The 72,089-nt window shown below is 44.5% G+C and overlaps 1 long non-coding RNA gene across 1 annotated transcript; it reads left to right on the forward strand.

The window, feature by feature from the left end:
* Positions 1–19,152: 19,152 nt before the first annotated feature.
* Positions 19,153–40,100, forward strand: LOC138417918 (uncharacterized). The gene is made up of 2 exons (XR_011248337.1): positions 19,153–19,508; positions 39,828–40,100. It is a non-coding gene; the product is annotated as an uncharacterized lncRNA (long non-coding RNA).
* The last annotated feature ends 31,989 nt before the right edge of the window (positions 40,101–72,089 follow it).

Below are 72,089 nucleotides of genomic sequence, written 5' to 3' on the forward strand. Positions count from 1 at the left end.
GAACCTCAGCTGTAGCTTTTATTAACAGTGAGACCTTAGATGAATCATGTCATTCTATGAGCCACAGTCGCTACATCTGTAAAATGGGATGATAGGACAAACTTGCTAGAAATACCGTGAGAACTGAGATAGATGTATTCAGAATGATGCTTTAGTTGACACTCCGAATGATGTTACTAATAATATCAGTATTGTGGACAACTTTTATTTCATGCATACTGTGAGCTCTGGTGTGCCATATATGGCTTGCACTGACTCCCATAAGCCAACTGTGCACATCTCTTTCTGGTTTCATGTTCCATGACATATTGGTAGCTTGAAATCGGCCATGAAGAAGCTATTTACACCACAGAAGTTGGCAGATTCCACAAATCGGAGCTGTTGGTTTGTTTTTATTTCCAGAAAGTGAGTTTACTATTAACCCACTGGCTCTGAATTTTGAAGGTGTTTTAGTTCAGGTCCTCTAGAAACAGTTCCTGAGATAGACATTCACACACAAATAAGTTCTTAAGGGCATGCTCCCAAGTGAAATCTGTAAAGGGCTGAGAGAAGCTAGGCATAGGGAAGACACCAGACTGAGCGGTAGTTTCAGCTGAAGGCTTGTCTCAGACTGATCCCATAGACAGCTCTGTAGGCTCAAAGGCACCTCAGAGTTCCCATCCTAAGACTAAGGGGCCAGAATTTTCCACTCTCATATTAACTGGCCATTGGCTACTGACAACCTTCTGGGTGGGGTGTAGCTTTGCAGACTTTTCTGGGTGAGACAGCTCCTGATCTTGGGAGTAATTCTCTGGAGAAGTGTCTAGCTGTGAGTCACTGACATCCTGTATTGTGGAGAGACAGATGGCCCAGCTCAGTAAAAAAAAGGACCTGAACAGGACACTAACCATATCCACCGCAATAAGGAAAACAGTGCATTGTTCTAGACATTTGAATTGGGATAGGTTTGGAAAGCCTCTCCTATGTGTGTAATGCAATGCAGAAAGGTTGTTTATTCAATCAATAAACATTTACTTCTTATGGACTACGTTCCTGGCATCAGGATAGATGCTGAAGATTGAGGGATGATACACTCAGATGTGGGATCCCTGCACTGGAGAAGTTTACATTCCAGCCCTGGAGACAGACACGAACCTAATACTGGGCATAAATAAACACATATTTACAACTGTGATGATGGTTGCTGTGAAAGGGGATAAGAAAGTAGTACAGTCCACCCTCCTTATCTGTGGGTTCCACATCCCCAGATTTAGCCAAGTGGGGATCAACTGTTGAAAAAAAAATTCAAGATGTTTCCAAAAAGCAAAACTTGGATATGCTCTATTGCCAGCCACTATTTACATAGCATTTAGACTGTATGTAAAGTCTAAGCTAGAGATGATTTAAAGTGTACAGAAGTTTGTATACGGGTGAAATGCAGATTTTATGCCATTTTGTATCAAGGACTTAAATATCCCTGAATTTTGGAATCCCCACAGAGTCCTGGAACCAGTCCCTTGTGGACACTTAGGATTGACTGTCCACTTGGATGTAGAGAGAGGGGTTTGATAGACAGGAAGATCCCTGAGGATCTCCCCAGAAAAGTGACAGCTGAGCAGAGATCTGAAGAACTTGGAGCTCTCTGCGTGAGTGTGTGCTTAGTTGTGTCCAACTCTCTGTGACCCCATGGACTGTAGCCCGCCAGGGTCCTCTGTCCACGGGGATTCTCCAGGCAAGAATACTGGAGTGGGTAGCCATTTCCTTCTCCAAGGGATCTTCCTGACCCAGGGATTGAACCCATGTCTCCTGTGTCTCCTGCATTGGCAGGTGGATTCTGTACCACTGAACCACCTTAAAAGGCCCATTGGAGCTCTCTAGGTGTGGGGATGGGGTGGATCTAGAAGGGGAAATCAGTCCTGAATGTTCATTGGAAGGACTGATGCTGAAGCTGAAACTCCAATACTTTGGCCACTTGATGCAAAGAGCTGACTCAGTGGGAAAGACCCTGATGCTGGGAAAGACTGAAGGCAGGAAGAGAAGAGGATGGCAGATGATGAAATGGCTGGATGGCATCACCCACTCAATGGACTTGAGTTTTGAGCAAGCTCCAGGAGTTGGTGATGGACAGGGAGGCCTCGTGTGCTGCAGTCCATGGGGTCACAAGGAGTGGGACACGACTGAACCAAAGTGAGGAGGGGAAAGCACTGATTCCAGGCAGGAAAGTGAATCTTCCCAGCAGTCTGGCTCCTGGGTGAGCTTGCATATGGAGATTAGTCCCTGAGACCCAGGGAGTGGGATGGCTCCCTGAGGCCAAAAGAAGGGGTAAATGGGGAAGCAAAGGAGAGTTACCTCTGCTCAGAGAGCAGCACCCAGAAGGCAGACCATCTCTTCTCTCTTTCCACTGAGATTCCAGCAACCTCTATTTTGAAAACAAGACTATTTTTATGCTCTCGATATTTTCTATGATTGGTTACTTTCTGTTTCTCTTTGATGTTTAAAAAAATGCCTTTTGAAAATTCCTGCCCGATTTAACTGTGCCAAGGAAGTCAGGGTCGGCGGGTGGGGTGGGGGGTAGTGAATTGTCTCCTTGCTAAAACCTGAAACTGGAAAAAAAAAGGGACGGGGGTAGTGATATGGACATGCAAAATGTCTATAAATGTGTGTGATTCTGTGAGTACATGTGCGTGTCTGTGTGTGTGACCAGGGCTGAGGTGGAGAGTGGAGGTGGGGGAAGGGAGGGGACGATGGGGCAAGACCTGGAGGGAGGAGGGGAAGTGGTTCATTGCTGCTGCTTGGCCAGTTATTAAAGAGAAACAACATTCCCAGCAGGAGGCAGAAGGGCCATAAAACCAGTGGCTCCACAATTTATGATGCTAACTGAGATTCCATAGTTGGAAGCGAGACTATCCCCTGAGCATCAAGGTCAACAAGCCAGCAATGCCCAGGCTCCCAAAGAGCTCCCCAGTGCCCCCCTATTAATCAACCCATTGCCGAAAATGCACCAATGAGCTCTGCTCTGGAAACATCATTAATAAGCAGGGACAGGCCAAATTGCTAAGAATTCCAGGATAAGGGCAAGAAGGCAAGGAAAAAAAAATATTTATGTACACATATGTGCGTGTTTGCATACAGGGCGTAGCCTATTATGCATACTGGGTCATCTATTACTGAGGTCATATACAAGTGTGTCTATTCATTTTCCATATATTTTATATTCTAGGAGAAATTTTCAAGCTTTAGAACCTTGCCAGATGGAATTAGAGCAATTGTTCTTCTGCGGAGACTTTGGGAAATTAATGAGGTCCTTACGCAGAGTCATGAGAAAACAGGAATTTTTTTCTCTAAGTGCCCAGTTTCCAAAAATACAGCAGCTAGGATCCCAGAGAGAGCGATCAGTTTAGTGGCTAATCTTGAGGCTCATCAGTGGCCCCGGCGTATCTTCTGGGTTTATTGCAAGTCTGAATAGAGCTTTAATCAGCTTAGCCTAGCCTGGTTGCTGGGGCGGCAGGGGGGACTTCAGGCAAAGGGCATTTTCCTACAAATCCTCTGGACACCATCTTCTCTGCTTGGAAAGAAATGGATCATTCTTTCTCCAGCTCCATCCTGGAGTCCAGAGCTTAACTCTCTTTTGTGTTTCCCGAAGAAAGCAGGCAGGAGATCTTTGCAATTCGAATCCCAAAGAGCATGCATTCTCTCTGTGTTTCAGGCTTACATACTGGGTGGGGGTTTGGACCCCAAGTTGAAATCCCAGCCCTGAAAATGTGTTTCTGTTTTAATGTTCTATCGTCAACACTTTCCCTGGATGCTCTGTTCCCGTCAGAGACCACCCTGAAAATGAGAACTCTGTGCCACCTTTGTCACCCTCCAAGCCCCGCGGGACAAGTCTTTGGCCAGTAGGGTGACCTCCCATTCTGAAGGCTTCCCGCACAGATCGCTAGTGGTGGGGAAAGGAGCGCTCAGCTCTGGGCCCCCACCTCTATCCGACTAGCCATCTGGGCCCAAGCTAAACCAAAAAGCTGGCTTGCTTCCTCCCTCTGCTCCAGTCTGCCTCCAGTTTGGAACAGGAGGGGCTTTTTGTCAGCAATCAGCCCCAAAGGGTGTTTTCCTATTGCCTAACAGACCTCAGGAGCAGAAATGCTGTCTGTCTGCCCAGTTCCTCTGTCCCCTGCAGCTCTGTCTTCTGTTTGGAGCTCTCTTAGAGGGAACCCAGGGAATTTATAATATGTTGTGTTTGGTCTGAACAACAGCAAATGACCCCGGGAAGATTTTAAAGTGCTCTTATTAACAATGTAGGGCAGGGCATATATGTATTTTTTTTACACTGATGTGTATCAAGATGGTTTATAGAGGATTTTTTTAACTGCCCTTTATTGAGCATGTACTATATACCAGCACTATACATTAAATATTTATATCCATGATGCAATATGCTTTGATGAAATGAAAACTTTAAGGGACATTTTCAGAACTAGTGAGTATAAGAGTTGGGGGGTTTTAACTTAAGTCCATCGGATTCACAGGAGGTTCTGTCACCACGAGTCTTAGTCTACATGTCATCAAATATCGGAACTTCCAATAAACAAGGTTAAGCTCACTAAACTGACATTTTTGCAAGTGGACCACTGAACTTGTCAGTTGGTAAGTTAGTAGAAAAAAGAACTTTTAAGTCAGGGGTCTTTGTTCTGTGTCTCTGAATGATGAAAAAGATGGGAGAGGAAAGCTTTTCTCCTTCTGCTCCAGTCTCAGCAGAAAGTACTTAGCTTCCTCATTAGTAGTAGTGTGTGCCTGCTCAGTCGTGCCTGACTCTTTGCGACCCCATGGACTGTAGCCTACCATGGGATTTCCCAGGCAAAAATACTGGAGTGGGTTGCCATTTCCTACTTCAACCTTCCTCATTGAGCAAATGCAAAAGGCACTTACTAAAAGACCAGGAATGGGATTCAGGCATCCCATCATCCCAAATGTGCCCTGGGCAGGAGGGACCTGAGCTAGGAGGATGGCATTTGGAGGACCAAAGGCAGACTGTAACCAAGAACCAAGTTCAGCACTCACGCCAAGATCAAGTGCCTCGCTCGTTGTGGGAACTTAAGAGGTCCCAGTTCTCTGCACACACAGACAAGGTGAGGGCCGCTCTCTGGGCTGACATCCCTAGGTATGGCTCTTGATTCGCAGAGGTCTCAGAGAGAAAGAGATTCAGGCTGTGGAACCAAGGAGAATGGGGCAGACGGTGGGTACTGGGGATGTTTCCTTTGTGATCTTATTACACTGGGGCGAAGACCCACAGTGCTCCTAATGGCCCCTGAGAGAGGAGGTCTGTTAGCTGAATGGATGCACTTTGTTTTTAATTAAAATCACAGACACCCTGACCTTAACAAGATGAACTAAAAGTGAGGAACTCACAACCAACCTCCAAGGCAGCTTTAGGAAACCCAAATTTGAGTCTGCCCTTAACAGTTTCGTGGCCTCGAGCAAGCTCTGTTACCATGCTGTGCTTTTGTTTCACCATTCACGTGGCCAGCAGTTAATAATTCTTGCTGATCTAAATTGTTACATGTATGGGCTTTTCCAACCCAGCTCTGAATATAGACTTCAGCTACCATAGGACCATCATTATTCATACTGAGCCTCAGAAAGAAGGCAAGGAAAATTAATCCTCACTGAGAATTTACTCGGTACCAGGTACCATGTCAGATACTTTGCAAGCACTAATCCGGTTTCATCCTCATCCTGCATATCTTCAGCTCTACGGATAAATAAGTTTCAGAGAAGTTTCGAATGCTCTCTGATCGCAGACAGCTCTGAGGTGAAGCCGATCCGATGCGATGCTCAAGCTCTCTCAGACTCTTGGCATCACATTTAGACATTTCGACACTCGCATCAGAAAGAAGAGGTGACTTCTTTTATTCTTCATGGTGTGTGTGTGTGTGAGTGCTCAGCTGTGTCTGACTCTTTGCGACCCCATGGACTGTAGCCACCAGGCTCCTGTCTATGGGATTTCCCAGGCAAGAAAACTGGAGTGGGCTGTCATTTCCTTCTCCAGGGCCTCTTCCCAACCCAGGGATCAAACCCATGGGCCTGTGTCTCCTGCACTGCAGGCAAGTTCTTTACCACTGAGCCCTTCCCTCTACATTACTTTTATTTGCAAATGGATCCTGCTTGCTCAGCTGGCCCAGTTATTTTCAAAGTAATGTCTTCATGCCCAGTTGTTCATCCATCTCCACCCATCCAGGTCTAAAGGACTATAGAGGACACTTCTTCAATCTCACTTGAATCTAAATGCCCCGAATCCAACTTGTCCTTGAGCTAAGTCCATGGAGTAGAGGAGGTGTGAGAGACGTTGACTGGGTCCAAAAGATGAACAGGTCTCACCTCACATTCCCAATCCACTTCCACCACGACTTCAAAATGTTTGGTCCACAGGTTGATTTTCCACCACTAGTGCTCATGGAAGTCCTCTCTTAGCCAGGGCCTGGAGCTCCGGAGTTGCACAGAAAGTCCTAGGGTCATCAGTGGGGATAGCTTGGGAGGCTTGACAATTCAGGGGTGTAGCAGTTTCAGTATTCTTGCCTGGAGAATCCCAGGGATGGGGGAGCCTGGTGGGCTGCAGTCTATGGGGTCACACAGAGTCGGACACTGACTGAAGCGACTTAGCAGCAGCAGCAGCAGTTTCAGGAAGGGGAAAGTAACTCAGTGCTTGTGTATCAAAAGTCAAGTGAGCCAAGTGGTTGTTGATCAATGAAAAAATGAATTACTCAGACTTTGAAGACAAAGCATGCTGCTACAGGAGAGGAGACTCAAAAATCAAAACCTCTAAGCAGAGCTTTACAACCTTTTTGGCACTGGGGACTGGTTTCATGGAAGACAATTTTTCTGTGGACTAAAGTGTGGGAGGTGGGGAGGGGAAAATTGTTCAAGTGTGTTACTTTACTGTGTACTTTATTTCTATTATCATCGCATCATCTCCACCTTAGAGTACCAGGCATTAGATCCTGGCGGCTGGGGACTCCTGTGCTAGGGACAAGTGGAGCCCTTCAGCTTCCCACTTTTACCTTTTTTTTTTTTTTTTTTTTACTCCTGTTACTCTCTCTACTCAAACCTATTTCCATGTGATGGAGCATCAGAGTTTCATGTCCTGTGTCTCTTGTTGGCCAACTCTTTGTGACCCCATGGACTATAGCCCACCAAGCTCCTCTGTCCATGGGGTTTTCCAGGCCAGAATACTGGCATGAGTTGCCATTTCCTTCTCCAGGGGATCTTCCAGACCAGGAATCTAATCTATATCTCCCGCCTTGGCTGGTGGATTCTTTATCATTCAGCCACTAGGGAAGGCCCCCCCCCCCCCCCCGCCGGCCCCCGTGTCTATTACTTCACTGTTAGTACAGAGAGACAACGTCTATCTCAAAGAACTCTTGAGTTTTTAGCGTCTGATTTCTTTTTTCTTGTAGGACCAAAGGCCCCTGCTCTGCTTGGCTCTGTCCAGTTCTGTCTAGCTGTGCTCTGTCCTCTGAAATAACTTCTCTGCTTCAGTTTTCCTTCTCCTTTCCGAAGCCAGTCCCTTCCTGCTTCTCCTCTGGTTTTTCTAGTGAAGCCCATGATGCCAATTCCAGCTGTTTATAATCACCTCCCTCAGGCTTCTTGGGGTGAATGACTCAGCACTCTGCCTTATTTTCTTTGTGTGTGTGTGAGTGTTCAAGAAACCAGATATTTGTTTAACATAGTCCCTGCAATGTCATAATCACTAGATCTTCCTGCATGCTTCCCTTAAGCAAGTTGCTCCTACAGTTCTCAAGTCACTGAGTAAAGAAGGTAGATTTTGAAATTAGAAGTAACTGGACTTGAATTCCACCTCTAACTGAACATCCTGGTTATTTAGCCTCTCCAAGCCTCAGTTTTTTCATCTGTAAATAGGGTTCATGGCACATATTTCTCAGGGTTATTACAAAGATAAAATGAAAACATGAATGAAAAAGGCCTGTTGAAGTGCTTACCTACTGGATTTTTTTTTTAACTCAAAGCATATTACTTCTTTTTTGTCTCAGCTATCCAGTCAGCAATTAAATCGAATGAATTCTTCCTTCCAAATGTCTTGCAAATGATCTCATTTCTACTACTCCTTTTTTAATCAAGGTCATAGTGCTTAGTTCTGAACTATTAAAATGCTCTTCTGAGTGATTTTTTTTCAGCTTCTCATCTTCAACTTTTTGTATTAGATTAATTTCTCTAAATTATGCATTCTATTCCTGCTCTAGGATCAGCACCCAACCCTTCAAGGTCACTCTTAGCTGCAGGTTTGAGTTTTATCCTTGCGGATTCAGCTTTCCCCGCCCAGTTCTCTGAGCTAGCATCTATCAAAGCATGGTGCCCAGGTTGCCTCTGGGCATGCTAAGGCATGCTGTCAGAGACACCCCCGCCCCCACCTCAAGAAATTTACCCTGGTATCTAGACTTCCCATAATCTTGGCCCATCTTGCTCTCCTTACTTTCCATTTTATCTAGTCTTGTCTTTGCATTCCAGAGAGTCTTCCATCTTAAAACACTGAAATGGGACTTCCCTGGTGGTTCAGTGGTTAAGAAGCCTCCTTGCAATGAGGGAGACGTGGATTCAATCCCTGTCGGGGAACTAAGATTCCATGTGCCGTGGAGCAACTAAGCCCATGCGGCGCAACTTCTGGGCCCTCGTGCCACAGCTAGAGAGTCCACGCACTACAGCGCAAGATCCTGCATGCCTCCAACAAAGACCCGATGCAGCCAAATTAAAAAAATGATAATAAAGGGTATTATCGTTAAAGGAAAAGACTAGGCACTGAAATATCACCAGATAAAGAGTCTGATCATTTGATCCATGGAGACTAGGGTTTGAATCTGGACTGCAGCCTACCAGGCTCCTCCATCCATGGGATTTTCCAGGCAAGAGTACTGGAGTGGGGTGCCATTGCCTTCTCCCAATTTTAAGGAGTAACATCTATAAAGTCACTTATCTCCCGGTCATCAGTATAAAATGAGGAGGATGACACCCATATTAGATAATATTGGGGGGACTACATAACAGCACAAGGTCAAACTACCCACTGACCAATGGAAAACACTCAACAAATACTCATCCCTCTTTCTTTCTACTCTCGTGTTGCCTTCTGTCCATCAGAGAAGGGATCGTATAACGCTCTCCACATTGCCTGTCACCTCTTTGCTTCACCAACTCTCTTCTTCTCGTGTTCTTCTTTTTGTTCCTACTAACTATTTATGTTAAACCAATCCACTCTGTGGGCTTCCCTCATAGCTCAGCTGGTAAAGAAGCTACCTGCAATGCAGGAGGCCCTGGTTGGATTCCTGGGTCTGGAAGATCCGCTGGAGAAGGGATAGGCTACCCACCCCAGTATTCCTGGGCTTCCCTGGTGACTCAGCTAGTAAAGAATCCACCTGCAATGCAGGAGACCTGGGTTCAATCCCTGGATTGGGAAAATCCTCTGGAGAAGGGAAAGGCTACCCACTCCAGTATTCTGGCCTGGAGAATTCCATGGACTGTCTCCATGGACTGTAGAGTCCATGGAAGGTCTCAAAGAGTTGAACACAACTAAGCAACTTTCACTTTCAATCTACTCTGTAATGACAATGGGAAAAAGAAAACTCAGAGTAAACATTTTTATATTTTTGGACACCAAGCAGCATATAACAAAAATGCACAATGAAACAACTACAGAAATAAGAAGGAGACATCGATGGAAACACTTTCAGAGGATCAGGAAATGTAGCCTCATCTTCCTCAGCCCAATATGCCTTTGCAGGAAATATACATAGGCTCCAATTAGAAAATACTGGTTTTGTAAAATATCCATGGGCCATCAAATAGCATCTGTTAGCCAACACAAACATTCTCCATAAGGAACAAACTCAAAAATCAAGCAACAGCAAAAAACTGTGTGCACTATTCAGACCCCAGCTCACGTTCTTCCTCTTCTCAAGGACTTTAAGCCTTCTCCTAGGGCTGCAGGCAGCATGGACATGATGGCTTTTCTGAAACCCAGTTGGCCTTACCTCTCATTGGGAGGGCTGCCATGCTCCCTAAATGCACTTCCTCCCTCATGTCCCATCTTAAAAAATTGCAGGAAGTTTGTTTCCTTCATTCATGAATCCAGTTGCCCATGTGGTCAATCATTCCCTGATGCATTCATTTACGATATTCACCTATTGAAGATAAATAACCACCCAAAGGCATCCCTGGCAATTAATGTTTACTCCAGAAACCATCCTGGATCCAACCCATGGTTGGTGTGCAACTCAGCAACTCAGTGGTGTAAACATCCCATATTGGGCAAGGTGTTCTACAGATTTAAGGTTGTTAAGAAAAGCAAATTAGGACACATGTTTCATGAAGGAGTGGAGAATGGGGTTAGCATCACATCTCTGATTTTGAGATGTGAAGGACAACTTCACTCCTGGCCTCTTCTCTGTGAGCCCTATGGCTCCAAGTCTTCCATGTTGTCTGTCATCAATCCCTGAATGAACATGAGACGGCCTGGTGGCCATGGATTCTTGGCCGGTCTTTCCACGATCCCATATTACTCCTCCTCACCTGCCTGCCTTCCCTCCGTTGGCTGCCCTTGCCTCCCCAGCCAGGACCAGCCTCACCTGGAAGGACCTCAACATCTAGGACAAGGTCTCTCAGAGTCCTCTGTGTCTGGTCCTCCTAGCTTTACCCAGGTGGTATATCTGACGCTCATCACCTGTAAATACAGTCTTGTATCCCCTGGGTCAGTTCCAAACAAGGCAGACTCAGCCTCACTGGGGAGTGGGCTCTCCAATGAATTTTGCATTCTGACACCCGATTTTTGCTACTGGGTTCCATGTTATCCATTTGGTAAATAACTAACCACCACCTACTAAGTTGGTGTCAAGGATCTTAAATTCAGAGATGAATAAGACACAACATATGCCATTTAAAGAACTATTAGAAGATGTCCTTAGTGGTCCAGTGGATAAGAATCTGCCTGTCGATGCAGAGGACATGGATTCAATCCCTGGTCCAGGAAGATTCCACATGCCACAGAGTAACTAAGCCTTCAACCCACAATTACTGAGTCCATGGCTGCAAGGAAGAATAGCCCCTACTCACTGCAACTAGAGAAAACCCTTGGCACAGCAACCAAGATTCAGCACAGCTAAAAATAATTAATTAAATTTTACAAAAAGTAACTATTAAATTAGCGTAAAAGATCAAATATTTTGCAAATAATAAGCACAATACAGCTTCATTAGCTGTATTACTTATACAACTCAGACAGTGAGACATACAAGTTCTTGGGCTTCTTTTGCCAGTTAGTAACTACATCTTCTCCTCATCTTCACTCATTCTTTCACTTGACAAGTGTTTATTAAGGACTGAATATATCCTAGGCCTTAGGGAAGAAAAGCTATGACCAATCTAGACAGTATATTAAAAAGCAGAGACACTACTTTGCTGACAAAAGTCCATCTAGTCAAAGCTATGGTTTTTCCAGTATTCATGTATGGATGTGAGAGTTGGACCAAAAGGAAAGCTGAGCACCAAAGAATCGACGCTTTTGAACTGTGGTGTTGGAGACTCTTGAGAGTCCCTTGGACTGCAAGGAGATCAAACCAGTCATTCCTAAAGGAAATCAGTCCTGAATATTCATTGGAAGGACTGATGTTGAAGCTGAAACTCCAATACTTCCACCTGATGCGAAGAACTGACTCAGTGGAAAAGACCCTGGAAAAGATTGAAGGCAGGAGGAGAAGGGGATGACAGAGGATAAGATGGCTGGATGGCATCACTGACGCAATGGACATGAGCTTGAGCAAGCTCCGGGAGTTGGCGATGGACAGGGAGGCCTGGAGTGCTGCAGTCCACGGGCAGCAGCTGAGCACAACTGAGTGACTGAACGGACCTGAGGGTTGCAGTAATGAAATCACAGACACACTTTTCACTCTTACAGAGTTTATAGTCTAGTGAGAGATGGAGATAAAAAAAAAAAAGGTGTTAGTTGCTAAGTCATGTCTGACTCTTTGCAGTTTCATGGACTGTAGCCCACCAGGCTCCTCCATCCATAGGGTTTCCCAGGCAAGAACACTGGAATGGGTTACCATTCTTTTCTCCAGAGGATCTTCCCAACCTAGGAACTGAACCTGGGTCTCCTGCTTTGCAGGTGGATTCTTTGCCATCTGAGCTAACAGGGAAGCCCCATATAATTACAACTTGTGATGAATTGCAACATATACTTATTGAGGGCCTGCAGTGTCTCTGGCACTGTTCCAAACACTGTGGACATGGGGACAAAATGACATCCATTTCCAAACTTCCTAAACCGTCTAGAGAGCAGTTAAGAAAAAAGATAAAAAGGGAACACATGTCCTCAGCTCAGTTCTCTATGAAGACACAGAGGAGTGGGATGGGGTGAGTGGGAGGGAGGCTCAAGAGGGAGAGGATATATGTATTCATATAGTTGATTCACTTTGTTGTACAGCAGAAACTAACATGTTTTTAAAGCAATTATAAGACCAATTAAAACTAAACAAATAAAAGGGAACATGTGTCATAAGTTAGTGGTCAGTGCCAAGGAAAAGGGCTTCCCAGGGAGCTCAGTGTTAAAGAATCTACCTGCCAATGCAGGAGACACAGGTTCAATCTCGGGGTCAGGGAGATTCCCTGAAGAAGGAAATGGCAACCCACTCCAGTATTCTTGCCCGGAAAATCCCATGGACAGAGGAACCTGCCAGGCTACAGTGCATGGGGTCTTAAAGAGTCAAACATGACTTAGTAACTAAGCATACATGCACAGTAAGGAGTAAAAGTGTAAAACAGAAAAAGGGGCCAATGGAATATTGGGAACATTGAAGATGGAGTTATATTGTTAAATGGGAAGGAAATGCCTCCCTGAAAGTGATTTTTGAAAAAAAAAAAAAAAAAACAACTTTGAAGCAGTGAGGTCACAAGGCCTATGGACGTTTGAGAGAAGAGCTTTCCTAGAAGAGGAAATGGCAAGTGGGAAAGGCTTGATGTGAGTGTATGTGAGTAAAGAAAACACAGCACCGCAATAAAGACGTGCAGAGGACATCTCCAGTGGTCTAGTGGCTGAGACACTGTGTTCCCAACACAGGGGGCCCGGGTTGGATCCCTGGTCAGGGAACTAGGGCCCACATGAGGCAACCAAGACCAGGTTCATCCAAATAAATTTTGAAAAATAAAATAAATAGAATTTGTTTAAAAAATTTTTAAAGCCCGGGGACACTCATTTGACGTGGTCAACAAAGGCCTCTGTGGGGAGATAATCTTTAAGCTGAGATGGGAGACCGAGGCAGTGCTTCTCTCTGTTACATGACTGTGTTCCTTTTAGGATTTCTGTTTCTGACTCTAACCGCTTCCTGTGCTTAGGACTCCTTCCTGAGAAGCAGACCCCACCAATGGTGCCCGATGTCTCCCAGGTCTCTCCCTCCCGGAGCTCTTAACCAGGACACTGCTCCAAACAAGGATGTCACTCCAGCATAGTCGTGCCCACAGATTTCTGATCTCTTTGCTCACATGTCCGCTTTTTGCTCACAACCCCACAGTGCTCCACTGTAGAAATGAGACCACCCCGGGAACCTGAAAGAATTTTCCATGTCCATGTGGACAACTAGGACCCCTCTCTCCATTAACAGTCAGCTTTCCAGCTGAGCAGGTTCCCTCCATTCCAGTCCAGCACCAATTCCTCTTCCAGACGCCTCAGGCTTCTGAGGTCCTGGCAGGCCTGGCAGCCAGTCCTGGCCAAGTTATGACACATTCACGCTGCCCTGGAAAAGGCAGCAATATAGCTTCTGGAGACTTGATGATTTATGGGGCTTCAGCCTACTTGGAAAGCCTACAGAGAGAAATGACAAAGGAACATGAGCTATGATGAGTTCTATTCAGTTCTCTTTTGCCATTTACTAGCTATACATCTCTAGAAAAGTTGACTTCACTGAGCCTCGGTTTCCTCATTTGTAAACTGGGCATTCTTTCCCTACTTCACAGCTCTTGAAGGATTCAATAAAAATAAATTAACTGAAGTATCTGACACCTAATAAGTGTCCCAATGAATGTTTGTTGACTATGAAACTTCAATCCCCTCTTTGGTTTATGCCAGGAGTCAGCAATCTATGGTCTACAGGTCAAGTCTGGCCCATGGCTGGTTTTCATAAATAAAGCTTTACTAGAATAGAGCCACGATGTTAATTTGCATTGTCTATGGAAGGCTTTCATGCTACAAAGCAGGTCTTGTGCCACAAAGACCACATGTCCACAAAGCCTAAAACATTTATTACCTGGTCCTTTATACAACAGATGTATAAATCTCTGGTTTATACCATCCTGGGACATCTAGCACTATGGTTAAGCACAGGCTCTGGAGTCAGGCTGCCTGGGTTTAAATGCTGATTTTATCACATACTAGCTTTGGAAATCTGAGCAAATTATTTAACTTACCTGGACCTTAATTTCTACATCTGTATTAATAAAGTGGGAATACTCATTTATCACATTTGGTTGATGCAAGGATTAAATAAGCCAGTCTAATACAGAGGATAGCACACTTGTTGCCTTGCAAACAGTTAGAGTTAATCAACATAACAGTTATACTGTCAGTGTTATGTAATACTACAGATGGTATCCCAGGAGTTTCTCCATCAACTGGAGCTAGGAATAGTTTTCAGAATCAACCTGAAACCCAAGGATCCTCCTTAATGTGCTTATTGGGCATATAAACATCCCTCAAGGTGGCTCATACATGGCCCAAAATTCCAGGATCTGATCCCACTTTTTCTAATTCTCCCCGTGGATGCTTGCCATCTTCTCCCTCCTGGAACCTGGTTATAATCTGGCCTGAAGATTCAGGCCTCCAGATGAGGACCTCCTTGCCTTGCTTCAAGCCCAATGAGGGCATGCAGTCCCTGCCAGTGAGTCACTTACCAAGCCACCCTGAAGTGAAGGGCCTCCTTACTAGCAAAATGTCCTGGGCTTAGCGGAGACTCTTTGTGACCCCATGGGCTGTAGCCCACCAGGCTTCCCTGGCCAAGGAATTCTCCAGGCAAGAATACTGGAGTGGGTTGCCATTCCCTTCTCTAGGGGATCTTTCTGACCTGGGAATCAAACCTGAGTATCCTGCATTGCAAGCAAATTCTTTACCATCTGAGCTACCAGGGAAGCCCTAAATCAACCTAATCTAACCAAAACTATTGTTTGTCCTTTTTGGAAGAGGGTTGTATAAAAAGTCTAAGTCATAAATTCAATCACGTGGATTTACCTGCTGCTTCTATTGACAGGATCACAGCCTCGTGTTAGCAGATGAGTGTCTGCTAACTCTCAGAGCCCCAGATTTCCTGAGACTTAACACTGCCCACATCAACAGGACAGATGTGTACACTTTTGCGCAGCTATCAAATTCCTGGAGATGACTCCCCATGTGAATCAAAAGCAGTTTGATTAAGAGCCAAGCCACCTGTGGGGAGTGTAGCAGAAAGTGCCGCCACCCCACCCTAAATGGATAAAGACATTCATGCTGCAAATCGGGGGTGCCTGCACACACCCCAGGTGTGGCAATATTAGGAGGCAACAGTCCTGTCCAAGGATCCACGTGACTGTTGAGTTGGTTTGTCTGAACCAAGAAAGTCTCTTTAGCAAGTATGGACACCTCCTTGAAAAGTAAAGATCTCAGCCACAAAAGCTGAGAACAATCTTGCCCCAGTGTGAGATCACTTTCTAACTTAAATAACCCCAGACGGGCCTTGGCAAACTCTCCAAACAGTTGATGAAGGCATTTGCTAAGGAAAAAAATTCAATCAACTTCTGTTACTGACACCTTCTTTCTCTGGCTTTATTACCACCCCAGATGCAGAATTTAGGATTCTGAGGGCAAGAGAGTCCCAGTAAAGGGCTTCCCTAGTTCTAGAGCAGGGCTCTCCAGAAATCTGTGTTGACTTTCTGGTTGACCAAGCTTCACTTTCAGAGAAGGCAATGGCACCCCACTCCAGCACTCTTGCCTGGAAAATCCCATGGATGGAGGAGCCTGGTGGGCTGCAGTCCATGGGGTCGCACAGAGTCGGACACAACTGATGCGACTTAGCAGCAGCAACAGCAGCAAGCTTCCCTTTGCACAAACCAAAGTCATTTATATATTACCTGATGCTATTCTATGAAGTGTTATTCCAAACCCAATTCCTCCAATGTCCTCTTTGCTAACAAGACCTAAATACATCTAAATATAATGCTGGCAGATTTCTTTCTGATGTAACCTAACTAGATTTTTCCATTCTAATTTAGACAGCGATGAGATCGAGGCTTTCATTGCAGCCTGTCTGTCAGTCCGTCAGTCAGATTGGTAACACATTTGCACCATACCAGCCAACCCACCACAAAGCCTGCCATGCCCCAAGGCAGCGTTCAATGTGCTCCAGAACTTGACTAGGAGACTCAGGGGGAGCGTGATGGAAGAGGGAATTACTCTTGCCAAATTTTGCAGAATTTTTAAAAGACATCAGATTTCCCACAAACTTGGGAGTCCTCAGAGTTGGAAATGAGATGCAGAGTGTCTCCTTACACAGATACACATATGTACCATCCCCATGCTGCCTCCAGGAGCTGGGAAAAGGCACGAATGGGCTGCAGAGCGTGTCCATCTAAGGACCACAGTTCAGGGCTGGCCTTCGACTCCTCTCATGCCCGGAGGCTCCAGAAATCCAGACTGCAGAGAAGTGAAGGGAGAACATATAATCCAGAAGCCAAGTTCTTTCCCGCCTCCTTCTTGCTATTCAACCACTTGGCACTTGAAAGATGTTTCTCATTAGGGCTGATGCAGAAGCTGAAGGGAAGACCTAGATGGCTGAGTGATGGAAATACTCTTCCCCATGGCAGGAAGATGGTCCGAGCCACCTTCCAAGGTTCCGCAGGAGATACCTTGGAGAGACGCTGGGGGAGGCCACTCTTGAAAGCTTTGGAAGGTCTGTGAGGCACATGCCCAGTGCTGGCCTGTCTGCAAAACATGCTCCCTGCCCTTCTTCCTCATCTGTGGCTGAGAAGAAACTTCCCAGCAGCATGTCTATGAGAGGCTGAAGGGAAGATCTAATGAGGCAAATAAATCCCTCCAGTGGCTGCCACGTGGGGGTGACTCCACTCATGACTGAGCATGTTGCCCTGAGGATTGACATCAGTGGGTAAATTTAGCCCCACAGTGAGTCTGTCCCAGGTATATACATTCCCCAAGTGCCTCTGGTGAGCTTAGAGCAGTGCACGAAGGCTTCCTGTTTTTTCTTTATCTCAGTTGATCTTCCATTCAGCCTCTCATAGACGTGCTGCTATGAAGAAGTTTCATCTTAAACCCAGAGCTAGGTCCTGGTGATATGGTGGTTAACAAAAACTAGAAAAATGGTGTGTGTGTTCAGTTGCTCCGTCATGTCCAACTCTTTGGACTGTAGCTCGCCAGGCTCTTCTGTCCACGGGATTTTTCAGGCAAGAATACTGCAATAGGTTGCCATTTCCTCCTCCTCCAGGTGATCTTCCTGACCCAGGGATCGAACCTGAATCTCCTGTGTCTCCTGCATTGTAGGCAGATTCTTTACCACTGAGGCATCTTTACCCATTCTGGGGAAGCCCAGAAAAATGACATAGATGATCTTCTTTGCAAAGCAGAAATAAAGACACAGATGTAGAGAACAAATGCATGGATACCAAAGGAGGAGTAGGGTTGGGATGAATTGGAGATTGAAATTGACATATATACACTATTGATACTGTGTGTAAAATAGATAGGAAAGATGCCTAGGCAGAAACTCCAATACTTTGGCCACCTGATGCAAAGAGCTGACTCACTGGAAAAGACCCTGATGCTGGGAAAGACTGAGGGCAGGAGGAGAAAGGGGACGACAGAGGATGAGATGATTGGATGGCATCATTGACTCAATGGACATGAGTTCTGAGCAAACTCTGGGAGATGGTGAAGGACAGGGAAGCCTGATGGGCTACAGTCCATGGGGTCCCAAAGAGCTGAACACAATCGAGCAGCTGAACAACAACCATAAAATTGGTAACTAATGAGACCCTACTGTATCTCACAGGGAACTCTACTCAGTGCTCCATGGTGACCTGAATGGGAAGGAAATCCAAAAGAAAGAGGGGATAAACGTAAACATAAAACTGATTCCCCTTGCTCTACAGAAGAAACAAAAAACAACATTGTAAAGCAACTATACTCCAATAAAAATTAATTTAAAAAACAAAACAAAACACAAGGCACATAGCTCAGAGTCCAATAAAAGAGACCTGTATTCATCAGATCATCATATCCACAACTGAGCTTTTCCAAAGTGAGTGGCTGATGTATTTGAACAGAGGGGTGCTAGGCAAGATCTGGGAAGCAGAGCATCTTGGTTAAGCTTGGAGACATTGGAGCCAGTCAGCATGGGGTCAGATCTCAGCTCTGCCTGTTTTGCTTGGAGAGAGACCTTGGCCAAACGATTTGGTCTTTCTGGTGCCTCATTGGTGAAACAAGGCTAATAATAGTACCTACGTCATGCAGTCTTTAAGGGATTAAGTGAGATCATATTTGTGAGATACCTGGACTGGCAAGGGGAGGATGGAGTGAAGGGACACTCGCTAAAGGGCCCTGGGGGGTGAGAGGGCATCATTCTCACCCAGCTGATGCAGACAGTGGAGTCCAGGGAGGTGACCTGACTTTCCCCAAGGTCACATGCTCTGTGTTGGGGGTGGCTACCCGCGCTCCCCACCAAACCCGGCCCTCTGCTCCCTCCATCGCCCCGCCTGGTGGAGGGACACACGTCAGGGAAGGGACACACGTCAGGGGAGGCACAGCCTTGGGCACGGTTCGCCGTCACTTCCACAGAAGCAGCCTCCCTATCATAACATATCTCTGTTTAAGAAACATAAACCACCCTTTGGCAGCTTCTCAAGTAAATGTCAGCGTCGATAAAGAGCTCCCGCCCCTCATCCCCGCTTTGCAGCCTGGACTGCAAGGCCCAGCCTTATGGGGAAACACATGGGAGCTTACCCAACAGGTTTCCCCAACAGCCATGCCAAAACTGGCAGGCCCCGAGGAGCCCAGGCAGGTGGCGGGGGGCCTTCTCCTGGCTGCCCCGTGCCCCCTCTGACCCAGCGCAGGCGGCCTCTCTTTGCTCCTGTCTGAACCTGCTGCCTGGGAGGAGCTGATGTCAGTCATCCCGCCGGTGTAGCTGCGGGCCACCTCGGGCTCCCATCCCGGCCCTGCACAGGTCCTGACTCCTCCCTGCTGGCATATCTCCAGCCATGGCAGAGAGCCCAGCTTGGGAAAGCACTGGGCTGGCCCAGTGGTGAGTGTCCCGCCCGGGTAACCCAGCCCCAGCTTGACAAATAATATCTGCAGCTTGTCTAGCCTGGCAGTGAGAGCCCGGCCAAAGGGCCAAGTTCCAAGCTAGGTCTTCAAAGGACAGAAAAGACTCTGGAAACTACACGACAACTGGCCACAGATCTCTACGGAGTTATCCTAAGAAGAAATCACACCCGGTCCCCAAACGGTGAGTATAAATGGCTCCTCAAAAAACCATTTGCTGTGCCTTCCCTTCCATTTCTAATTAGGAAGCTCCTTGCACGCCTGGACTATCTTGAGGCCAGATCATGTTCACATTCTCTTAAGATGGAAACTAAGGCCCTGCTGAGAAATACTCAAGGGCTCCTGAGGACAGCCAAGGTGGTGGGGAAGCAGGTGCTGGGCCCAGAATTGGCAGAACAAGCTGGAGGGCAGTCAGATTTAGCACCAGAAGACATAATAATATAAGAGCAATAATAATAGTTGATATTTTATGCCAAACATTTTACATGCGGGACTCATCAAAACCTTACAACCACTCAGGAAAGTTGATCTTGATAATTTCCACTTTATAGACAAGGAAGCCTGAATCTGATAGAGAAATGACTTGCCCAAGTCCATTCAAATGAAAATGGTAGGGACTTCTCTGGCAGTCCAGTCATTAAGACTTCACCTTCCAGCACAAGAGGGTCTGGGTTCAATCCCTGGTTGAGGGGCTAAGATCCCACATGTCTTGCAGCCAAAAAAACCAAAATTAAAGCTGAAGTAGTATTGCAACAAATTCCATAAAGCCTTTAATAGTGGTCCACACTAAAAAAAAATCTGAATATTAAAAAATCGATAATGGCAGCCCTCATGCAAACCCAATATGCCAAACTCCAGGGCAGACCCTCAATGAATAGTGGGAGCAGGAATCTCCCTGCTCCTCCTTGTAGACTGTTGGGTCATGGTTCTACAAACTACGGAAACTAACCTCTTTGCTTCTGTTACTCTCAACCTGGACCTCAAGAGCTTTAGATCCAATGCCAGCTGTGTAAATTTGAGCTATCTTCATTGAGTGTTTGAAACTGACCAAATATTAGTCATTGGCCAGGTGACAGACAGGATGGGAGTTTGGCATATATGGAGATACTTCCCAGCCATGCCACAGAAGGACTACACGGCTTTGGGAATGTTCATATACTTCTTTAAGCTGTAGGCTTTGTATCTATGAACCAGGGGTAGTCATTGTGTTAGTGAGCACAGCAAGAGTGGGGGCATGGTGGAGTGTGCACCTGAAATGTAACAGTCAGCTAGACTGCAAACTCTGTGAAGGCAGGAAGCAATAATGTCTTGTCCCTGCTGCATTCATAGCATCTAGTCTTCCCCCTGATACATAATTTGCTCAAAAAATTTCTGTTGAAGGATGAATACGCAAAGATGCACAAATAAGCATGTCAAGGGTTACATGTACAGCCAATAGGAGACAAGGCGTATGACGATGGATGGGGCATGACTAAGCAAATCTGGGGACTTGTATGAAATAGGCTGGCAAACAATCATTAAAGAGAAGGGGGCAACTCCGAATGTAATCCTACAAAAAGGTCAGCAGAGTATATCAATAGGAAGATTGTACAGCAGTGTGCCCTTACAGTCACATTCTTGAAATCCATTTGAGATGAAAATTTCAACACAGATATAACACAAATGAACTTATAAATGAAACATGCACAGACTTGCAGACATAAAGAACAGACTTGTGGTTGCCAAGGGGGAGGGATGAATTGGGAGTTTGTTATCAGCAGATGCAAACTAGTATGTATAGAGTGGATAAACAACAAAGTCCTACTGTATAGCCCAGGAACTATATTCCATCTCCTGAGATAAACCTTAATGGAAAAGAACATTATATATATATATATATATATATAGGGAATTCCCTGGTGGTCCAGTAGTTAGTACTCTTCACTTTACACACATATATGTATATACATATATATATTCATATACATATATATATGTATATACATATAACTGAATCACTTTCCTATGCAGCAGAAATTAATACAACATTCGAAATCAACTATACTTCACAAATGGTAAATAAATAGCAAAATTTCAACAAGGAAGGACAAGCAGAGAAGGCAATACTGTTGTTGGTGCGGGGGTATTTTCACTTTTTACCCCATGTATTTAGCATTGCTTAATTTGTTTCAACAAAGAACCTGGGACAATTTACTTATGTAAAAGTGCAATCAAACTTATTCTTACATCTTAGATAAGTGAACAGAAGACTGCGGGCTTCCCTAGTGGCTCAGACAGTAAAAAGTCTGTCTGCAACACAGCAGACATACGTTCAATTCCTGAATCAGGAAGATCTCCTGGAAAAGGGAATGCCTACCCATTCCAATGTTCTTGCCTGGAGAATGCCATGAACAGAGGAGCCTGGCAGGCTGCAGTCCATGGAGTTGCAAGGAGTCGGACATGAATGAGCGACTAACACATTCATACTCTCAAACATTTTAAGCACCATGAATAAAGTAGGCCCCACAAATGTTCAATCCCTTTCCGCCCTTGCTCCTAAAGAACATTTATCACAGCCCTGTATCGCTGTGATCAGAATGAGACATGCAAAAAGTTCTGCTTCAGTTGGTTTTGTCCCTCAGTGTGTGTGGCCCTGAAACATCCGACAGCACCCAGCCTTCCAGAGTTTTCTGGCTTGGTCTTAAAAGGATGCATGGGCTGAAAGCACAGCCACTGGTTTGCCCCAAAGCAGAAACAGAAACTTGGATGCTTTGGCCAAATGTGAAGTCAAAGGTTTGGGTGGGCTTCTGGGCCATTTGTCTTAGAATTCTCTGAGGTTTTGGCCTGGCCTCGATGTAAAAGAATATTCATTGTTCCAGAAATCCTTACCAAAAATTACAACTTCAATTTAAGAAGCTGCAGGTCAAAGAGACAAGCAAAAAGGGTAATTACTTAACAATGCAGGAGTGATCTTCTGAGTCTCAGGCCAGAGGGCTGAGCTAACAGTCTCTCAGAAGAGCTGAGTTCTCCTACAGCTAGCGGGGCCTCCATTGACTGCATTTGTGTATCTAAATAACAGACAATCGCAGCACTTCTTTTCTCTGCTGTGTAGACCAAACCATCTCCACTCAGTCCCTGACTTTGGTATGGTGGTTACAGAAACAGGAACATAGGAAACAAACATTGAGGAGGTACCTAATATGTTTCTGGAAGTACTCTAGATATTTAATGGAGAAGATTTCTTAAAATTTTCAAAGCATCTTATGAGGTAGTTTAGATTTCCCCCATTTAGAGATGACTCAGAAAGGTTAAACACATGTTCCACAGGATTTAATGGCAAGACCAGAAAGGAAATTTTGGCTTGTCTTTCTCCAAAGCCCATCCCCACCCAACACAACACACACTCAACATCACACACACACACTCACCTCTTCTCACTGTAACTACTTACCCAACCAGAACAGGTGATCGTGGGTGATATTTTATATCCAATGTTTTATACCCTATGAGAAAACAACACACCAAAAAACATTGTCATCCGTCACATTGCATATGAAACTGCTGCTGCTGCTAAGTCGCTTCAGTCGTGTTGATTCTGTGCAACCCCATAGACAGCAGCCTGCCAGGCTCCCCCATCCCTGGGATTCTCCAGGCAAGAACACTGGAGTGGGTTGCCATTTCCTTCTCCAATGCATGAAAGTGAAAAGTGAAAGTGGAGCCGCTCAGTCGTGTCCGACTCTTAGCGACCCCATGGACTGTAGCCCACCAGGCTCCTCCATCCATGGCATTTTCCAGGCAGACTCTAATAACTTTCATATTGTTTTTGGAGTCCTTTGCATGTGTGCTTGCTAAGTTGCTTTAGTCATGTCCAACTCTTTGTGAGCCTATGAACTGTAGCCTGCCAGTCTCCTCTGCCTGTGGGATTTCCCAGGCAGGAGTACTGGAGTGGGTTGCCATGCTCTCTTCCAGGGGATCTTCCCCACCCAGGGATTGAATCCACATCCCTCATGTTTCCCGCATTGGCAGGCAGGTTCTTTACCACTAGTGCCACCTGCGAAGCCCTTGGGGTCACTTAGGTGTTTATAATCCTGATCTCCTTATACCAATAGTCAAGCACTGTTCAACATTCGGTGTACAGCATTGGCAGAGAGCAAGTCCCCCCACACTTCACAGCCTAGTAGGTGACTGTGCCAAACCATAGCAGTCACCATTCTCGCTTCTCCTTTTTAAAAAATTTACTAATTTGACTGCATCAGGTCTTCGTTGTGGCTCACAGGCTTCTCTCTAGTTGTGGCATATGAGCGCCAGAGTTCACAGCGTCAATAGCTGCAGCACTCAAACTTAGTTGCCCAAGGTGTGTGGGATTTTAGTTCCCCAATCAGGGATCCAACTCTTATCCCCTGCATTGGAAGATGGATTCTTCACCATTGGACCACCAGCAAAGTCCCACTTTTCCTTCTTTTTAGGGACTATGTGTGGGAAGCAGACTCAGTTACTCAGTTGTGTCTGACTCTTTTTGACCCCAGAAACTGTATGTAGCCCACCAGGCTCCTCTGTCCATGGAATTTTTCAGGCAAGAATACTGGAGCAGGTTGCCATTTCCTACTCTGGGGAATATTCCTGATCCAGGGGTAGGAACTACCTCTCTTGTGTCTTATGCACTGGCGGGTGGATTCTTTTTCACTAAGCCACCAGGGAAGCCCCCATACTACACTTGATTTTAGCCAAAATTTCTTCTTAGGGACTATCAGAGCTTAAAAGTTCCCAAGAGAGCATCAGACCCAACACCTGAAACTACTCATGAAGAAACCACGCAGAGGAAGAAAGTCCTCTTTTTAACATCAGATGGCAAGTCAGTGGGTGATTCTGGAGTGCTGTGTCCTCCGTGGCTCCCTGACTTTGAAGAGCTAATGTCTGCAAGCCAATCATATGTGCATTTTAACAGCTTTGTTGAAATAAAAGTTACGTAACGTTGAAGTCACTTGTTTTAAGTGTATGGTTCAATCACCTTTTGTACATTTACAAAGCTGTACAATTATTGCCTTCTAATTTTAGAACATACTATCACCCCAAAATAGAAACTTTGAACCCGCTTACAGTCACTCTTCCTTCTTACTCCAGCACCAGATAATTACTACTTTCTGTCTGTATATTTGCCTTTTCTGGACATTTCATATATGTGAACCCATATTGGGTTGGCCAAAACATTCATTCAGATTTTTCTGTAGGATCGTATGGAAAAACCTGAATGAACTTTTTGGACAACACAATACAATATGTGGTCTTATGCGTCAGGCTTCCTTCACTTAACATGACAGTTAGAGGTTCACCCCCATGGTAAATATTCACGTTCCATTCATTTTTATTAGCAAACAGTATTCCATTAAGTAAATGGCCAAATATTACCATCTATTCACCAGTTAATATATATCTGGGTTATTTTCACTTTGGGCCTACTGTACTTTTACTCACATTTCAACCCCATATGACTGGTGATGCGCGTGACATACATTAAAGACCATGGATTACATCTAGACTCAGTTGAAGACGTGCCCTTAATAATTAGTGATGTCTGCCCCTGGTCAGATAGTAGAAAATTGAGGCATGCATGCAAATCATAATTACATCATTTCTTGTCCTAAATGGGGTAGTCACATTTCTCCCAAGAAAAGAGTTTAAAAAAGGCAAGACATTGCAACTAGGAAGAATCGCCTCATTTTTGGTGAAGAACATACCTTGTAGGGTACATTTTATTATTAAACAACCAGTGGTCTTTAGCATATTTTTCCAGAAAGGCAATGGAGCCACACTGTCATGACTTCTTCAGGCCAATTCCTTACCAGGCTCAGGATTGGCATCGTTTATGTGGCCAAGGATTGGTGAATGCAGCCACAGTTATGGCCCCAAGTGGCTGATGAGTTAGCATTCCTGGTGATCATATCGACAGCCAAGATTTTTCTTTTTTTTTTTTTTTTTGAGTAAAAGTCAGAAGGGTAGTTCTTTACTTTCCTCTTGGGAATAGAGAAGTAGGCTTAACTCTTTCAAAACTCTGTTGTCTCTGCTGTTGTCTTTGCACTGTTGGCCATGAAAAACCATGGGAATTTGAGTTGGCCTGATGGAAGAATGTAGAAATCATGGTTTATATGAATACGCCCCAAGCAAAGAACCCGGTGTCACTTTAAGAGCATGTAAAGAAAACATTGTTGGTGTCAGGGGGAAAATGGGAGGGAAAAATCAAAGTATTAGAGAAGGGTGAAGAAGAGGATAAGGCAAAAATTTATAAATGAAGAGTAAAATAAACCATAAATGTTAAACTGGTGGTTTGTTAGCCAAACCCAGACCGCAACAATCTTTTTACTGTTCAAGGCTGTTTTTCAAAAAGAAATGAATTTAACACTTAGAAATAAGGAAATTTGGTATAAATTTCTGAGTTTCCTACTTGTTAAAAAAAAAAAAAGAAAAGAAAGGAAAAGGAAAAAGGAAGGAAGAAAAAGGAAGAGAGAGAGAGGAAGAAAGAATGGAAAGAAGGAAGTCTGGTAAACATTTGCTATAGCAGAATAATGACTGCTCCCTGAGTCTGGGGCATGGATGCTCCAGTTTGCCACAGTCCCCACCATACCCTTTTGATTATATTCAGCAATCTGACAAGTTTGTGAGACCCTTTGCGTCTACAACACCTCATATAACAATGTTTACATTGGCTCAATCATCCCAGACATCTGCTGGGCCCCTGTGTTACCACCTGTCTTTCAGAAAATGAAATGAAATTCATAGAGATTAAGCAACTTGCCCTAGCTCACCATCAGTAAGAGTGAAAGTTATTTCTCATCAACAGAGCTACTGCTTTTTCCAGTGTATCACACCTTGGCAAGCAGAAAAAAAGAACTGTTTAAATATGAAGCAAAGAATGGAGCAAAACTGAAGGGGAAAACTGGGGCAGAGGAAGAAGAGGGAGTTTTTTCAAAAGAACTATTTAATGAATTAATTGGAAATGAAGCTAGATCACGGACTTACCCAATGAAGGGCTAAACACAAGCCTAGTTGGACACACATATTCTTTGCCCTCTTTTCTAGAAACAAGCCCAGGCCTCCCAGACAGAAAATGCTTTTTTTTTTCTTTCTTGACTCATAAAGGCAGCTCTGAAAAAGCATTTGGGAGCTGGCTAAGGAATAAAATAACTTGTTCAAATTAGCAAACATTTTCCAAATATTTCTTAAAGAAAGAGTTTCCTACATATCATTCCCAAACCTCACGGCATTAGCAAAGTCTCCAGGTGGCTCCAGAAATTCAGCTTTAGGCCACAGTTGCTATCTGGTGGTATAACCCATCTCAGGGACTGATCCCAACACTGTCAGTTGTCAGAGATTATTGGGGCAGCTTAAGACCCTGTTGCCCACTTTGTTACGCTCTGCCAGAGAACCTGAGATCTCCCCTGAGAGTCACCACGTGTACAGAAATAGAGGAGAACAGAGAAAACAAGCATTTCTTTTTGCAACTTTGAGATCTATTTCTGGGGTTGAACAGAAGCCATTAAAACATTCCCATGACTCTGTGCCAAGCCCCCAAATTACTAATGACAGACATGCTGGCTCGAAGGGAGTCATTGCTGGCAAATAGCCCTTTGGTATCTTGTTAACAGTAATAACCCCGAGCCTTTCATTGAAAGATCTCAAAGCACAGGGCAAGACTTAATTGACGCCCCCCCTTAACTCTGTCCCTGAAAAAGGTAATTATCACTCTAACCCTCAGACAGTTTACACAGGGGTTAAATGAGCGACAGAGGTTGAATGATTTATCCTCGTTTCATACTCTAAGTTGAAAGGAAAAGTATAAATAATGTCATAACTTGGGGTGAACTCAGATATGCGAGTTGGAACCAGTGAGAGAGTCGAAGCAGACAAAATGAGAGCCTGGGGAGGCTGGCATGATTGGAGATACCTCTGACTAGTAGCCCTGGACAAGCACCATGTTCAGAGGTGCTGACCCGAACTGGGTTTACCCTAAGGATGTTAATCCTAACTACCCAGTCTAGGTTAGAAGGAGACATATCAGAGCCAGAGTCCTGGAAGGGTTGTTGTTGTTCAGTTGTTCAATCATGTCCAACTTTTTGTGACCCCATGGACTGCGGTACTTAGAATTCCCTCTCCTTTACTACCTCCTGAAGTTTGCTCAAACTCATACCCATTGAATTGGTGATGCGATCTAACCATCCCATCCTCCGCCATCCCCTTCTCCTCCTGCCCTCAATCTTTTGCAGCATCAGGATTTTTTCTAATGAGTTGGCTCTTTGGCATCAGGTGGTCAAAGTACTGGAGCTTTAGCTTCAGCATCAGTCCTTCCAATGAATATTCAGGGTTGATTTCATTTAGGACTGACTAGCTTGATCTCCTTGCTGTCCAAGGGACTCTCAAGAGTCTTCTCCAGCACTGCAGTTGGAAAGCATCAATTCTTTGGCACTCAGCCTTCTTTAGCCTGCAAGGGGGACACCCTCAAAATTGTGTATGCAATTTCCAAAATGAAAGTTCATGCTTGGTTGCTTGGAGAAAAATAAGGGTCTTATCTCCCTGTCAGAGAACCGGGGCAAGAGCTGGAAGTGGATCTGGCCCCCAAATAAATTCATCCCAGTCGAGGATGTGAATTCCAGGCATGGAATCTGAGGCAGTCACTCGAATCTAGAACCTAAGCCACTAAGGAGATGATTGCCACTGACATCACAAATCTCTCCTTTCTTCTGTAAATCCTCATCTCAGTAAGTGGGACCTCTCCTCACTCATGTACCACAACCAAGGTGCAAGGGTACATCTTCTCCACCGCTTTTTATATATGACCTCCACCTTCTGATAATCTCCCAAATCAGTATTCTTAGCACCATTCCCACATGCTTTGACTTATTTAAGACTCCATCAAATTTTCTCTGGATTATTTTAGCAATCTCCAATTTCTGTTGCTTTTACACCTGCTTGAAGTCAAACAGTTCTTTATGATACTATCCATGGAATATTCCGGAAACACAAATATACTCATGGCACTTATAAATTGCCCTTAAACCTTTCAACTTCCCTTCCACTTGGAAAAGTGCAAAACAAAACTGCCAATCTAGTATTCTATACTAACAAAATCATATTTTAAAAATAAAGATGAAATAATGTTTCAGATAAATAAATAGCTGAAGCAATTTATCACCAGCAGAACTTCTATACAAGAAATATTGAAAATTTTTCAGATAAAAAGAAAACGATACTAGACGAAAACTTGAACCTATACAGTAGGAATGAAAAGCATTAGAAATGGTATGCATTTGAGCAAACATAAAACACCTTTTTTCTCATTTTTTGTTTCTTTAAAAGAGATTTTTAGAGTAAAAATAATACTACTTACAACAGATGAGTAAATAACTGAATGAGAGAAAAACTGGGAGAGGATAAATGGAAGTGTGTGGTTGTACAATTCTTACATTATTCAATAAATTACATATGATGCTATTTAAAGGTAGAATGAGACACACTAAAGAAGTGTATTGTATTCCCTAGAGCAGTTAGTAATAATAAAAGCAAGAAATAGCTAATAAGCTAATAGTGGAAATAATAGGATACTAATAATTAACACAGAAAACACTAAGACAGGAGGCAAAAAATAGAAAGAAAAAAAAGAGCATATTGGACAGATAGAAAAAAGAACATTACGTATCTAAACCTACCATATCAGTAATTATATTGAAGTTTACTCATCTTGACACTCCAAGAGAAGACATTGTGGGAGGAGGTAAAAAAACAATACCCAAATATATGGCAATAGGATGAAGCCCACTTTAAACATAAAGTCACAGGTAAGGGAATGAAAAATTATGTACCGTGTAAATTCTAAGGAATAACTTAAAATATCTATATCCATATTATACAATGTAGATTACAGGATAAGCAATATTATCAAAGATTAAATTTGGCATTCCATAATGAAAAACTGATACATATAGCCAGAAATCATAGTCCTTCCTAAAGTATACGCAACTTTAAATCTTTAGGGAAAGTCTCCCAAAGTATGCGCAAAACCTCTAAACCTAAAACCATGTGCAGTGCTCAGAGATATGACAGAAGCCGTAAATAAAACAAGAGACATACCATGTCTGTGGATTAGAAGAGTCAATATTGGTATAATAATTCTCTGAAGATCAATCTATGGATTCAACACCATCTCAGTCAAAACCCCCAGAGACCTTTTGCATAGTAATTGACAACTGTTCACTAACCATGGGAGGATTTTGTGTTTGTCAGTAAGATGCCAATAAGTATACACCAGTCAATAATTTTTATTTTTTTTAAAAAGGATACAATGACAACAATAAAAATAAACTCACCAGAAATTTAAAATAATTTCTGTGTAAAGGAAAGAAGGAGGTCAAAAATAACATTGTGAATTTAAGTATTTTGCACAAGATGAACTAAACTTTAAAATGAAAGTGGCAAATTACTTTGGGATAGCAATTAAGGTCTGAGTAGACATTGGGCTAAAGACCTCAGCTAGCTTCACTAATAATAAAATTAATAAAGTTACATTTTTGCACATCTGAGTACTTTGCCTATGAAAATTCAGATCTTACTCCTTGTTAACAGGATACCTATGCTTCACACTTGAGGCATGAGGATCGCTATGTTCTTGGAAGACCTGGTCCCCAGGAAGATGACTTGTGTGGCACAGTGAAGAACTGGCACTTGGGCCCAGGATTAAATTCTAATATAGAATATCACAGTGTTTGAAAGGGCCTAAAAATGAATTTGTTCCTCTGAACTATAAAAAATTTCTGGTGGAGAACATTTTGGCTTCTAGTAAAACAGGAGTCCACTGCTTTGAATGGGAACTCATTCCACTATCATCATGCTTTATTAAGATGCCCCTGAACTTGTGGTGTTGAGGAATACACACATAAATGCAAACTTAGTCTGCCCTAGGTCAAACACAGGGACTTTCACCTTCCTCAGTCTTGACACTAGTTATAGTTGATTTTGCCTGGATTTTACAAGCAATTTTAAAAGTTGACTTGCCATGTATGAATTCGATATTTTTTCCATCAAGAAAGATAAAAGACCACACTTAACATAAAAGCAGAAGTTTATATTTCTACTCATGAATTTTCAAGGCATTCACTTATATCTGTTTCTCTTAACGGACAAGGTCTTGCTTTAATGTGAATTCTGTTACACATCTTAGCAATACTTTATTTGATTGCTTTATTGAACGCTTAGTGATATTGAATTTGTACCTTTGAAGGAACATTGGCAAAAAGCATGAAAACTTTGCTGACAGCAAAAGGAACACTTTGAAGAGGCTAGAGAACAATAAGGAACCACACAAGAAGTATCCTTAGGATGCTGACGTAAGAAGGCTTAGGGTGTACGTGAGCAAATAGTCAAGGATTCCTGGAGGAAAAAATCGCCACAAGAGACTACTTCAGCAGCTGCATCAACCAGAACTTGAATAATGCTTTCTTATCCTCAATCTTTAAGACCAAACTACAGCTTCCAAACTAGCTCTACAGCAGTCTCGGAAGAAAGATGCTAGGAAAATGGTGTTCTTTGGCAACTGACTTGGTGCTGATGGAGCTGCTTTCAAGATGTCTCACTCACATCACTGGCAAGTTGATGATGAGTGTTGGCCCAGAAACTCAACCCAGTCTGTGGGTCAGCGGGCTTTGGTTCCTCCCTGTGAGAACCTCTCCATAGATGCTTGAGCTTCCTACCAATATGGTGGCTGAGTCCCAAGAGTGAGAATCCCTCAAAGAGCAAAATGAATGGTGTGGCATTCTTATAACCTAGCCTCAAAAGCCGCATTGCATCACTTCTACTGCACACCATGTATTAAAGCAGTCAGAGACCCAGGCAGACTCAAGAGGATTCAACACAGACACCACCTCTTGATGGGGTAGAATTCCAGTGTGTCAGATGAGCCTGAGATATGGGAGATACCGTGGCAACCATCTTTGGAAGACATGAAATGCCAAATGAAATGACTTTAGGGACTGTCCTCCACCTTTCCACCCCTGTATACCCACTATAGTGTGATTACTTTACACATAGAAAACAACTATATTTTTACTTTGTTTTTGTAGCTTGCTGTTTTCTTACTCCCTTATTGGATGTGTATTTGCTTATAGTCAAAAGTTTTACAATAATTAGTTCTCATCTTGGGTGGCAGAAGACAAGTAATAGCAAGACCATAAGGATCCCCTTGCCCCTGATAGACATTACCCAATCTGAACAAATCTAGTTATTACCTCTAAATTATTCTTAACACCGCTTTTTCTTGAAATCACTACCAGTAGTTCATGGTAATGATGTGGGAAAAATTGCTTTTACCATCTCAGTATAGTTTCTGTATCTGACTGAACCAGGATGTTAGAAGCTGGAGAAAAAGAATCTGGATGCTAGGGGTGGTAGAAGTTCAAAGAAATACATGAAAACAAGATAAATCACTGTACCACAAAAATATAGGATTGGTCAAAATTTTCATTTGAGTTTTCCACTTACATTGCATGGGAAAACCCAAACAAAACTTTTGGTCAACCTACTATCTGCTGAGACAACAGCCAGTCTGGAATACAACAGGTTCAATTTAGGTTTAAGATGAGGCTGAGGATGTTTATGGAGACACATCTGGGGAAATCTATTTGGTGCATAATGTAGGGGCTTAAGAGTTGTATACTGGTACCAAGTTCAGGGTAAGACTGTGACCACAGTTCTGCTCAAGTGGGCAAAATGTCCTCTGCTCAATGGTCAGGGGATGTATAGGGACCAAGCAGTGGTTAGGGACTAGTCTTTGAGATGAAGATCACAGAAAAGACTCCCGACAGGAATTCCCTAATAGGAAAGGAGAAGCTGGAGCATGCGCATTCTCCAGACAGAACAGGTTCCCTCATAGTCTGAATACCAGGTTGACATGATGAAATCAGAATTCAACAGGAGAAGACTGATCTCATCTGGTATTTGGTTGCACTAGCCATCAACAAAATTTGAGTCAAGTAAATTTAGCATTGCCATGCCGTGCTGTGTTCAGTCATGTCCGACTCTTTTTGGCCCCATGGGCTATAGCCTTCCAGGCTCCTCTGTCCATAGAATTTTCCAGGCAAAAATACTGGAATGAGTTGCCATTTCTACTCCAGGGGACCTTCCCGACCCACGGATCAAGCAGGCATCCCCTGCGTCTCTTGCATTAGCAGGTGGATTCTTTACCACTGAGCTTCTGGGAAGCCTAAATTTAGCATCAAGACCATGAAAATATTCTGAATAGCTCAGAGTAAATTATGAAGAAAAGTTACATACTATTGTCATCCCTCCCCTAAACACAATTAAGATGCAAAAGAATATGCTTAGCATGGAGCATTTTGCACAAAAGTTTTAAATATACAAAACAATGCTATATATGATTATGAGTAAATGCGTATTGTGAAAATAAAGGTTAATACATGCATAGACAGACTATACTCCAGTTGCATAATTGTGGTTATAGCAGAGGGTGGAGGGAAATTTGGGTAGAGGAATATGCCTGTTTCTGTAACATTTTAGATCTCCATCTTAAAATACCTATTGCATTTTGTGTAAAATACAACTTGTCGTGTTTTGATTGATACTTTTATTTTCTGTATGCTTGAATATTTATCATGTAAATATCATGTAATCAATAAAGAGATGGAGATTAAGATGAAGAAATGAGGATGATGAAGAAGGATGAGAAGGGGGGGTGTGAGAGAGAAGTACAGATTTTTAAAAGAAAGTAAAAAATTAAGGGAATGGCAGCCCATTCCAATATTCTTGCCTGGAATATCCCATGGACAAAAGAGCCTGGCAGACCTCAGTCCTTGGGGTCACAGAAGAGTTGGACATAACTTAGCAACTAAACAACACTGAAGAATGAAGAAGAAAAAGAAGGTGAAGGAGGAAGAAGAGGAGGAGGAAGAAAGGAAACTCTCAAATCTTAGTGAAAGACAAAAATTTCAAAAGTCCGTGTGTATCTCTGCTGAAAACTTGACAGCCTGCTTCTGATTCAGCTAGACAAAAGAAACGCATGAAAGTGACTCAAAATGTAAAAACAAAATAAAATGGAAAAGGCGAAATCTGCCCTACCAGATGTCAAAACATACTAAAAAGCTACAGTAATTCAAATGCAGAATAAAAAATACAAGTATTAAATAATTCAAAGTGTGGGGTAGGATTATTAAATAAACATGGCATGGGTGATGGGTTAAATATTCTGGGGTTTAAAGAAAGACAAAATACCCCCCACCATCACTTACCTCGTATAATTGACCTAATTTGATTTAAACTGATTAAAATTTCAAAGAGTAAAGATGAAATGTTAAAAGAATTGACAAAAACATAGTCTGTGTGTCATCTCATGAGAGAATCCTTAAAGAATATGCATGCGAGGTTTTAAAAACATTTGCTTTATTCTTCCTTACAGACAAATTTTCTACCATTAGCATGAATTGTTTTACTTATTTTAATTAGATTGTAAGTTATTAAATTATGATATATTCATTATAAGGTCGAGAAATACATGAAAGAATAAAACACAAACTAAATTCTCTCCCTTACCTCATGCCCCTGTCCTATTCTCCAGAAGTTCACCTCAACATCTTATGTGTGCCTTTAGGCACAAATCTATATAAATACACAAACGTCATATATGTATAGCAACATCATACATATGTGTCTTTTATATTTATAGTATGTGTGTATATATAGTATTTTAATCTAACTACACATAAAATATGGCACAATTGTGTATGTATATATATGTGTGTGTAAATGCCATATATATATGTACATATATGTATGTATTTTTTTTTTCATCATTGTATCTAAGACTTTAAGGGAGGAGAATTGCTATCTACTGACACCTGCAGATGGCTGGATGCATTTTGGTTCACCTGCACCAGTTATATCTGGCTAGAATAATGCCAACATCCACAATACCTTGGTGGCATTCAATAAAAGAATTTTTTGCTTATGCTTCTGGGTAAGTTGGGAAGTAATCTAGAGACTCTACTGATTTTTGACTGGGTTCACTCACACATCTAACTTAACTACAATGATCTTAACTGTAGCAAGTGGAGTGGCTCTGCTCTGTTCCACGTATCTCATACCCTCCAGCAGGCTGGCCCAGGCATGTAAGATTATGGCAAGCTGCAAGAAAACACCTGGAAACAGGCAATGCCTCTTGGGTGGGCACTTTGAAATCATAAGACAAGGAGTGCAGATACCAATAGAGATGAAGAACTGGCTTCTTTGTTGCAACCTATCATGCTGCCATGAACTTCCTGGGTGCCGGGGCAGTTTCAGTTTTGAATACAGTGATTGATTCATTCATGGAGTTCCCAGCCAGTGGTTAATGTAGGCACAAACACAGATACAGGTCTCTCCTGCTTTTCAAAAGTTCACTTTATGAAAGACCTACATTAGAACCTGTTTTCACTAACTGAAGGAAATCCCAAGAGAATTTTCACTTTTACAAAATTAAAAAAAAAAAAAGGCATAAAGGAAAAATAGAATTCAGTGTTGGTTTGGCAGTAAGTCTTTTAGAAACAGCATGCACCCCAAGCAGAGAGAGAAGCACCACCAAGGTACCTTCCTCAAGAATGACACTCAGCATCTCAGCGTCAAGCTGCCATAGCGTCTCTGTTTTATCTCGATTTTATGCCTCGGTTAACAAGATGTGTCCTAAGATAATTGCTTCTTCACTTAATGTTGTTCCAGCTTACAAAAGGCTCACAGGTACCCTCTACTCTCAGCAAGGAAACCTGTAATTCTCAGAGGGAGTAAAATAGAAGTAAGAAGGTTGGCACTGGGGACTTAGAGTTGGGTGTGATCCTTACTAGTTATGAGGTGAGGTTGGAGTTACAAGAACCCTTCTTAGAGTGGTTTGCCTTTGATTTGATCACTAAAAAGGAGGATGGACTTTCTGATATTAATTACTCACAAATGGAGACGGGAAAAGGATATTTTTGACAGATGGAAGATACTGAGTTAGGGACATTGAGAACATGATCATATCTGCTGATCTCAAAGAGCATGGAACTCAAATGAAAGCTGAGATCGGAGAGGGGATTTAGGGGAGTTCTTAGGGGATTTAGATGTGGGATGTGGATTCTGGGTATTGATTTGCAGGTTACAGGAGCCTGTGGCTATTCTGAGCAAGAAGATGATGCTTCTGAGGGAGTGATGGACAGACTGAAGAGAGTAAATCAGGGAAGCAGAGACGTGAGTCAGACACCTGGGGTCCAGGAGCTAAGGCTCCACACTCCCAGTGCAGGAGGCCCAGGTTTGATCCCTGGTCAGGGAGCTAGATCCCACATGCTGCAACTAAGAGTTCACATGCCACAGCTGGAAAAAACGACAACAACAACAACAACAACCAGATCCTTTGTGCCTGTGTGCCACAACTAAGACCTGGCACAGCCAAGTCAGTAAATATTTTTTAAAAAGAGATATTGAAGGCTAGAACTAGGACATTTTCAGTGGGACTAGAGAAATGGAAGAGCAACATCAGAGAGATTACGGGGTCAATATCATTAGGGTTAGGGAGGAATGCATTGAGTTTGGGATTAACATATACACATTACTGTATTAATATATAATAGATAATCAACAAGAACTTACTATATAGCACAGGGAACTCTACCCAACATTCTGTAATAATCTACATGGGAAAAGAATACATATATACACACCCACAACTGAATCACTTTGTTGTACACATGAAACTAACAGAACATTTTAAAATAGCTATATGCCAATACAAAATGAATTTTTTTTTTAATTTTGATATACATCATAAGGATTAGAAAGCTGAATGTGCCTGGTATTCCCAAGGAATGTGGTCAGAAAGGACAAACATTATAAGAAAATGTGCTTCACTCTTTTTACTCCCTGATGGCTCAGATGGTAAAGAATCTGCCTGCAGTGCAGGAGACTCGGGTTTGATCCCTGCTTTAGTAAGATCCCCTGGAGAAGGGAATGGCAACCCACTCCAGTATCCTTGCCTGGAGAATTCCATGGACAGAGGAGCCTGGCAGGCTATAGTCCATCGGGTCACAAAGAATTGGACACGACTTAGCAACTAACCCACAAATGTGATTAAAACATTTTAAAACTATTTCTAGTAGCACTTCTAATGTCTCATGTGGCTTTCTCCCACAGTCACCTTATACCCAAACCTAGAGAAAACTAAGAGACATTTGAAGAAGAAGCTGGAGGATGTTGCCTGCAGTCACCTCCAGCTTAGAGATATGGACTTCGTGGTGGAAAGACACAGGAGTGACTGGGGAAACATTTCAGTATGACTCATTCCTTGATCCTGCTGAAAAGGAAGGCCTGACAATGAAATTCACACAGACGCTGTCATTGAAAGGGCCCCCATTTCCTGAGAGTCTTCAGTCTGTTTAAGTTTCCATTTGCCCCTCCCCACTCTCTATACATTTGCCTAGATTCTTCAGTGGTGACATAGGTCATAGCTGAACGGATAGATATCAGCATAATTTGATATTGGCAAAAATACATATTTTTTCTACCACAGTGATTAATAAGAACGAACTTTAAAATCAACCTGCCCATGGTGCACACATGGGAGGCACTTAGAATAGTGTAGCACAGAGAAAGGACCCCATGTGTGCTGGCTATTAATATTTGTATTTAGATTAAAATGAAAATGCCATATTTCCACTCTAAAGGAGTCTGTCCAGCTTCTCCAGCTCTCCAGCCAAGACAGACTTCTATTTGCCCTGAGAAAGCAAGTGAGCCTAGCATTACTCTTGTTGTCTTAAACTCGTCTTTTAAGAGTCATGTCCAACTCTTTGTCTTAAAACTGGGTCTCTCTGTGGTCACCCAGTGATGCTGTGTTGCCTGGGTGAATGGATTTTGACTTGGGCCTGCCTTGTACTCAGTCGATTAGTTTAGTACGGATGCACCATCCTGACCTCCAGTCCTCTTGGCTTGGGCCCTGACACCTGTCCGGCCTCTCCCCACACATCGATGCCATTCCCCAAGCCAGGCAGCCTGCCGAGAGCCTGACCTGGCTTGACTGCCACTCCAGGGAGACTCCCTCCTGTCGTTTCAGGCCCCCAGATCAGACATTTTTAGACCTTCTTTCCGGACTGGCTCACGTCCTGGTCACCACACCCCTTGCTCATCACTCAGTACAAGCCCTGCCCCGACCTGGGTCCATCCTTTCCCAACCAGCCTGAGCTTCTGCATTCCTGACATGTCTCCATTCAAGGCACGATATTGGGGTTCTTCGCATTCCAAGTTCCCTTCTTTATAGATGAGGATCTGTGGCTTAGGGAGGGGAAGAGCATTCCCCCATGTCACACCCAGAGGGTGTGACAGACGTAGGGAAAAACCCCAGCCTCCGAGGAACATTTGTCTTGGAATATTGTTACGATTCCAAAGAGCTATGGCTTATGTTTCCTTGGCTTGTCCTCACACAACCTCTGAGAGAATTTCTTTCCAAGACCACGCTTCACAGGTAATTCCTTCCCACCATGGAGTCGAGGTCCTCAGATATGAATATCCTCACCCCCAGTGTTCAGGAGTTGTCAGAGCATCAGGGTCTGTGATGGTGGCTGAAACAGAGAAAGAGAACAAATGCTGGGATCCTTGAAGCAGAAAAAAGCATCAAAATCTTCCCTTGGTTTTCTGTGAGCTGGTAAAATCATGTAGAGGGCCAAGGCATCTGCAGAATTGTTTCCATTCTCCACAGTGTGTTGGCCCTTTGTCAGAGCCCGTTAATTGATACACTGAGATACTTGAACATCCACAGGAGTCCTCATGGTCACTTCCAGAAAGGCCTGGAGACGTGCCAGGCAAACGTACAGAAAGTCCTGATTTAGAAGGATTGTCGCCCCCTGGGGCTTGGGAATCCTTCCATATTTAACTCTGCGCTCACTGCCATTGTGTTCCCCATCCTGGGCATTTCCATACCTAGTCATCTTCTGAATTTGGTCAAAATAAAGCGCCAGAGGAAACAGTCCTAGACTTGAAATATTTCTGAGTCCCACATCCTCCATCTATCGGCATGTGGTTTAGTCTCCATCTATTTCGCACAGCTCCTGGGAGCTGCAGCATCCTGTTCTGAAAATTAAGAAAAAAGAAAGAGAGAAAGGAAGAAAGGAAGAGGGAAAGAGAAAGAAAGGAACAGGAAGAAACAATTCTGTCTTGCTCTCCACACAGACTTCCACTCTCCCGCTAGACCAATTTTGTAATGGCGCTTTGCATGCTGCGAAACTGTTCAACAAAAATATTCATCTTCTTCTCTTACTATGCAGCACAGGTCCGCCAAGGAGAACAGAAAACAGAGGATGTCAAAGGCGGACGGGTAGCAGGAATACAGTCTCAAATATTCCGTTTCATCATCTGCAACATGGAAGCAAGTGTAGTGTCACTTTGTAAGGATGCTCTAAGATTCAGAGGATAATGATGGGCTGTGGTGACTATTTTAAAACATGAGTCTTGGTTTGAAAACACAGACTCTAGAACATCCTTTGTTGCTCCTGTTGATCTTGGGGGCCATTCTGGTCTCTTTGCAGCTCCCCTGAAATGGCAAGGCGAGGTCCTCCCCTGAATTCAGCAGTGTTTTGGAGACAAGTTTCTAAGGCTCCCAGGAGTCTTTTCTAAAGGCCTTAGGCCAACTGAAGGGAATGAACAAGCAAGAAATAACCAGAAATATTCACTTAGAAGATAGAAGGGGTCTCCCACAGCTGACTTTAGGCCCAGAGTAGACCAGCCTTTTCTTAGTTTTCATCAAACCTCACCAGCAAGGAAGTGATGCTGAACCCATGACACTCCGGACCACCCTAAAGACATCAAACCTCCTCAAAGGCTGAAACTAAAGTGGAGAGACTGGGAGGTCCCTTCCATGCCTGCTAAGATGGAATGTTCCAGCTTAGCATGGCCTGGTCCCCAGATGATTAACACTGGGTGTGCCTTCTTCCTTCAGGGGACTTGAGGCCCACCCACAGGGCCATAGATTTACAGAATAGGCCTGAACGGATGATCGTCAACAGCAGCAGCACAAAACATAGACATCGGCAATTGCTCTGAAGGTGGGAAAAATAATTTGAAGGCAGCAGAACAGTGACAAGCAGGAGAAAAGTGGCTTCTCCAAAGAAGCCCTATACTGATGCAAGGATTTAGGATCAACTCGGTATTTTTTTTAATCTTCCCCACAAGACACAAAAGTGGAAGAAAATATCTCCATAGAGAGAAATGCTACGCTCAGCGAAATACATAAATTATTAGAGGTTAGAACCAAAAAGCCAGCCAAAAAAGATTAGCCCTCCAATATAGGACTTTGTTGTTACTACTGTTGTTAAGTCACTCGGTCATGTCTGATTCTTTGCGACCCCATGAACTGTAGCCTGCCAGGCTTCTCGGTCTGTGGAATTTCTCAGGCAAGAATACTGGAGTGGGTTGCCATTTCCTTTCCAGGGGATCTTCCTGACCCAGGGATTAAACCCAGGTTCTCTTGCATTGGCAGGCAGATTCTTTATCACCGAGCCACCGAGGAAGGCCTGTATAAGACTAAGCCACACTCTTGCTCCCGGGAAGAGGACTACCCGACAGCAAAAAAGGGGAGACTTTGAGAAGATGGAGACCCTGCAGAAGGAGTGTTCCAGAATGTTCGAGAAATCCTTGGTCTAACTTCACTTCCCTGTTCTTCAGCCAGGCTGTGTCGGGGTCTATGCATATAAGTATGTATTAATATATGTATGTCTGTCTTTACAGCAGACAGAATAAAGAGGAAAAAAGCGTTCCTGCTACAGGACTTTACCTGAAATCCCGCATAACATTCATAATAATGATCCCGTCACTCATCAGAGATGCTCCCCGGGGCGGGTCTCGACCGCCTGGCAGCTCTCTGATCACACAGCCAGCTCGTGCTGTAATTGCAAACACCCTGCCCCCAGGACGTGTCCACTGACGTGAAGGCACGCGGGCTTTGCAGGTGTCTGTAAATGTAAGTTCAAGGGGACTTTTTAACATCAGAAGTGAAAATATGAGAGTCAAGAGACAGGTCCCCTGCGCCCTGTTGAAGATCACAGTTGAGATAAGTAGTGGGAGGCAATTGCTCTGAAGGTGGGAAAAATAATTTGAAGGCAGCAGAACAGACACAAGGTAATTACCACTCAGACACAGCACAGGCGAAGAGGCCCTTGCTTCTAGAGGAACGGGATGTGAGCGGACTGAGCAGGGAGGAGAGGCCGACTCTCCTGAGTGGGGTGAAAATTCAGTGCTACGTCCTGATAGGAAGGCCGGCAGAGACAGAAAATGCCCCCCAGATACCCTTTCACGCTTACAAATTTGTGAGCCAGGCTAGTTATGGACTTTTCTCATTTTCTCAGGTTTTCTGTCCTGTTTTAGAGGAATCGTGTATGTGTGTGTGTGTGTCTGTGTGTCTCTGTGTGTGTGTGTGTGTGTCTGTGTGTCTCTGTGTGTGTGTGTGTGTGTGTGTGTGTCTGTGTTTTAAGATGATGGAGAGGACATGAAGATTTGGGCGAAAGAGGAACAAAAAAGAGACACTGAAGCAAAAATACAAACACACGACAAACGTATGGACACCAAGGGAGGAAGGGGGGATGGGATGAATTGGGAGATGGGGGTTGACATATATACAGTGTTGACACTCTGCATAAAATAGAGAAGCAATGAGAACAGACTACACAGCCCAGGAAACTCGATTCAATGCTCTGTGGTGACCTAAATGGGAAGGAAATTCAAAAAGAGGGATTCTATGTATACATATGGCTGGTCGCTTTGCTGTGCAGCAGAAACCAACACAACAAACATTGCAAACGCATTATAACCCAATAAAATTTTTAAAAAGAAAACACTATATACCATCTTGTTCTAACTATATGACCCTCTATAAAAGAGGCAAAACTATGGAGATGGGAAAAGATCAGGTCGCCAGGGTTTTGGGGAGAGGGAGGAAAGGAGGAGTAGGTGGAGCACAGGAGATTTTAGGGCAATGAAACTCTCCTGTTTGATCATGTATTCTTAGATACCTGCCACTATGGAATTATCAAAAGTCATGGAATATACAACATGAAGAATGAGCCCTAATGTCAGCTATAGGCTTTAGTTAATAATAATACTAAGGTATTAATTTTGACTCATCAGTTGTTACAAATACAGCCAATATACCACACTAGTGCAAAAAACTTAGTAAGGGAAACTGCATGGCAGAGAAGGAATAACTCTCTGAACTTTCTACTCAACTTTTTTTTGTTTTGTTTCATTTTTGATTTTTAAAAATGAGGCACTTTTGAAAACATTTATTTATTTGGCTTCATCGGCCATATGGTGTCTAGTTCCCTGACCAGGGATCGGACCCTAGCCCCCTACACTGGAAGTGTGGCGTCTTAGCTACTGGAGCACCACGGAAGTCCCTGCTCAACTTTTCTGTAAACTAAAAACTATGCTAAAAAACGAAGTCTAGTAATTAAAGAGGGAGAAAGAGATGCAGGTGGGAATGTGGGATTAAATATTTAAACAGCCCCTCCCCATCCAGACAAAATGTCGGCAGGCATGTAACTAGAAGAAAGTAGGATATCAGGGCCCAAGAAATGCCCTCAAAGTAAAAAATTAGAAGTGTCTGAAACGCGACTGGTGTGTAATCTGATTTCACTAGAATCCAGAAAGTAACTAAACCCCTTCTACCCCAGCAAAGGAAAAGAGAGAGAGAACATCACAGGGAACACGATGTCCATGCTTCCTGAATGTCTCTGGTGAAGAGCTGGTTGAATGTACTCATTGTCTGTTCATTTCATCCTCATACATTACCAACCACTACTTGTGTAAAGCAAAATAAAAATCAGTTACTAGAAAAGAATGATCACGATCCTGGATACCGAGTTCTTATTGAAGCTTATGATGCTTGTACTCAGCTTCTGTGCTTCTTTACAGAGGGTTGATAACAAAAGTTCACAGACAAGCACCAGTCACAGGAAAATCACACTTTGAGAAATGTTCAAAGGTAGGGGAATGAATCTACCAGAGACCCAGGTACCCCAGGAACCCAGGCATCTAGCAAACAAAACAAAACCCAGCTGAGAAACATGGGGTATTTACCAGCAAGTTTTCTTGAAGACCAAGAGCACCAACTCGTGCCTGTGTGGTCACACTGTCCTTTAGCCTTCTCCCTTCCAGTGCATTTCACTCAGAGTCACAGATACCATTTTCAAGGACAAGCATGATCACGTCGCTTTCTTACCTGACCTCAGGTAGGTTTCTGATTGCTCAGGATGACTGGGCACTGTTCAGCATTTCATTCATAACAAACTGGCCCCTACTTGCCTCAGTACTAGGGTTTAAGGCAGGAGGGATGAGGTTTGATCCAAGTGTGTGCACAAGTGCTCATTCGCTCGGTTATGTCCAACTCTTTGCCACCCTGTGTGAACTGTAGCCCTCAAGGCTCCTCTGTCCATGGAATTTCCCAGGTAAGAGTACCTGGGAGTAGGTTGCCATTTCCTTCTCCAGCATATCTTCTGGACCAAGGGATCAAACCTATGTCTCCTGCGTCTCCTGCCTTGTCAGGGGGATTCTCTACCACTGAATCCCCTAGGAAACCCTTGATCCAAGTAACCACATCCAAAAGTTGTTACCCTAACCCACTAATATTTGTCACCAAGTGAGGGTAAGTTTGATTTACAAGCATAGAGTCAAGCATAATTACGTAATTCTGATGATGGGGGACATTCCCCAAAGGAATTTCCTTTGAGATAAGTCAAGACATCCCAAGCAGAGGGGCCAGCACCAATAAAAGCATCAAGTCATGGGAAAATGTGGAGTATCCATGGGCCCTCAAGAAATTCCATGTATCTAACAGTCAGGAAGAGTCCCAAGTCTTCTTCCAGTAAAGGGAATGGCAATAACTCCTGGAGAAAGACCGAGGTCTACTTTCTCTATGTATCTGGCAGGAAGATAAGCTTTTCTTGCCTCACACTGAAATAGAAGACACTTAATTCTAAGAACTTACCAGAAACCGGGGGCAATCTACTGATGAAAGAGAATGCTCTGAGTTCCTTGGGCAAAATTTAACCTTTACATCAATCCAATGGGACAGCCTCTTCTCCCCATTTTACCAATGAGCAGACTGGGGCTCAGAGAGAACAACTGATCTCAGCCAGTCACACAAGAATGTCCAACACACCTGAGTTTCAAACCAAGGTCTATATGCCACTGAAAACTGTGTATTTTGCACAAGGTAATTTTTATGCTCCTAAGTGTGTAACGAAGGAGTTATTGAGAGGCAAGAGGAGGGTAGAAGGCAAAAAGAATCACATTTTAATTCTGTGTTTGCAAATATATGTTAAAGTTGGGCTATTTCATAAGAATGGGCCTTTGCTGAGTGTCTACTGTGTCAGACACTGTTAGGGGCTTTGTGTTTCATTTACTTCATTCCTGCGGTGATTCTGCAGGTAGATGTGGCAGGTTGTATTATAATAATATTCCCAATTATACAGTCTCTCCCATTGTCATGTGACTCATTGTGCTTCTTTGTAGACAGAATATATTTTCCTATCCTAATAACAGATTGAGTGATGTGACTGTCTTCAGGATTCCCCAGTGGCTCATCAGTAAAGAATCTGCCTGCAAAGCAGGAGCCACAAGAGAGAAAGGTTTGATCCCTGGGTTGGAAAGATCCCTTGGAGAAGGAAATGGCAACCCCCTCCAGTATTCTTGCCTAGAGAACTCCATGAATAGAGGAGCCTGGCAGGCTACAGTCCATGGGGTTGCAAACAGTGGGACATGACTGAAGCGACTTAGCAAGTACACACAACTATCTTGGACCGACTGGATGAAAACAGATGTGCTCTTTGCCCTATGAAGCTCTCAGAACCAGTTTCTGCTCTCTCTCTCTTGCTCTCTCCTTCTGCTCCAAGAATAGATCACAGCCTGGGTCCTGGGATAAGAAAGCACACTGAACAGAGTCATAGCAGGGGACCTACAACTTAGTGACAAATGAAAGTTTGTTTTAAGTCAATGAGATCTTGGTGAAGCTTGATAATTCAGCCAAACTGACCGATACAATTGGTGCTTTATAAATGAGGAATTGAAGCTGGGAGACATCTTTCCCCAGATCACACAACTTGTAGAGATAAAAACCAAAATTTAGACCCATTTCTATTGGATTTTAAAGCCTGCATCCTTTTCATTAGCATTTTGAAACCTCTCTACGAAGTCCAGGGAGTCTAAAGTAACTCACATAAGGCTGCTTCCAAGGCACAAAACCAGGGCACTGTTTCTGGAGTCCTCATCCTTTCTACGGTTCCTATGCCTTCTCCATCCACCAGAGCCCTGCCAGAATCTCCGCACTCTCTGTGAATTGCTCCTTGGTTTAACCCCAGCCCAGTGTCCCTTCCTCCTTCTCTTCACTTCCTTAGCATTTACATTGAATTTCCCTTGGTCAGAAGCTTGGTAATAGGTGCTTGTGCTTAGAAAACAGACACAGACCAACACGGTATTGTACACAGAAGAACAACACAATAAACAACCTATTAATCAAGCGTGAGAGGAATGAATATTTGAACTGTAAGGAGCAAATTTTAGGTTGCAGCATACACTTTGTTACTTCCGTGATTTACTAAAGTGGGAATACAATCACTGACCCTATCAGCCTTCCTGAGCCACCATCATCTCCTTCCTGACCTTCTATAGCAACCTCTTGAGTTGTCGCCCTGCTCCTATTTCTCCCCTACAGACACTTCACGCTTCAGTTAGGGTGAGCTTCTGAAAATGGTCGTGACAGTCCCTGGCTTAAAACATTTTGGTGGTTTCTTATAGCTCTCAGAAGCAAATCCTAAATGACCTGGCTCCTGCCAACCTCTCCTAATTTGTCTCATAGTTTTTTCTTCCTTGCTTATTATGTGCCAGACATAATGACATCCTTTTAGTCATCAAGAAGCCAACTTTTTTTCCCCAGCTTATAGTCTTTCCATGTAGGATTCTTTCTCACTTGAAAACTCTTCCATCTCCTCTTTATAGTCTCTGCTGAAATGTCAGAAATGGCGCTATATCTAGGGGCTCCCAAATCCTTTTCTATATCCCTCTTCTGGGTCACCTAGGAAAAGTACTTTCCAGCCTGCCTGTCTTTAGATGTGATCACGTGACTACTTCTAGGCAAATTAAATGTAGGGTGACATTTATCTAGCAATTGGGCTGTAACATTGTCCACCTTCCTTCTTTCCCTGCCTTGAATCTTGACCACACCATCTACTTGATTAGTATTTCTGAAGTATTCAAATATGTGAGAGGCTATGTGAATAGAGCTCTTATGAAAATAAAATGAGTTAATTGATGAAAGCAGTTAGTACAGTGTCAGAGCATAAGCACTGCACAAATATACCTAATTTTGAACAGGAAAATTGAGACTGAAGGCCTTTTCTTTCTTTTTTTTTTTTGGCAGTATGGCATGTGGGCTGTTAGTTCCCTGACCAGGGGTGGAACCTGCACCCCCTGCCTTAGAACTCCAGAGTCTTCACCACTGGCCCAACAGGGAAGTCCCCTTTTCTTTCATTTCTGTACGGTGGAGAGGAAAGGAACAGAGATGAGGATAGGGTTTGGAACCAAAGGTCTATGATTGGCAGTCTTAGCCTTGGACATCAAAAGCACACAGGTGGGTAGAAAGAAGCGGCCTGTGACCGTAGACAGCAGAGATGATGGTAGACTGAGAAAGGACTCCACTCCACAAGTCACAATATTTCCTTATAATATCAACACGACGCTGCAGCTGCTAGTAAGGGTCTCAGGTGCTTCTGCATTAGCACCACAAAATTATTGGATGCACCGATTGGGCTTAGACTACATGCCAGGTTTTAGCTGGGTTTTGCAATTAAGTTATAAATAAATCTCCTTCCCTCCCCTCAAGGATCCAGAGAGAGAGACAAACGTGGAAACAAATAATTAAAAATAAAATATGACCCATAGTAAGACAGAGGCTGGGCAAAAGGAGACTGGAGTAGAGAAAACAGAAGGAGCACCTCTGTCTGTGGATTCACCAAGGCTAAAGAGACAACCTCGCTATTGGACCTAAAATAGAAAAGTACAAATTTCCCAGGAAGACATAGTGGGAAGGCATTATAGGCAGCGGGAACAGAGTCATTAAAAGCCTCGCAAAATAGGAAAGGCAAGAGGTTCTGGTGATTAAAGTATAAGGTGAGGATATCATATATGTCTTGGAATGTGTGGTGTTGCCTTTTGCATTTGAAAGACACATGGGAAGGAGATACTATAAAAATAATTTAGAAACAGAGAACAAAATTAGTCTACTGGTGAACAATAAAAGCCTTACTGATTGTGTTGGGATAGTTCATTTTCTTTTGTTTGTTCAACCTGAAAATAGAGATGATTTCTAAACTCTGATCTCATTGGGATTCTTTTTAAAACATACTGTTCAAGCAGTGTTATACCAGAAAAACAGACAACTCAAAATTAGAAAAGAACAACCCAGAATACCTCTATCCTAATAACCGCATGTGTTCGTATTCCTATGCTCCTTCAAGGCTTCACTTTGACTGTCCATCCCTGTCTCAGGAGACTGAACAAATGGGAACACGATTGGACTGCATTTTAATCATGGCAGGACACCGCAGGGACCCCTGGAGGAGATGCTTGGATTTCTCGTCCCTGGAGAACTTAGGCTAGAGATTGATTATGTATCAGTCAGTCAGTCAGTTCAGTCGCTCAGTCGTGTCCGACTCTGCGACCCCATGAATCGCAGCACGCCAGGCATCCCTGTCCATCACCAACTCCCGGAGTTCACTCAGACTCACATCCATCAACCTGCCTGAAAAAGGGCTACTGTCATCTGCTCTTCAAGGTACAGATTTCTAGAATATGGACAGTCAACATAAGTTTCTAGCTTATGGATTTTAAAATCTTGGATCCAGAGCCATATGACCCTCTAAAAACAGATGGTCAGAATGTAAGGTAGCGAAAGAAGAAGGCTGGAGGGTGGCCCAGCCCAGATGGCTAGATACTTGTCACTATTACCTGAAATTTCATGTAGGGAGACAGGGGGTCCATGGAGGGTCTTCAGGAAGCCAACAGTCACCTGAAATTGTACACCAAATTTTTTTGGAAGTACATATGTGCTTTTTCCAGGAAGAAGGTTCTATGTTTATCAGAGACTTGGTGTGTAAGTCTGAATTTTTGTTTGGTTGTTTTTTAGAAATGTTATAAAAAATTACAAGCTCAGCAATAGGTTTCAACTAGTGACCCTTGACCTCTGGTGTATAAATACCCCAGCTCCCTGACTCCTCAGATGGGATGATTCTCTAAGTGCTTGTATTACACAGAGCTCCAGACATTCCCCACAGGCGTCACCTCCAATCCCCCACTATAACTCACTTGATATCACATTCTTCCTTACTGCCTTATCTAATTTCCCCATTTCCTTGTCTGTGTTGGACCTCCCAAATAATCTACCTGTACTGGAATCTTGGTCTTGGGGATCTGCTTCAGGGAGTACCTACCCCAAGACAAACCCTCAGCACTTGGAAACCCTCAGAGTTAAATGGCTCAGCTATCAGGGTTCCCAGAGAAGCCTGCACCTCCTCTCAGTGGGAGAGACCTCACTTCAAGCCACCCAAACACTGACACCAATCATCAGAGTGACTAACCAGCCAGGGTCTGTCCACAAAGCCTAGCCTTGCCCACATGTATCATCAGCCAGGCTACCTCCATGCGTTGTGAGCTCAGCACCTCCAGAGGCAGACCACCAGGGTGTTCCTCCCTGGCACAACCCTCCACCTTCCAGGGAGGCCAGCTGAGAATAAACTTGTCTCTTCAGGTAAGGCAAGAAGCTTCCTTGCCCTGCCCTGGCAGCCAGAACATGTCTGGCCAGTTGTCGCTTCTTTGGTCCAGATGTCATTCAAAGGTGAAGCCAGGACTCTTTGTCCAAAACTTGGATTCAGAGCCTCAACTGGACACTCCCATGACCTCTTGCCCATTTCGGATCCTCAGAAATCACTCCTTATAACTTTACCTCCCTTAAAGAGAAACAAGAGGGGTCATCACCAAACATTCTTCAATTTTGCAAGCAGGTTGCAAACCCTGCAAACTCCCAGGCCAGCCCAGCCATCCTGGATGTACAGTCTTTATTCCTTTGAGAAGCCCTGAGGTTGGATCCAGACTGAGCACTTACAAGCACAGGCTCTGAATCATATAAGTTCTTGGCAAACTTCAGCCTCATGTCATCTGGGTTCTCCCAGTGTTCATGGAAATAAAGCTGCAAACTCTTTGAGTCAACTATTTGGTTCCTGACCACCATGGGTCTTTTCAACTATAAGGGCAGGGACTTTTCCATAGTGTAAATGCAAAAACTTAGCTCAAGAAAAACTCTTCAATTCCTCTGTAGTCTGAAGGTATCATGGTTTTTATTTTGATTGTGAAAGCACTCCTGACAGCAAACACGTTTGAAACTTCCCTCTCACAACCTGACTCCAGATTGTCACCACTCTCACCTACTCCCTAAAAAAATGCTCCTGGCCCATTTCTTGGTCTGTCCCACAGATCGATAAGTTATGCACATAAACTTAGCATCTGTTGCATATCCATCAATGCTTGAAGTACCATATGGCCACTAAGAGAGAAGGGGTCAGATTACTGCTGCTGCTAAGTCGCTTCAGTCGTGTCCAGCTCTGTGCAAGCCCATAGACGACAGCCCACCAGGGTCCCCATCCCTGGGATTCTCCAGGCAAGAGTACTGGAGTGGGTTGCCATTTCCTTCTCCAGTGCATGAAAGTGAAAAGTGAAAGTGAAGTCACTCAGTCATGTCTGACTCTTAGCGACCCCAAGAACTGCAGCCTACCAGGCACCTCCGTCCACGGGATTTTCCAGGCAAGAGTTACCTGGCTTCATATCCCTGGGCTGTCTCTTCCACACTGTGAAATCTCAGAGAGGGTTGGTTAACCTCTTTGGGAGAGTTTTAAAACACAGTACCCAGTTCTTTGACCCTTTCCCCATTGACAATTGAAGACTGTGTCCCTTTCCTTCAAGTCTATATGGACTTGGGACTGCTTACACCCATAGAGTTTAGTAGAGGTGACCAATGTCACTGTTACAAGGATAGATCATAATAGTCCAGGCAACTTCTTCCTGGATTCTAGGAGCACTCACTCTTGGAGTCCTGAGCCACCATATAAGAAGGCTGACTATCCAGAGACCACCGTGTTGGCATGGCCGTGGCAGATGCTCCAATCTACGTTTCTGGCTGAGCCTAATCTTTGGCCAGCTCCCTAAGCACCAAGTATAGAAGTGGAGTAACCATCTTAAAAGTGGCTTCCCCAGCTCAGCTATCCCAACCCCAGTTGTTCGGGTTACTCCAAACACTCATGAAACCCCCGGAGAGGACCCAGACTTCATCGAGCAGGGGAATACTGTCCTGCTCTGCCCTTTCCAAATTTCTGATCCATAGAATCTATGAGTCAACTAAAATGGATGTTGTTTTATGCTATTGTGTGACAGTTTGTTACACAGTGACAGCTAGCCAGAACATCCCCTAATCCCGTTTTCTCATCTGCAACACGGTGCCATTAAGGGCGCCTGTCTTGTAGCATTTCTATGAGAAGTCAGTGATGGCTGTGCATCTGGTGAACTTCAGAAGCACACAAATGATAGTAATTATTATTATCATCACATTCACTGTTTCATTTAATTGAAGAACATATGGGTTAAATATATTTGATGGGAATCCCCCAATTATTATTATTTTTTTTTTGGTGTGTGTGCAAACAGCCTCTTCTAATTAGAGAAATAAGAGATATTTCTGGGAAAGTTGAACCCAACTTTCAGCTAAAAATAATTGGTTTGCAAGGCTGCAGAATGTTATTAGTCTTTAATAGGTACTAATACAGATTTGGTAAATGTATTCCTGGAGGGGGGTGGTGGTATCTATGTGTAGCTGTGACTCCACAGTTGTTTGACATCCTCCCCGGGCCGAAGCTTACAAATTGATTGACATAGACATAACAAGAGGCCCGGAGATCGTGCAGATGTACACAGCCACATACAGAAGGCACTGCAGCATGCAGGGGACCCAAGGCAGTAACTGACACTCCCATTAGTGGGCTTCATCGCTCCTTCCCGAGCCTAAACACTTTTATTTTCTCGTCCACAGATCGATACGGCTGGCAGGGAACTGTCTGTCTGCCATGTCAGAACAGTGAGACCCCAGCGGGTCAATGGGCCCCAGCCCCTCCTTGGGGTCCTCACACCCAGCCAGGCTGAGCAGATGTCTGAGATGCGGGCCGGACCACACTTGAGCATCCAGCCGTCAGCGTAGAAAATCAGATCTGATCGGGCCTGCAGAAGATAAATGAGCTGGAGTCCCCCAGCCCCAGATTTGGTCATCTCTTTATGAGCTCTGAAGGGCCTATTAGCAGCTCTGATGAGGACTGGGGGAGATGAAGTCGGGCTCGAACAACGTTAGCGGGCAGAATCAAATCACTCCCAGTCTCCCTGGGGAGAAGGAGACCGACGGGCTTTCAGACGCTGCCTCCTCTCCTCTCCATCGCCCAGGTTTATATGAACACTCAGTGGGGAGAACAGGAATAAAAAAAAAAAAGCGGTAAGCACTTTTTTCCTTTTCCCCAGTAGAATCGCCTAAAAAATTCCTCATATATCTAATAGCTTCTCCCCCCGCAATTTGATGGCCCCACTTAGATAGGTGTGCTCTCATTTTCCCTTTCTGAGTCTCTGCTTAGGAAAGGCTGTCACCATTGAGAGAGGCCAGATGAACCAGCTCCCTGATCACCCTTCTGAGCGCTGCATCCCAATCAGTTCTCTAGAAACTGCAGCTGCCTTCAGGGTGTTGAGGCCGTGTGGGGTGGGGGACACAGGTCAGGGATTGGAGGTCCAGCTCTTAGTTGCTGGGAGACGGTGGGCCAATAATCCTCTCCATCCATGGTTAACTCCTCTGTAAAATGGGATAGTTGTTTCCATGCCAGTGTGGCTACTGTGAGGATCAAATGAAATCAGGAGTACATAGCTGATGAGACACTCATGGAAAGTCTCTCTTTCCCTCCTTCTCTCTCTCCCTCCGCTCTTATCCAGTGGAATCGCCTGGGCCCAATCAAGGAGCCTCTAGAGGACACAAAGAGCTCCCAAGGGGTTCACCAAGATAAAGATGAAGATCGTTAAACCTAGGGCAAGATTCGGAGAAAAGGAAACTCTTTCCTAAGGAAAACCACAGGCCAATTAATGCATACATTGCCCTTACCCTGCATTATGGATCGTGTGATATGGACCAAAGACGACTTTAGAACCAATCCTGACTTGCCAGCTGCGTGAGCTTTGTCTGGTCAATTACCCTCTCTGATCCTCCATTTCTATATTTGTAGAATTAGTACAATGATACTATTTGCCAGAAAATCACGTGAAATCCTTGAGTAGCTGACACCAACGTCAGGCTCCATAAATATCTGTTACCTTCTTGCTTCTTTTCTTGTTCCCGTCTATGGAATGTGAACTGTTTGCCCTCCTGCCTTGCCCCACACCCTTGCTCCTCACTGTGGGTCTGTCTCTTTACCTGACTTTATTCTTTATCTGCTCTGGGTCCACCTGGCTCTGGCAGGCTTCTTGCTCAGAGATCCCTCCAGCCCCCTGGTATTCAGACATACAATGGTCATAATCCTGCTCACCTTGTGAGTTGTGATTATTCATCTGTCTCACTCTCCTACTTGATTTAAAACTCCCTGAGGTTGGGGACTGCCTCTTATTGATGCAGTAATCATTCATTGAGAGGTCTTAAGTATCTGCTTTTCAAATCCAGAGACCACTATGTGTTGAGCACTCTGCCAAAAAATAAGAGAGAGCAGGGACTTCCCTGGTGGTCCAGTGGTTAAGCCTCCACTCTTCCACAGCAGGGTCTTCCCAGGCGGTACTACTGGTAAAGAACCCGCCTGACAATGCAGAAGTAAAAGATGCAGGTTCGATCCCTGGGTCTGGAAGATCCCCTGGAGGAGGGCATGGCAACCCACTCCAGTATTCCTGCCTGGAGAATCCCATGGACAGAGGAGCCTGATACGCTACAGTCCATAGGGTCCCAAGGAGTCAGACATGACTGAAGTGACTTGGCATGCATGCACTTCCACTGCAGGGGCTGTGGGTTTGATCCCTGATCAGAGAACCAAGAACCCACATACTTCATGGCAAGGCCAAAATTATTAAAAAAAAAAAAAAATAGCGAGCCCCGAGTGAGACAGGACAGACAAGGAACTTGCTCTCTTAGGACTTAAGTTCAAGGGGTCGGGGGAGGTGGGGAAACAGAAACCAAGATGAAAGTGATCAGTAAACAATAAGATAATTAATATCTGTAATATGTCCCCCAAAGATGAAAACCAAAGGACTGAAATGAGAGAAACTGAAGGAAGTAGCTTTAGGTGGGAAAAGCTTTGCAAGGAGGCTCTATTCAAGCAGAATGTCACATGAGACACAAAGGTGAACTCTGAGGGGCTCCTGTGATGGAAGGAAGAAGCATCATCCTGGTCAAAAGCCAAGAGAATTTCTTCAGAGAGAGGGAATACGATCTGCAAAGATCCTGAAGTTGGGAAGAACGTGACAGCTCTTGGAGTTAAAGGAAGTTATCGTACCCAGACCAGAATGAATGGCCGGGAGACTCTGTGTGGTAAACACGAGGAAAGGAGGCAGGAAGCCAGTCCCAGGGCTCGGTAGGACAAAGTAAGGTATTGAGATTAAAGGTCAGCAAACCCTGGCCCACAGGCCAAGACTGGCCTGCCCTGCCATCAGTTTCCATAAATCATGCTTTGTTAGAATGCAGCCACACCCACTCACATTTGTACAGATCTACGCAGGGTCCAGGGCTGCTCTCGGCTACAATGGCAGGGCCAAGTATGTGCAACAGACACCTCACAGCCCACAGCCAGAAACATACACTCTCTGGCCATTTACAGAAAAATTTTGCCGACCCCTGGTTTAAACGATGCAACAGACTTCGAGAACAAACTTATGGTTGCCAGGGAAGGATAGGGGGAGGATAGTTAGGGAGTTGGGGATGGACAGGTAGGCACTGGTATGTTTTAAATGGATAGCCAACAAGGATCTACTGTATAGCACACGAAGCTCTGTTCATTGTTATGTGGCAGCCTGGATGGCAGGGCAGTTTGGGGGAGAATGAACATATGTGTATGTGTGGCTGAGTCCCTTTGCTATTCACATGAAACTGTCACAAAATGGTTAATTGGCTATTCTCCAATACAAAATGAAAGTTTAATAATAAGAAGAAGCCAGTGTGAAGGGTTTATAACTGAGGCGGGATGTGTCTGATCAGACAGTCAGTTCTCAGCTCTGACTGGCTTCTCAAAGGTGCTTGTTGAAGCTGTGAATGGACCCTTAGGTGAATAGCACTTCATTATCCACAGCCATAGAATATGATCCCCTCTAGGAGCACAGATAATCGGGGGTTTACAGGACTGAGTGGGCACTCTCCCCCCTCAGTCCATCCATCAGAGGAGACTCCATTTTTCATAGTGCTAACAGCTGATGGATACTTAGAAAATTGAATGTTTGATGCAGCTTCAGATTGGAAATAGCAGCGCAGTTTTCACCACAGGGAACCCTCTTAATGTAAATCCAACCCAATTACACACACGCAGGCAGGCACCGAATTTGCAGCAAGACAGAGTTTTGCCCAGGAGCAAATGAGGCACAGCTTGGGAAGGGGAAGGAAATCTGCTGGGAAGGGTGCAAGATCCGCAGGAGGCACCTATCCCGCCCCCCAGGGGCTGCTGCTCTGTGACTCACGCGTGGAGGGTGCTGGGTGGCTGACAGAGTCCCAGAGAAAAAGGCTAGCATGGTTTATGCAAATGCACGACAAGCTGCACTTGGCAATTGCAAAACTGTGAATAGGGGAAATAGCTCCAAAATCATAACTAACTTTTTGGTCCTGAAGGCCCTCCCTCTGGCTGGCTAGAGATGACCAAAGCCTTAGAGAAAGTTAGAGACTGGGGCTTTGTTGTTTTTTTCTCAATCACTGCCAATAAAATTTGGGAGTTATGTGCAAGACTGAACAGGTAGAATGATGGGTGTTCTCAGGCTGAGTTGGGCTGGATGCAGAATTGAGTAGGTTAAACCTCTGTGCTGCGGTCAGGGTCCTGATGAAGGAGACACCTCTCCGAGTGCTGCATGTCCCCCCGTTCAATCTCCCTCCTGAAATCTAGGCTTGGGGGACGTTGCCACCACCTGCTGGGGTCCCCTGGGTCCTCTGAGGAATTTGTATTTGTCCATTGGGGCTGTCATAAAGACTACCACAAGCTGTGTGGTTTAAAACAATAGAAATGGGACTTCTCTGATAGTCCAGTGGAGAAGACTCTATGCTTCCAGTGCAGGGGGCGCATGTTCAATCCCTGGTCAGGGAGCTCAGACCCCACATGCCTGGAGACCAAAACACCAAAACATAAAACAGAGGCAATGCTGTAACACATTTAATTGAAAATATGGCCCACATAAAAAAATCTCAAAAAAAATTAAATTTTAGAAAACAGAAATTTACTTTCTCATTGTTCTGGAATCTGAAAGTCTAAAATCAAAGTACAGGCAGAGTCATGCTTTTTCCCAAAACTCAAGAAGAGGATTTTCCTTATCTCTTCATGGCTTCTGTTGGTGGCTGGCCATCCTCAGTGTTCCTTGGTTTATAGTTGCCTTATTCTCCGCTCCTCTCTACCCCTTTGGCACATGGCCTGCTCCTTCTGGGTCTCTGTGTCTGAATTCCCCTCTCTTTCCAAGGATAGCAATCACTGGATTAGGGACCACCCTTACCCAATATGACCTCATCTGAACTCAACTATATCTGTCTGTCAAGATCCTATTTCCTAATAAGGTCGAATTCATGTAAGTGCCAGTGGTTAGTACTTGAACTTATCTTTTGGGAAACATAATTCTACCCATGTAGGTCAAGGTCCTGTGGAAGGGTCCTATAGAAGGAAGAACCCACCCATGGCATAGATTAGGCTATTAGGCACTATTCTCACTAGCTAGAGAGGGTATTTGGAGAAGGTAGGTATATTCCCATGGATATGAAAGCTCTGGGTGTGACAATCTTAAGTGCTAAGCAGAGCAGACAAACTCATGGAAGACTGGACTTCCAGCCCAACACAGGTGCTAGGTACCCAAAACACTCCCTTCCCAGAGGTTCTTTTCTCAGCTCTTTCTCCTAGTACCTCCCAGACAGACACCTTATTCTCTACCTTTCACCAGCTCTCTACTCCCCCATGCTCCCCAGCCTATCTCCCTCTCACCTACATCAAAAGCTAGTTCTCTCCTTCCCCTCTGCCATCTTTGGTGGCTTATAGAGGAACCAAAGGATTTCCCAGGTTGTGCTAGTGATAAAGAACCCCTCCTCCCCACCAGTGCAAGAGACAGAGAGACTTGGGTTCAATCCCTTGATCAGGGAGATCCCCTGGAGGAGGGCATGGCAACCCACTCCAGTATTTTTGCTTGGAGAATCCCACGGACAGAGAAGCCTGGAGGGCTACAGTCCATAGGGTCAAAAAGAATTGGGCACAACTGAAGCAACTTGGCATACAGAGAAACAAAATGATGCTTAAGACATGGGTTTAAATGGGTTCCCCTTCAGCAAATGTAGGAAGGGCTCCATCAGTTCTTTTAAGTCATAATAAAAATAGTAATAAGCATCGACTAAGTTACCTTCCTGGTGTGAAGATATTTTCCTTCCATCTTAGAAAACACATCTTTTTGCTAAGACATGTCTGACCAACAATATCTGATGCAGCAAAGAGAAAAATAGATTGAGCATTAGAGTCATGAAAGATGGAAGTTCCTATGCCCCGCCAACCTCTGGCAGTTGGTGTGGTCAACTCTTAAACTCTGCAGTGTGCAGAGAAGGAGCTCCCTGAAAGTCCTGCAGCCTTAAAAAGGAAATTTCCACTCAAACCTGAGGGCTCAGAAAAAGAAAAAGCCACCTGCATTAGCATGTCTCAAGCTGTAATGTGAACACACACCACCTGGAAATCTGGATAAAATGCAGATTGTGTTCAGCAGGTCTGGGCTTCAGCCTGAGAATCTGCTGTCCTTACAAGATCCTAGGTGATGTTGTGTGGCTGCCTGTCCCCTGACCATATCAAGGATCTACAGAATTACTCACTGTGGAGCTTGTGTGTCCAAGTTATGAGACAGCCAACCGCCATGTTGATCCCCTTTAGTCAATACAGGAAACCATCCAAAAAAAATGCTTCCCATAAGAGTCTACAAAGCTACCTTCATCTTGAACCCTTGAAGTGAGGGTTTTAAAATATGGTTATGTTTCCCTAAATTGGCACTCATGCCAACCAACTTTTTACCACTAACTACATAATTTCTATAAAACCCTGCGATTCTAGGAAAAATAAAGATTTTTGTCATTTTGCAATGATCTTGATTATGGCAGGAAGTGGGACAAAGGTTTCATACTGGGATCTGCATCCTTGCCGATGCATTGAACCCTCCTTCAAAACCAGCCAGAAAGATGGAGAAATTGAGGCCTGGGGGAAACAAATCCAAAATTGGGTCTAAGTGCCAAAATCATTTCACTGGAACACAGCTGTACTCATGGCCTCTGTTAATTGGTTCGTCACTGGTTTTTCCTCTTTGCTGTTCAAGACTGATTTCTCTTTGTGGGGACCCAATTAGAGTCAGACAGCAAGGAAGTTGCAAGTCACCCTCTGCAAACCTCAGCTTGCTCCTATTTAAAGTGGGTATCCAGGGCTTTCTTGGTGACTCAGTGGATAGAGAATCCACCTGCCAATGCAAGAGACATGGATTTGATCCCTGGTCCGGAAGGATCCCACATGCCATGGAGAATCTAGGTCTGTGTGTCTATTAAGGTCTATTAAGCCTCTGCCCTAGAGCCTGGGAGCTGTGGCTACTGAGCCCTCATGCTGCAACCGCTGACCCCCATGAGTCCTCTGCAGCAAGAGAAGCCATCACAATGAGAAGCCCTTGCACTGCAACTAGAGAGGACACCCCCCCACACACACACACTTGCCACAACTAGAAAAAAGCCCACGCAGCAACGAAGATCAGCGCAGTCAAACATCAATAAACAACTTTTTCTTAAAGAGTTGGGTATCAGTGAGGTCTACTTCATAGAGCCGATCGAAGAACCAACCTTAAGGGACTTGCCCGGCAAGGATCTCATACAAAGGGACTTAAAAGTTATTCTGCTCTCTCCATTCAACCATGGAGGCAGAAGGAATGGAAGGGCAGGAGCCCGAAATCACTGTTCCTGGTCCCAGAAATCCACTGCCCAGTCATTTCCTGCATGTGCTAACTTCCCCTCCACGCTGCCCAGTAACAAGGCTCCTCGCCCGTGACAGCAGGGCAGGGAGTGGCCAGGGCTGACATGACACTGTGACTAACTGCTGAATAAGTCTTGGGGGTGCCGGGACGAGGATTTCTACCCCCACCCCATAATTCCTTGACCTTTTCTGAGTGGGGATGTTGGGAAATTGACCACAGATGAGGTGACTTTTGTGTATCTGGGGTATCTGAAATCACCAATTCCTTCTAAACCTGCACAGGGCATCATTTACTGGTTAATAGCTCAGCTCTGGAACCCAGCTTGGAATCCTGATTCTGACTTTTCAGGAGTAAGACCTGGATCAAAGTTCTTAGCCTTTTTCTGCCTCAGTTTTCTCACCTATAAATGTAATGTTATTGATAAGGGCACAAGAAATAACTATGCTCCACTAACCCATCTCGTGGTAAGCACTCAATAAATAATGATGATCACTGATATTTTTATTTTGTTATCATCTTTGGCAGCTCTCCTGCCTATATAGCTTAAACCTTTTCTCCATAACGTCTGTCTTTTCACAGTCTGAGTTTAGAGAAACAAACACTACTAGGTTTCTTTCTTTTCTTCTTTCCCCATAATCAGAGTTCTAGAGTTTTCTGTGAATATTTTTTTATTTTAATTTGACAAAAGACAAATATTAATTTTTTGGCTTTATTGAGATATAATTGACATACAGCATTTTATACCTTTAAGGTATACAACATAATGATTGATATATATATACCCAGCATTTTCAAATGGAAGAGTCACTGAAAACAAATTCCCTTGAGTTCTGGAACAGGTTAGTGTTGAAAAGAAACTAGTAAGGAGATCTGATTTAAAATGCTAAATCAAACAAGGAAATGGTATGTTGGAAGAACGTGGCAAAAGATTCCGAGATCTCATTTGGGCTCAACAGGGGGAAAAAAGATGATTAACTGGTGATATCCAATACAGCCACAGAAATGGGACATTGACAAACAAACAAACATGCTAATCATTTGTTTTCCACCTGGTGTAGAAGACAGAGCACCTGTCTTGGAGTCAAAAGAGTGGATTGAGTCCTGACTTGGCCCCTTAAAGGATGGAGAGACTTGAAAAAGATATCCCCTATTCCAGGTCCCAATTCCTCATTTTTATGAATGGGGGCTGCTCTGAATATTCTAGGAAATTAATACACATAATTTAGACATAGACTAATGGTATCAAATCTCTCTTTCTCTCTTCTTCCACCTCGATCTCTCCTTCTCTTTCTCTCCCTTCCTCTTTCTTTTTCCCTTTATACTTTCTGAATACTGGTGCTCATGCCATTCTTTCGTTCCTATTTCTCCAATGACCCATCCCCCAACAATTTCCACTTGAACAGGAATATTTCAGCTCTTCCCCCAAAGCAGAAGTGTTGGCCCCCAGTTCTAAACCTATAGGATTGGAGAATCTTGTCACATGGCTGCTGGCTTGCCGTAGACTTTCACAGAATAACATTGCTACAGCTTAACCTCTCAAAGTCTTCACTAGCTATTCTATAAAACAGTCCATTCCATCGCCATCACTGATTAGCTGAGCTCCTCCTCCATGTCAGCTCTTTGTTGGTCATGGAGATACAGACATGAAAGAGATTGTCTTATGTTGATTATACAGGGTAATTAAATTACCTTAGGGGCTGAGGGCAGAATTCCTACAGGAGATCACAGCTGAACTGGATCTTAAAATGTATTTCAGCCAAGCCAGTAGAGTTTATGAAAGGCACAGGGATTCCCAAGCATAAAAGCAAAGAACCTCAGAAGTGGGTGCATTCTAATACCATCAGCTTCCCTGGGAATAGCTTTTTTCCCCCCTCACAAGACCATCCCACCCCTCACTCCCACCTCATTTCCTAGAATACCTCTATGCCTCCATCTCATGATCCAGGCTTCCATCTTTCACCCCAGCATGAGTTACTTAGCCTGTATCTCAGCCTCTCTGTCTTAATTACCATATAATCCACTGGTCCAGCCCAGTGAATTTCAAAGAATCGCCCAAAGGGAACACCCACATGAAAACCACCTGGAGAGATTATTAAAAATGCAGTGTCTGGGGCCCCACCCATGGTTTTTCTGAGTCAGAAGAGCAGGGAGGAGAGTAAAGGAGTCTACATTTTCACAAGATCTCCCCACAGCTTCTCTGCACACCCAAGATGGAGAACTATGGCCCTTGCCCTTGCTAAGGTCACACGAGTTATAACAGCCTGTCTTTCCTGGGAGTTTATTGAGCACCTTCTATAGGTTGAGCATTCTGTGAAAATGTTCATATATATATCATCTTTTTAAAAGTGATCATTCCCAGGACTTCCCTGGCCATGCAGTGGTTAAATTAAGACTTTGCCTTCAAATGCAGAGAGTGCAGGTTCCATCCCTGCTCAGGTAGCTAAGATCCCGCATGCCTCATGTTCAAAAAGCCAGAACGTAAACAACAGATGTAATATTGTAACAAATCCAATAAAGACTTAAAGAACGGTCCACATTAAAACAAAAAATTTAAAAATAAAGTGACCATGCCATTAATTTGTACCCTGGTTTGAGCCAAGTTCAAACATCACTACTTTAATTCTCCCAACAACTGTATTGATAACTGCACTGAATAAGAACAAACTCTGCAAGGCATCTTTTCCTCCTGCACAGTTTAAAGTTGGGAAGCAACACCAGTAGGTCCTATGTGTGGACAGCTTTGTACCTCCAAGTGTGACCGTGTGGATGCGCCCAGTCTGGACAAAGAGCAGAGAAGAAGGGAATCCACCACATAGAGTAATGTGGCCTGGGTGGGCCTAAGAGGACTTAGATATTGTCCCCTGAACTTTCGACTGGTGGATTGAAGTCTTTGATGAAATAGTCAGATAAAAGCAAAGGATGTTCTTAGTAACCCTCTGCCCATGCATGTAAGGAATAGGGTGTCTGATGTAGGGTTCTTGAGTAAGGCTGACTTGGATTCAAAACAAGCCTCTGTCACTGATTTTCTGAAAGAACTTGAATGAGCCAGGTGAAATCTGGATGATAATAGCATTTACGTCCGAGGGTTTTAGGAAAATTCAAATGAGATGTTACATGTAACACATCCAACATACTCCAGGTTTTCAATATGAGGATGCTGGTGGACTTCACGGCCCCTCACTCTGACCTTCACACTCATTCTCATTTCTACCTATGCTTAGAGAATCCCCAGACCCATTTGCTCCTTTGCAGACCCCAATCGTCTGCTTTCTCTTCTCTTTGTTTTCCCCTGAAGCTCAGATCAGCTCGGTAGGGAGGTGAACCTAAACAAGAGACTCTCATTGCTAGGGCATCACCATGAACTGAGAGAAGTCCCAAGGGACTGCCTTCATGGCATTAAGTGGGCTTCAAGAGCTGGAAACAGGATGAGGCAGGATAAGGGCCCAGCTGTCACTTACAGGCTGCCTGCAGCCTGGCTTTACAGAGGTTGTGATGCTGAGCTTCACAGTGCTGACAAGAGGGCTGGTTACAAGTGAGTAAGCTGGGCTGGATTTCAGCTGTTTCCGGCAGGGATAGGGGAGCCTGGCTGAGCTGGGAGTGGAGCTGAGTGTTGTGCCAGGAAAACAGAAAGCTCCTGGCATTTGCACAGAAGGCACACTCCTTCCTCCCTAAGCCCCAACATACACACCAACACAGGTCATAGGATGGTCCTTATCCTGATGGCAGGCACCCTGTCCACCTCATCTACCATTCTAGCCAGCTCAAAGATGAGCTGTTGAATCAATGGCCAGAAGGACTCTCAGCCTTGGTTGCAGAAGGATCCTTCCAGTTCTGGAATTTCAGACAGGAGTGACCTTCTCACACCTTATTGAGGGCAACAAAATAAGGTTGATGCTTCCTATGGCCAAGAACACTGCTAGGAAACTTACACACTTTCCCACTAAATCTCCTCTTCACAGGTCTACTAGGTGTACATCCCAAGCTTCATTTTATTTGAAGGAGCCTGACGTACCTCAGAGAAGTTAAGTGATTTACCCAACATGACGCAGAAAGAAAAGACAGAACTGGGTTATGAATCTCTGAAGCTCTCCATCCAAGGCAGGTGCTCTTTTCTACCACATCACCTCAAGGCACTGGAGACCCCTCTGCACATCTTAGCAGTCAAGAGGATTCACCTTGCCCTTCCTTCTATTTATACCTTAGAGAGAACTAAAGGGGTTTCTGCTGGTCTTTGTTTCACTGGACCATTGTCACCTCATTACAGCCTAGACCAGCTCTATCCAATAGAAATATGATAGATATACAAATTTTAAATTGTTAGTGGTCACATTTTAAAAAAAGCCAACAGAAACAAGTGACAATGTAATATTACTCAGCCATAAATAGGATCAAATTTGAGACAGTTGGAATGAGGTGGATGAACCCAGAGGCTATTATACAGAGTAAAGTAACTCAGAAAGAGAAAAAACAAATATCATGTGTTCATGCATATACATGGAATCTAGAGAAATGGCCCTGATTAAACTATTGCAGAGCAGGAATCGTGATGCCGATGTAGAGAACAAAAACCTGCGGACACAGTCGGGGAGGGAGGAGGGGATGAACTGAGAGTAGCATTGACAGATACGCACTACCACGCGTAAGACAGATGGCTAGTGGGAGCCTGCCGTGTAGCACAGGGAACTCGGCTCGGCGCTCTGTGATACCTAGAGGGGTGGGGCAGGGCAGGTGGTGGGAGGGAGGCTCAGGAGGGAGGGGATATACGTATACCTATAGCTGACTCCTGTTGTACAGCAGAAGCTAACGCAATACGGTAAAGCAATTATCCTCCAGCTGAAAATGAAACAAACAATGTGAAATCTATTCTAATAATGTATTTGACTTAATCTAATACATCCAAAATATTGTCACTTCAACATGTAACCATTGTGGAAAATCATCAGTAGGACCATGAAAATTATTAATATCAAACTAAGTTTTGGATAGTCAGTGTGTGCTTTACCCTCCAGCAATCTCAAGCTGGATGAGCTAGTTTCCAAGTGAAGTCCTATGGGACAGAGAATCCCTGCATAGATAAGACCCAGCCTCCAGATGGTCAGTGTTGAAGATGGAATGAAAAATAGCAAGGAGCCATGCACTGTCGCTGGAGTCCTGGCCTCATGCGCCCCTGCTACAGTTGGCCCTGGGTGACCCCCAACAGCAGGCTGCCTCCTATTCAGATTTCCAGGGAGGGTCAGAGAGCCCCTCCAAGATGGTAGGTTGCAGGGCTACCCATTTCCCCACAGAAGTCTCAAATCAACCCTTGTATGCATGCTAAACTGCTTCAGTCCTGTCTGACTTTTTGTGACCCCATGGTTCCCATGGACCCACCAGGCTCCTCTCTCCAGAATTCTCCAGCCAAGAATACTGGAATGGGTTGCCGTTCCCTTCTTCAGCAGATCTTCTCAACCCAGGGATCAAACTCATGTCTCTTACATCTCCTGCATTGGCAGGTGGGTTCTTTACCACTAGCACCACCTGGGAAGCCCTCAGATTAACCCAGGAGATCTTTGAATCCCAGCTGAGGTCCTCCCCTGGGAGCACACGGTTTGTCCCTGTGTGTTGACCTTGCCTCTCCTTCTTTGGGTCTGGTCAGCCAGAAATGCCCGAGAATGCAGCTCCCCAGGCTGCCGAGTGGCCCAGACGAGCAGGAGGGCTGTGAGCCTGTGACCGTGGGTCAGAGCTCACAGTGAAAGGACTCCTTCCTCCCCGCTGCATGTCAGCCCTGCCTATATTGGAAGCTCTTTCTCACCCCATCTCAGGCCTGGCTGGGCTCCCCCCACACCCAATTTTTCAAAGACTGATTGATCGATCGATTGATTTGGCTGTGGTGGGTCTTCGTTGCTGTACAAGGGCTTTCTCTAGCTGTGGTGAGCGGGGGCTCCGCCTCCTTGCAGTGCACGAGGTTCTCATTGCAGTGGCTTCTCTTTTGCAGATCACTGGCTCTAGCTGCAGAGTCTCCAGAAGTTGGAGCACTCAGGCTTAGTTGCTCCATAGCATGTGGGATCTTTCCCAACCAGGGGTCAAACCAGTGTCCCTTACATTGCAAGGTGGATTCTTAACCACTGGGCCACTGGTAAAGCCCTGGGTTCCCACATTGCAAAGTCTTCAGCTCACAACGTGGAAAGCTGCCAAGCTGGGCCAGAGAGCTTGGAACCACCCAGTCCCTTTGCTAGAGACAGAGAGTACCTGAGGTCCATTTGCTGAAATACCATCCACTCCCAACAGGCACCTGGTACCTGACAGGTTCATCACAACTTTGGATTATGTTTGTTGAGCACTCACTACAGCCTAGGGACTGAGCAAAGCCCTTGCCATGGATTATATCACTCAATTTGTTCTCCACATGGCCACCTGAACCAGCTTCTTTGGACTCACAAAACTGATCGTACAACTCCCTTACTTAAAATTGCTTCCATGAATTCCCAGTGCTGCGAGCAAAGACCCAAATGCTCAGCGTGGTCTCTGAGCCCATCTGGCCCTCTTTCCTCCTCCTCTCTGCCCTCCCACAAGCATCTTGCTGGCTGACAGGGCACTCGGCAGGGCTGGGTGTTTGCTTTGAGATAGTGGCAGGAGTTCGTGGGCTGTCTCTGTTATTGACTGTCTGTCCTCACCTCCTCGGTTGTCATCCAGGGTGGATCACACAAAGTGTCCAATTATTATTCACTGTGACTTCACACACAGCGTACCAGCACAGACACACGCCTGCAAGACTGCTCTTTCCTATCTTAAGCTTCTTCAACAGTGCTCAGATGCTCACTTGCCAGAAATTCCCATGGATTCTCCCAATTAGTCTAGTTCCCAAGTACAGGCAGCATCAGCAGCTTACTGGGCGGCAGAAGAGCACACACCTCTGAATTTAAACAATGTCTGATGCCCAAGACCCAGCTGCAACTCACTCTGGAGGGAATGCAGTGATGCCTCCTGTCACCTGTGCAGCAAAAGCATTCCCCACCCCCCAGCCTCACCTCGCCTCCTCCAGCCTCCTGAGACAGACAAGACAATCCCCAGTCAATTATGATGTCCATTTCACAGATGAGGAAATTGAAGCTCAGAGATGTGAGGCAACTTGTTCAACATCCTACAGTCAAGAAGCAACAGAATTGTGTTTTCCACATATGTTCAAACTTGTGCTCACCTTTGAAGGGAAGGTGAGAGGTTACTGGAGGGGCAAGCCTGCACGGCTGAGCCCCACCCTCCTACAGAGCTACAGGGGAGGGGACTTCAGTGTCCAGAGTCAGAGGGCTTGGCTCCCAATCTTTGCTAAACATGAAAGAGCAGACTCAGTCTTTTCTCTCGGCAACTCCACACAGCTTGCTAGGGTTCTCACCTCTTCCTTTTAATCCCAAGTTTTGAGTTCAGTGTCCTCACTTTCCCACCAAAGACCTGCCAGGCTACACTGGGGTCAGAATGATCAATCCCCTGAAAAGGAAAGTAATTTCCAGCATTGGTCCCTCAGAGGCCCCTGGGGGCACTCCATCTTCTAGACATTTCTAGTCCAACTCTCTCAACGCCTTTGCCCCGTGCCCCAGTCCAGACCGCAGCATCTCTCACCTGGGCTAGGGGCCCGGCCCTCCCTGGCCTCCCTGACTCCAACCTCGCTACTTCCAGGGACTCTGGGTCCTGCCACAGAACTAGGACCACATGCATGGTCAAAGGCAATGCCGCACAGCGTAGGGATGGAAATCCCCCATAGGGTCTAGACTCACAGGGGCTGGAATTGGGCCTCTGATTCTCCATTGAGCAGATTACTTTCTGGGGCTGATTTCTTTGTCCATTCATTGAAAATCATTCTATTTTTTCTAACTAGAATGGTTATGAGAATTAAATGGGTTGAAAAATAGTATAAACTCAGGTACTGCGTATACACTATTTTTTTGCCTCCCTTTCTCAAGCCTCAGGGGCTGCTGCTATAAGCCCATCACCACAGAAATTGCTCCTGGCCATTGTGTCTCACATTTCCTTTCCTCTCCAGCTCACGGCTCAAAGCTGAAAGCCTCATGACTGCATCCACCCTCACCACCCAGCCCCTGATGATTCCTAACGCACATGTGATCATCTGTCTGGGGTTTCTTATCTGTCCAGGGTTCCCCCATCCCGTGTTTCTCAGATTACACCACTCACATCCACTAACGCCGGGGCCCATTGTCTAGAACACTCCCTCGCCTAGGATCCTGACACCCCAGACCAGACTGCTCTACCCAGGGAGGGTGGGGATTCCCAAGCTCTTGCCCTATATTCACCCTCCATCATCTGTAGCCTTGTTTTTCCATGTCTTCCTCTGATCACGGGCATGACATCACCCAAGAGCTAGGGGGAAATGTAGATTCCTGGACCCCACCAGGATGTTACATTTTTAGCAAACTCACAAATGATCTGCAGGTCTACAAAGTCTGAGAGCCGCTAACCCATCAGCCTTTGTCCTGTGATGCAGCGTGAGTGAGTCTGACCTCCACCCTCATTTTCCCCACATGCCTGTGAAATGCTGCTTGAGCCCCCTGCCCAGGAGCCCCCTCCTCCTCTCTCCTCTGGGGAAATCTTTGTCCTTCCTCCCACAGCAGCTCCCTTGCCACTCCTTTTAGGGAGCCTCCTTGGCTCAGAAAGCTGAGCCTTTCTCTGTGTGTTTCACAGCAATTTGCCTGTCATTGTGTGGTGTGGACCACCTTCATCCCTGGACCTGGGGATTTGGAGTCACCCAGGCAGGGTCTTACACTTCAGATCAGATGAGAGGGTGGGAGGAGGGTCAGATAATGGTCTGAAAAGAAGGTGAGCCTGTTTGAGCAGCCAATGTGCATATTTGCATTCATGGATGGCTTTGCACTTTCCTTCTAAATGAGGTGAGTATCATCATTCAGCTCTGACAGGTGAGGAGATGGAGCTTGCAAAAGTTTAATTGATGACTGTGATGCTGATACATGGCAGAACTGGGTCTCAAGTTCAGTTCCACTTATCTGCAGAGAAACTGTGACGACATTAACTGAGGGCTGGAGACAGTGGTCATCAAATGGCTGATGATAAGCCCAAGACTTCAATTCATCTGTTGTGCATGTAGGGCCCCTGAGGACCCCCTCTTTGCCCACAGCGCATCTGTGACTCTCAGCCAGGCCTTTGACCCAGGGTGACCCTGGTCTGGATACCAGTGTCACCATCAGAAGTGTGGGATTTATTCACCACTTAGATTTACAGATTTGCTTTATACTCCCACAGAAATGCAGCCCAAAATGAATACATCCATCAAAAATCCGTGTGATTTCCCTCCTTATGATGAGGAAGGAAGAGTTGACCAGAGAGATGGAGGGCAGAGGGGGAGGAGAAATTAATTTGATGTTGGGTTTCAATTATTGAGTTGCTAATCTAATCAGTGACAGTTTACCCTGTGTGAAGGTTTCCAAAAATTAGAAATATCCTCTTTTTCCAAAAGGCTGTTGGAGAGGAGATAATTACCCCAATACAATCTGTGCTTGTTCTCATAGTTGTCTTAAAAAAAAAAAAACACACACACACACACAACATTTCCTACATGTGTTCAGTGAAGCTGAAAATGCTATTTTGATAATGGCCCACAGAACGTTTAACAGGCCTGGATGACAATGTGAGACTGTCTTAAGGAAAGAGAAGGCAATGAAAAGCTATTATAGGAGTCATCAATGGGAACGGGAGGTCTGCCGGAGACATTGCTGCAATTCTTAGCTTTGCTGTTTTCTTAATAAGGCTGTTTGCAGATCAGCTCTGAAGTGTGATCTTGCCAAAACCCAGAGCCCTTGGCCCTGTCCTTATTCAACTTGACATTCCAAGCCTGAACTCTCCTTCCTGAACCTTGCTCCACTGCCATTTCTTAAAGATTGACTAAGTACCTATCACAGGCCTATTTTCCTCTTATGTAATGGCATTAAGTTAAAAATCATCTTTGTCTCTGCATTTCTCAGCCCCGAGGAAGACAGATAAGAAAAAAGAAGAGCAAGCGCGTGTGATGGGTTCTCTGGGAGGGCATGAAGTACTCTGTGGAAGCCACTCAAGTTTCTGATCTCAGGACATGAATAGGACTTTCCCATGTGAGAAACGAGCCTCATTATCTGGCTTCAGTCTTATACCCATCCCTGGGCCCACTCCTGAGACCAAAAGTATGAAAAACACTGATTGGCCACATGATGAGAAGCCCATCCTTGAAAATAACAGTGAAGTCAAACCCCTGTGAGACTGAATATAGGGGAAAGGTGGTTCCCCAAGGAATATTGTGATCCTGTTACCAGAATCAGGGGGCATAGAGGCTGGACAGGCTAAAATAACTGCTGTCCACTAAGCAGGCAGCCACGTACTACCCCCACCAGAAGTCATGCCAACTGCATGTTCTACAGATATAGGAATCTACCACTCCTAGAACGTGACCCCAAAGGGAGTTACTCTTGGGCAAGCCAGCTTCAAGTACACTCAGGGTCCTAAACCAAAGGTCCTGATACTCCCTGGGATCAAGGGATGCTTGCTTGTCTGAAGTTCTTGGATTTGGCTGTTCTCCCAGAACAAGAAGAGGAGAAAATTACCTTGCCATCCTCTCTGATTTCCTAGAGGAGGAGATGGAAGAAGAAGGAGGAGACTGAATTGACTCTCTCAAGAAACTTTCCAGCTATATGAATGGTAACAATTCAGTGAGGAAATATTGTTCTGGAGAAGCATGTAAATCCTAAGAAGTTTTAAGAAAGGAGAAAAGTATTTTGCTACAAAGTGAGTGAGAAGTCAAATAAACTTACAGAAGAGATGTCATATTAGAAATCCAGATATAAGCCTTACAGAAATGAGTCACAACAAATGGACTCAGGTCAGAAGAACCGGCGAGCACTTGTTGATACTTGCAAGTGTTCAAAAACTCTCACACACTCAACTTTTCTTCAAGTTCTTAAAAAGCGTAAGAAGTGAGCCAGTTTCCTATTTGAGAAAACTCGTCCCATCAAATAAAGTAAATTCCCAGTTATGAGGGAGGGTAATGGAAAGCACAGCCATGGGGATCCATGGATGTCTATTGAATTTAAAAGATTATGAAGAGGTGGAAACAATTGCATATCCACCAGGGGATGTCAGAATTCATCAGAGGAAGATAACTAACTCTGTGAGAAAAGACTGGGTAAGCTTTCTTGTAGAATGAGACAACTCATCTAGGTGCAAAGGCAAGGAGTGGGGATGCGTTTATTCTGGTCACAAAAGGTTCAGTGAAGAGGGACTGGAGAAGAAAGTAAGTGTGTGGAAGGAGGAAGGAAGAAGAGGCAGCCTAGTGGATCCACAGTTAATCGAGCTTCATGATGGACACCAGTCATTTGAGAATGGAGATGCTCTTATCCTTTTAAATCGGAGGAAATCCTTCCTCCATTCAGAGTCTGACCAAAGTACATGGCTGAGTTTGCATTGTGGTTGTTTTGGTTTGTGTCTCACTTGATTTTGTTTGGGGAAAAGACTTGAAGAACCTTTGTCTGACATGGAAATCAGTATGGTTCAGAGCAAAGATTGCATTCAAAAAGCAGGAGGTCATGAGTCAGGAAGTTGGAAGTGACTCAGGGAGATCTTGAGGAGGACCACAGAGGTGGGGGTTTGAGGCTGTGTTGTCCCAGTCCCAAGGGACTGGCTGACACCTGGGTTACAGATATCAAAACTAAAGAAATAAATTAATTACTGCTTGCTCAAGATCCTTTTCACTGAATTATAAAGTATCTTTTGATATATCTGAGTACTTTTATCACTTTTTTCCTAGATACTGCACTTCTTAATGCCTTTGACTTTCACGCATATAGCCAGGTTTTCCAAATACGTCCTTCATTCACGGAGACAATTCTTTCTGTCTTATGTTAGTCTACATTTCATATCAGTGGGCTTTCTACAGAAGCATTTGCCCCCAAATTTACGGTAGCACCTCTGACCTTTTATAAGGTGTTCTTAGCCCTGCAGAACTGGAGAAGATCAAAAATATAGAGGAGCCACCGTGGAGTCTGAGAGGAAGATTTCAAGGAAAGCTGGAGAGAAAGCAAGGGTTTTGTTTGTTTCTTTTTAAATTGGAATATAATTGCTTTACAATGTTGCGTTAGTTTCTGCTGTACAATCAAGTAGTCAGCTATATGTGTACGTGGATCCCCTTCCTCTTGGACCTCCCTCCCTTCCCCCCACCCTCTTCCACCCCTATAGGTCATCACAGAGCACGGAGCTTAGCTCCTTGTACTATGCCCCAGATTCTCACTAGCTATCTATTTCACACATGGCAGTGTACATATGTCCATCCTAATCGCCCAGTTCATTACACCACCCCTTCCCTTCTGTGTCTGCATGTCCATTCTCTACAGAGAAAGCAAGGCTCTGACCTCATCCGTAGGGATGTGTCAGTCCAGCCCTTGAACCCCACCAGGACAGGAATCCTGTCTGTCTTATCTCATCCTGCATCCTCAGAATTTGGGAAAAGGCAAAGACACTCAAAAAATACTTCTCAAATGAATCAATGAACTCCACGGAGCTCTATGAATTCAGGTATTCTGACTTCACAGAGATGAAGAAACGGAGGTAAAGTGGATTTCTTCAAGTCTCAGAATCTCATGGCAAGGAGAAGGATTCTAGTGGGTTTGGCTGCAAAGCCTGCATCATTTTCAGCCTCACCCATGGCTCTTTCTTCCTATTTAAAGAGCAGTGAATCCTCTTGCCTTGGCCCCCCACTTGCTCTTTGCAATTATCTAATCCTCAGCCCTTTGCAACACTTAAAGCCGCAGTTCTCCACCATTAGAAGGCATTCGAATCACACAGAGAGCTGGACAAACGTGCAGGTTTCTGGGCTCCACTCCCAGAAATATTGATCCTGTCAACCTCGGTGAGAGCTGGGCATCTGTAGGTTTATCCTGGGTCCATTACATGATGGATCCCTTTATGGGAAAACAACTTGGGTGGTACAGCCAGATGCTTGCAGAGCCCCTTTTCCCATCTCTGTGTCCTTTGGCACCTGTGGACTTTTTTTTTCCAGGAGACCATTCTTGTGCCACTTGAGCCCACTTTGTCCAATTGCACCAAAAGCTGAAAGCGCCTGGGAAAGCATGTACCCCTGAGAACTTTTAACTAATGACAGTGGCGTGAAGTTACCTGAAAACTCAACTCCCTTAGTTCAAATCAGGATACCTCTGAGGTTTAACCAAGACTCTAGTATTATTACAGCTTCCCGGTGGCTCAGGGGTAAAGAATCTGCCTACCAATGCAGGAGACACAGGTTCGATCCTTGGGTTGGGAAGATTCCCTGAAGATGGGAATGGTAACCACTCCAGTATTCTTGCCTGGGAAATCCTATGGACAGGAGTAGCCTGCCAGTCAGGAATGACTTTGTGACTAAACAACAGCAACCAATATTATAGCTGGATCAAACTGAAGTCAACCTTCTAGGACTTGGCCTGAGATGACACTCTTGTTTGACCCCCTGTCTGCTCAGGTATGATTTTCCCCTCTCTTCCCAGCTTCCCTTTGTAAATCACCTGCAAATGAATCCTCATCTCAGAGTCTGCTTCTGGGCATCTGACCTAACATACATTTCCTGGCTTCAGTCCTTTGTTACTTATGATCTGCCTATGCACCTTCCAAGCGCTTGGTCTTTCAGAAAGTTACTAGAGAGCATGATCAGCATGAGAATCTGGGCTAATTAGCCCAACATCTGTCTATTAGTTCCTGGACTGTAACCCACCAGGCTCCTCTATCCATGGAATTCTCCAGGCAAGAATACTGGAGTGGGTTGCCATTCCCTTCTCCAGGAGATCTTCCCAACCCAGGGATTCAACCCAGGTATCCTGCATTGCAGGCAGATCCTTTTACCATCTGAGCCACCAAAGAGTATAAATTACTCAACTCCCAATCAGTGCAACTTGAAGCTTAAAAGTGGATTCTCCATCACTCCCTAGAACCATACAGATTTTGAGTTAAAAGTCTTTGACACAGAAGAGGGAAGCTGGAGGAGGGTGGAAGGAGTCTTGCCTCTGTTCTAGGAAGACAGAAATCCTATTCCCCACCCTCAAGGCTGACCCAGAGTTGGGTCTGAGCTGATGCAGTCCCATCCCTTTCCTTCTGGGAAGGCTCCCCTTCTGTCTGGCAAACCTGAAATCAGACTCCACCGGGCTTAGCCCCTATTTCTCTCCAGTCCCCTGCAGAAGTGCACACGACATCCTCATCAAGACCCAGAAGTTTATTTTGAATGCTTTCAAAAAATAGAGAGAGAAGAAAATAAAATCTATTTCTTCATAAGGAACTGCGTGACTGAGTGACACATCTCTGTGTTGTGAAATCGGAGCTGCTGTCATTAAAGACTAGAAGACAAAAAGGGAAGAGAGGGACAAGGTGGCCTGAAGAGGAAGCACTCGCTATGTATTTGCATTTCTATGGAAACGGCCTTGGGCAGACGTGGCTTTGGTCCTCTGTGGTCAGAGGGACATGAGGTCAGGTG

This window comes from Ovis canadensis, chromosome 13 (genome assembly GCF_042477335.2).
Source record: "Ovis canadensis isolate MfBH-ARS-UI-01 breed Bighorn chromosome 13, ARS-UI_OviCan_v2, whole genome shotgun sequence".
Lineage (NCBI taxonomy): Eukaryota > Metazoa > Chordata > Mammalia > Artiodactyla > Bovidae > Ovis > Ovis canadensis.